This window comes from Magallana gigas, chromosome 7 (assembly GCF_963853765.1).
Source record: "Magallana gigas chromosome 7, xbMagGiga1.1, whole genome shotgun sequence".
NCBI classification, from domain to species: domain Eukaryota; kingdom Metazoa; phylum Mollusca; class Bivalvia; order Ostreida; family Ostreidae; genus Magallana; species Magallana gigas.
Window position 1 is genome coordinate 1,100,493 of NC_088859.1, and position 58,897 is coordinate 1,159,389.

General features: G+C 33.6%; 4 protein-coding genes across 8 annotated transcripts in view; 1 reads left to right on the forward strand and 3 right to left on the reverse strand.

Moving 5' to 3' along the window:
* Positions 1-1,091, reverse strand: part of LOC117684291 (regulatory-associated protein of mTOR) — a 17,996-nt gene extending 16,905 nt beyond the window's left edge. For both annotated transcript variants that reach the window (XM_066065912.1, XM_066065911.1), the window contains exons 1-3: positions 637-1,091; positions 145-402; positions 1-5 (exon numbers count right to left, since the gene is read on the reverse strand). The exon at positions 1-5 is cut by the window's left edge and continues 76 nt beyond it. In XM_066065912.1, coding sequence (XP_065921984.1) covers positions 1-5; positions 145-402; positions 637-795 — 422 coding nt within the window. In that variant the 5' untranslated portion in view covers positions 796-1,091. The remainder of the gene's footprint in view (positions 6-144; positions 403-636) is intronic.
* A 7,396-nt stretch (positions 1,092-8,487) lies between these two features.
* LOC105317542 (parapinopsin) lies at positions 8,488-15,245 on the reverse strand. The gene is made up of 3 exons (XM_011414205.4): positions 13,593-15,245; positions 9,425-9,530; positions 8,488-9,215 (listed from the first exon to the last, which is right to left on the reverse strand). Exons 1-3 carry the CDS (start codon positions 14,226-14,228, stop codon positions 8,767-8,769), a joined length of 1,191 nt encoding a protein of 396 aa, XP_011412507.2. The 5' UTR covers positions 14,229-15,245; the 3' UTR covers positions 8,488-8,766.
* Positions 15,246-23,854: 8,609 nt separating this feature from the next.
* On the reverse strand, positions 23,855-30,006 carry LOC105317541 (visual pigment-like receptor peropsin). The gene is made up of 3 exons (XM_011414204.4): positions 28,681-30,006; positions 25,265-25,370; positions 23,855-25,173 (listed from the first exon to the last, which is right to left on the reverse strand). Exons 1-3 carry the CDS (start codon positions 29,320-29,322, stop codon positions 24,761-24,763), a joined length of 1,161 nt encoding a protein of 386 aa, XP_011412506.3. The 5' UTR covers positions 29,323-30,006; the 3' UTR covers positions 23,855-24,760.
* Positions 30,007-33,624: 3,618 nt separating this feature from the next.
* LOC105317540 (nucleolar and coiled-body phosphoprotein 1) lies at positions 33,625-52,182 on the forward strand. Of its 4 annotated transcripts, XM_034455763.2 has the most exons (32): positions 33,625-33,757; positions 34,485-34,535; positions 34,631-34,726; positions 35,019-35,090; positions 35,532-35,633; positions 35,969-36,067; positions 36,383-36,430; positions 37,708-37,755; positions 38,031-38,111; positions 38,681-38,797; positions 39,361-39,474; positions 39,803-39,859; positions 40,197-40,286; positions 40,594-40,716; positions 41,614-41,670; positions 41,818-41,874; positions 41,981-42,028; positions 42,119-42,175; positions 43,060-43,104; positions 43,878-43,943; positions 44,279-44,338; positions 44,562-44,627; positions 45,258-45,320; positions 45,426-45,473; positions 45,601-45,660; positions 47,481-47,546; positions 47,697-47,768; positions 47,848-47,913; positions 48,033-48,098; positions 48,610-48,690; positions 49,474-49,620; positions 49,832-52,182. In XM_034455763.2, the coding sequence occupies exons 1-32, from the start codon at positions 33,755-33,757 to the stop codon at positions 50,060-50,062; spliced, it is 2,457 nt and encodes an 818-aa protein (XP_034311654.2). In that variant the 5' UTR covers positions 33,625-33,754; the 3' UTR covers positions 50,063-52,182. The 4 variants fall into 4 exon arrangements, with proteins under 4 accessions (XP_034311654.2, XP_034311655.2, XP_034311657.2 ...); XM_034455764.2 differs by lacking the exon at positions 44,562-44,627; XM_034455766.2 differs by lacking the exon at positions 40,594-40,716.
* Positions 52,183-58,897: the final 6,715 nt, after the last annotated feature.

A 58,897-nucleotide genomic window follows, 5' to 3' on the forward strand; every position in this document is an offset into this window, starting at 1 on the left:
TCCTCCTGGGATAAAAAACAACTCGGTATGATCAAAAACAACAGAATATTTCCCATTTATCAATTTTTTACTGATAACTATTCCAAGATTCAAAACTGAAAATTAAATTTGAACTAATTTCTTCAAAATTGAAACAACATTTACTTTGGCATTCCGTCTGAGTGATGAGCATAATTTTTTCACTTCATCCACAGTTGGGTCCAGGCTTTGCTTGTACCTAGCTCTGGGCTGCCATCTTTCATACTGTTTTTGTAGATTAGCCCCAATGGCCTCCAGAGCTTTCTGGGAGCTGAGGGGATCGATCCAACATTCCAACCGTGCACATGGGGAGGTCTTTACAACATCAGGAGGGTCAACTCCAACATTTAAACATAACACCAGGGCCACACTCACTGTTTTCATCTGTATCAAATTCAAAATACATTCTATAAACATTGAAACAGATTTCTTTACTTGTCTACATGCCCAGTTTCAGTTTCAGATAAGAGGTACATCAGCATGATTAGCATGACACCAACTGATAAATTAATTGCAAATTACAGGTTATAATTTTTAAGATGAGGCATACATGAGGGAGGATAACAGAGCTAAATAAACTCAATAATCTCATAAAAACATGTGCTTTATACTGCATACCCTCTCTTTCATTCTCCATGTTTGAGCCACTTTCTTTGACCCCTGTATTTTCTCACGGTGTCTCAATTCATTAAAAGCAATCAACAAGTCCCAATCGCTTGCCTCCTCCTCTTCCTCTTGAATCTCGTTGATAAATGGCACTTCTAATTCACTCGACATTTTAAGCAATAAAAGTTTTACACGTTTTTCTGTCCAGGGACACAATAATTTATTTGTTTACAGTTGTACCTCGACATATTCTGCTTTTTTACAAAAAACAGAGACATCATTTTGTGTCAAATAGAAACACCGAGAAGAAGTAAAATTTGTATCTTCAATAAAATCTCTGCAACTTCGTTTTTGGTGACACAAAACGCAATTAAACCCAGTTAAGTCATACCATCATAACCATGTGAGATAACTTGTAATACAAGATCTCACTAATGAACGAAATTGTGTAAAAGAACGCGATGTGCAAATATAGAACAAAAAATGAATTGCATGAAATCCACCTGAAGTATTACAACATTTCCTTGATTAAATGACCAAAATTCAGCGATAAATGATTGAGGTTCGTAAACTGTAAAGTAAAATGATTATCTAATTAGATCGGGTTCGGGCGTGATATTTCAATTGATTTACCCAAAAGGACCCAAATGAAACCATTTATCGGAAATTGGGTGATAATTTTATGAAAGCATCTACATCATTTTCATTTTTAGCGATACAATCATAATTTTGTTTATAATTAAGGTTGAATATTAATTTAGTTTATAATGAGAATATTAATGTACTTACGTGTTGGTTAAAATGTCCATAAATTAATAAAAAAAAAAAGGAACTTTAACCAGGGACGTAATATACTAACTATGTTATATATGTCTCTGCTTTAACATAAAAGTTAGAATTGTCTTTCTTTGATGGTGGTACATTTGTTGCTGGGGAGGGGAAAACAATTTCAAGAAATAGATGTTCAAATAACAATTAAAAAAATTCATATATCCCTAATCAGACTTGTTTTCTTCTAAGCTGAGCAGGCTTGTGATAATAAAAAAGACCTTTACCGTTCGCCACTTTCATCTAAAACTTGTCGTATTTTCATCATTTCTCCAAAAATTGGTTAAAGGAGAGACATAAAATAAAGTGTTATTTATGTCTCTGGTTAAAGAGTTTTCGAATTTGCCAGGGTTATATAGGACCATGTCCATTCAGGTTGATAAATAGTAAAAAATGAAAATAGTGAGGATTGTTTTAAAAAATGTTATTATCGAAAACCAATTTATGAAAAAAGTCCACACATATATAGTAACATCAAATCGTTTGCATTAGACTCGATCTCTTTATAAATATCATTGATGAGAAAGAGAGAGAGAGAGAGAGAGAGAGAGAGAGAGAGAGAGAGAGAGAGAGAGAGAGAGAGAGAGAGAGAGAGAGAGAGAGAGAGAGAGAGAGAGAGAGAGAGAGAGAGAGAGAGAATTGTCGGCGTAGAACAGATATCTTGAAGAAAATGGACGCTTTAATGCGTTAATGCCCCCCCCCCCCCCATTGTATCACAATTGAAAGAGGAGGAGCCTAATTTTCAACACAAAAATGAACTCAGTAACAATTCTCGATTATAATATATAACAGTAATAAACCTGAATAAGCAATTTATTACTAACATACTTCGTAACCCGCTGTATGACACCTGATGGATTCGTTAGATCACCCCTTGGATTCACATCCTGTCTATTCCCCCCGCGCTACAATGGTTTTTTGAATTTAGGTTTCGTCTTGCAATATTAATCAAATGTAAGTTTTTTTCTGATGAATTGACGCCGAATACCACATCAGTGATTGTATTCCAGTCAGCAAAAATGTTTTCGAACAAGATAAAAAAAATTGTTTTACAGCAGCGCTCAGAGAGATAAATTAATGGATGGTCCCTTTTTCTAACATTTCATTGCGTTTGAGTGTATATTTCCTTAATACAGACATAGAATAACTTCAAATTTCAATTATTTTCTCAGTGCGTCAATCTCACTGTTATTTTTGTCTTTTGAATATGTGTCTGACACATTCACTAGTCGTGGACTTGCTTCCAAGTGGAATAAAATATTAAACGGAAAAAAAAAATAAATATTCAAGCATCTTTATTGAAAAAGAATTCAGCAGCTGTTTGTTTGGTATTTATTTTTTTTTTTGGAGTTTGATAATTTTTTTCCGTTTATTTACATGTTTTCTACCAAGCTCTTTGTTACCTCTACCATTAAAAATAAATGGACAGCAATTTTGCAAACGCAAAGGAGAAATCATTATAAAGGGAGTGTAAATAACACTTCAATTGTGTATACAACTTTTATTTGGCTCAGTGAATTCTGCTATTTATCGAAACCTATAAATATTATTAAATAAAAGCGGCATTTAAAAACAAAAGTTTCTGTTAATAACTATTTAAATGGAATAAATATCTGCTATCTTCAGTGCAGTTTTAAAACATATTTTTTAACAAATAAAATAATTTCGAAGATAGATTCTAATATTAGATTGTCTTTGCTAACCTATTTCAGTGACCTATTACAACTTGTTATACGTCCATGAAATATTGAAAAATATGTCAAATTTGCAAAATGACACAGTTTTGCAATGGATCAACATTTCAACAGAATAAAAGGCAGTGAATTTTCCAAAGATCAAATCCAAGTAAAACCAGCCGCCAACAATATACTAGTATTAGGATAGACTGGTCAACAATCTAGCTACAGTGTACACTCATGCAGTGAAATTTACAAGTGCGCGTTTTGTTGTTTAAAGGAGCATGGTCACGATTTTGGTCAAAAATTATTTTTCCGATTTTAATATTTACAATGCTTTAGAAAGGCATTTTGAATAGGCATACGAAATTTGAATGTCATTTGTTGAATTATAGGCGAGTTACAGAGCTTGAAATTCTTCGCTATGTAAACAAAGTGTTTGTTTACATTTTAAACATTGAAGTAAAATTTTTAGTTTAAAACCTAAAACGAATGTGTTTAACGTAAGAAACTGTTTATCTATGCTTAAAATAAATACAAAAATAGACAAATAAGCTGAATTGTTTTTACTGGTATATTGAACCTATGTAAACAAAAACAGGGCACGAACCTTGATTACATGACAAAGAATTGTGAGCCATGTATCTTGCTTATTACTCTACGAATGACTCGCAAATTTTATTTGATCACCAGAGTTGCATTTCTAAAGCATTGTAAATAATAAAAACATACAAATAGAATTTGACCAAAATCGTGACCATGCCCCTTTAGCAATCAATAGGTCTTTTGGATGTTGCATCTTATCGTTTGATTTCATACCTTTAATTATCATTTTTTTTAAAATTCAATATTTTCTCCATTCATTTATACATGTGGGGGAGGATAGCGTAGTATACATATAACTCCAATGTCACTTAATTTCCTTATTTTCATTTCAGTTTTTTACATAGTCCCCCAAGAAAGTGAGGAGGGGGACTGGCTTCCTGATACTTCAATTTTTTATATGTAAATTTAAGAAAAATGATGTTTGTTGCGAGAAAATGTGGAGGGAGGGGGGCTGACCACCTCCCTGATGCTACGTGGCTGATAGTTACATGTATGTCTAACTTTGCAAAAACAAAATGGGGGCTTAGCCTCACCTAGCTCCACAGGTTCCGACACCCATGCTTCATGTAAATTAAGGGGAGGGTCCAAGAGTCTGAGGAGTCTCACATTATCTACACCCCAGCAAAATTTGTTAACTTTTGGTAAAAAAAGACCTGCAGACCTTTAATGGCCAATCTTTTATAAAACTCAGTTTCATTTATAATTCACGCGACATGCATACAAATTATTTCAATAATCATATAATGCACAGAAAACTAAAGTAGAAACTATGCCGCCATATTTGTCACCCTCCTTTTATATAAAAAATTTCTTGAATTCTGTCCCATTGACAGTGAATTTCACAATTTATGAACAAAATAACAACAATGCAATTAGTTTATCTCTCACGACTGTGATAGTGCAGAAGAATATACTATTACATATAATAGTACATACATGTAATTAATACATTTTCACGATGTCACCATATTTGACCCCTGACCCAGGGGCCATTGATTTCGCAATTTAGATAGGGGACTCCATGGACATCAGAATCAAATCATGCATTTAGTTTTTCTCAATTATATATACGAGTAAGTAAAGAAGAATTTATATGATTAAATACATTTTCACTCTATGGCTATATAGTTAGGGTGCGTTATTCAATTTGTATGGACACACCGTTGCAGTTATGAAACCTTATCTTTCAAAAAATAACGATTCAATGCTTAAGTGTCCAGTGTTAGGATAGGCTCCAGAAACAAGTGCGTTATGATTAAATTCACACGTGAAACAACAGGGGGAACCTAAGTGTGTGTCTTGGGGGGAGGGGGGGGGGGGTGCTAACTCCCATTTATTTTTAAAATATCTTACCATTTAGTTTTCCCATACAGTATAAAAACATTACATTTAGATGGTACGCTAATAGTAATGGATCTTAATGTGTAATTTGAGGATAAGAGACAAACGCTCTCCCATGACTTAGAATTTTGACGATGGTGAAGTTCAAGGGTTTTTTTCTTTTTTAATTTGAAGGGAGGGGGAGAGGGCTGTTAAAACCTTTGGATAGGGTTGTCCCCTTTTTAAAACGATGCTCAGCGGATGGGTATGTCTTTTAATTACCAAGCTTTAAAATAATTGTGGGGGTAAAACGATTGAAATCGTGTGTTAAAGTATAAAGATTAAAATAATCCAGTCGAATTTTCGCACCCTTGCAGTGCGAAACTGTAATACTGAATCTTGAACAAGGTGCCATGAATTTCACATGTTTGGTAGAGTGCCCAGTGGTCATTATGACACGCATTTAGTATTTTATATATATGTAGAGACTTAGAGAACTTTCTTTTTTGTTAAAATTTAGCCAATTTTGTATATTTAGCCCCGTCCAGGAGGCCCCAAGGATGATAGGGCCATAAGTTTCACAATCAAGATTCTTCTTTTTTTAGAGATGCTTCAGACCAAAAAACGATATAATTCAAGAAGTTAAAAATGTAAAATTAGAGAGGTTTAGCAGTCCAAGGGGTACGCATATTTGTACGTGTAGGTTACAAGTTAGAGTCATTGCATGTTTTGGAGGAAGAGATATGTGTATTAAAACTCCAATAACATATTAAATTTTAATGAAAATTTATGTTTGGTAATATCAGTATTCGCATTAAATATTCAGGCTTAAGAAAAATAAACATATTTGTTAAAATAACAAGTTTTCTTACGGATACTTTGCAATTTACACGTATATTCGTTCGGGTACATGTATACGTGTAGAAATTCGTCATTACACAAACTGATGCCGTAATGCACATATATATTTTCCTTTCTACACGTACACGTACGCGTAAACTTTGGTTTGCTAAACCTCTCTATTGTTAACGAATGACGTACGTCGCACAATACACGACCAATTGCAACAGGTCATCAGAGTGACTCAGGTGACCTAAAATACTATAGATTCTAGTTATACAAAAGTAGAGCTTTGTAAAAACCCAGAACCAATACAATCTTCGCACTGCAAGGGTGCGAAAATTCGACTGGATTATTTTAATCTATGATACTTTCACACACGATTTCAATCCTTTCACCTTCACAATTATTCAAAAGCTTGGTAACTAGATGACATACCCATCCGCTTAGCATCGTTTAAAAATGGGGACAACCCTATAATTCTGTGTTAAGTGTAAATATTTACATTCAATATTTATTTCCCCTATGTTTGCATTTGAAATCTGCGACGTTAAATGTCCTATTTAATTTGATGATTTTTCTTATTGTTCAAAGTCTAGTAAAAGAAAGGCGTGAATTTAACCATTGTTCCCATGCTTTGCTAAAAGCACGCAAACGTCACTTTACTACCAGTAGCGTCGGAAGCAAAGTGGGGGGCTTGATTTTATAAGAAATTCTTGACAAGCAAAACAAAAAAAGATGTTGGGAGGGGGGGGGGGGTCGTTATATGGTTATGTAAATTTGCACAAAAAGTGTGTGTGTGTGGGGGGGGGGGGGGGCGCTATGTCCGTAGAGTATTTATGGATGATTTACAATTGGATCTTTTTTCACACTTCTATTTTTTTTCCCTCTTTGTACTAAATTTATGTTACAATATCTGTTTTAGTTTCTTAAACATTGCTTGGTTTTATCTATAAACTTGACGATTTATTGACCCCCTCCCCGGGTCAACATCAGGGCTGCAAGAAGTCTTCATGGATCACTTTCTTAATTCCTAAGGGGCCCGAGGTGAAACTTTCTCCAAAATTTTCATCAAACAAATAACCATTCTTGATGTGTATTGAGTAGAGTTTAGAACAACTGACGTACCTTGATATACGTTAATTTTAAGAAAGTGTTTTTATATCATTGCTACCTTCTACCTGATGCAACTTTTTTAGATGAACGCGATCCCCTGCACAGACCAGATTTTTTGATGTTGTCCTTAGTTCTTCTCCCACAGAGTATGTATGGTGATATATGTATCTGTTCGAGTTAATCTAAATTCTCCTCTAGTCAACCATACTTCCGCTATTACAAAGACCAAGGACACATTCCGATATACAGTTGCTAAGTTGTAATATGTAATGACCTTTTGATGAAGTTGAAATATAAGATTTTGAAAAGACTAACAGAAGTTTGATGTCGTTGTACAATCTGATTATGATCAACTCTACTCTCGAGAGCGGGAGCGTGTGAAGCAGTAGATTTATATCAAATATGACGTCATTAGGCACAATTACTTCATCCATCGAAGATAAAAATGACTAATTATTTAAAAATGCATCTCTTAATGAAATAATTCTTCAAATTTTAGTAGCTGCAGTACTGTAGCTCCACGGGAAATTCGGGTTGACGAACCGTGGAGTCGACAGTTCCATCCATATAAAAAACTGTATATTTAAGGCGCACAAAATGTTTCGCATGGTTTCGGACTTATTAAACTAGTACAGGAATATATTCTGTAAATATTTTCATATGAAAGAAATTCTAAGAGATCTTACTGTCTAGTGATTCACTACTCTATACTTGCCTCAAACATTTTCTTTAACCTCATTAAGGTGGGTAAAATTCACGTCGGGTCCAAGAGACTGAAGAGTCGCTACTTTTACATGTAGACAAACCGCACCGCTTTTATTGTCGGGACTGGTGAGGATGTTTAAACTATATTCAAAGGAGGATAGAGTACTGACATTTCAAATAAAATGTTTCAGGAATTTAAATTATTTAGTAATATGATTTTCACAGAATATATTCCTAAACAATTTATTAAGTCCAAAACCGTGCGCAACTTTTTTTGCGCAATAAATAAGCATTGAAACTGTGGCTCCTGGATCCGTCAACCCGAATTTCCCAAAGATGTATATTTCTGCAGCTATAACGTTTTAAAGTTTTTTATTAAAAAAGATAATGGCAACCAACTCTCAATGACGACGACTTTATTTCGCGATCTACTAAAGGTTCACTGGTTTGCACTGTATTTTTGCGATGGACAAAAATCTCATTCAGTTGCAGAGGACAATCCAGGACTATATCTGATAATTGCTAAAAAATATACATTCGCGACGACAAATTGTTATTGAACATCGCGTATTTTTCTCGCTTGTGAATACAAGTTAGTTTGAAGCATTTGCATCAAGCTATATTTAACTGGAATTGGGAAAATTTCTTGATTCAGTTCCGAAAACATAGTGTAAGGACCCCAAATTTCTGTTTTTGTTGGTTGTAGCTATCCTTCAAATGCCACAGCCTGTCAGTATGTTATTTACACAGAGTTTATTTATTTGATACCGTTTTATTTCTACACGCATTTCTACAACTGATTATTTCCACAGAACTGATTTACAATTGTCAAAAATCGTTTCATTCGATTTTTAACTACCTGAAATACTGTTATACACGTATATAACATGCATTATAATGTTAAAATTGAATCACCTAATATAAGTACTTGTTGTAATATATAATATTCTAAAGAACAGTCCACGCACTAAATATTATTAGTACGATCGATACGATCCAATTCATCACATACATTGTATATTTCATCTTTCCAGTACGCATGCGCACATCACTAACAAACGTTTCCGGTTTTTGATGGTCCCTGCACTACGACATGGGGGACATTGATCTGACTGACCCCCATCGTCTCCGTTTTTTGTCCATATTCTGAAACCGAGACTGCAGGCCCTTGCTTGGTAGTAGTCTGACGTAATGGCGTGAGTCTGTTCGATTTATGACGTAGTTCCTGTGGCTCCTGTGGTGGCGAGGATTCCGTCTCCCTGTGTTTCAGCTCGTCCCGCTGGAGAAGCTTCTCGCCGAGAGACTTACAGGGCATAGTCTTATAGAAAGCGATTCGGAACTGCCGATTGGTCCAGAGGTAGATGAGAGGATCCCAAATACACGAAGACTTGGCCACTACGGCGGGGATGGTGATGATATAGACTGGGATATCCCGGGATTCCCCAATAATGGCCCACACGCTGACGACTGTGTATGGTGTCCAGGACCACAGATAGGAAGCTAAAAATACATCATCATCATCATCATCATCGTTTAAATCATCATCATCCTCATCATTATAATTATCATCATTAAAATTGTCATTGGTCATCATCATCATTGCTGTCATCATTAGAATCCTCATCAACGTCAAAATAGAAAAATAAGAATCCTGAATGATGGACCTAATTCAAATTTTCGCTAAAACAGAGCATGATAATCACACTTACCTAGCATGTAAGCTATTGTTTTAAACATTTTCTTCTCCATCTTGAGGTTTTTTCTAGCAATTCTGCTACTTGTGTCCCAAATGCCACTTCTAGCAACATGGCGGATCTAGAAAATTTAATTGTAAACATAGTCAACATGTTAATAATATAATGTATATACAATCTAATGATATATTATTTTAATGATGTAAATAATACAAAAAATATTAATACAAGATATTCTTTATTTCTTCTATCAGCGGCACTATTCCCCACTTTTTAAAAATTCTACAAATCCTCGTCAAACCATATAATTGACAAGACATAAGTAACAACTGAGATTGTCATGGATATACTTTAATATGACTGAGATTGTCAACTATATATGTAAACTTTAGTATTACTGCGCTAATACAACTGACAATCCTTGCAATCATTCTGAAGTGATTGGGGTATTCTTGTCCAATATTGGGATATTGAGAAACCGGGTACGTAATGGCGACATTAAGATATGACTGATTGTGTCTGGGTGAGGTCATCTTCACCATCCCTCATTGACCAGAAAACTTTACAACTGTAACCCAAGAAGACCCGAGCCAATATACAGAACACACCGTGTCTTTTGTTCAATGAGCAGAAATAAACGACCATCTAGTGGTATGCTATCTTTTATATCAAACTCGCTTTCCTCCTGTTCTTTTTAACAATCCCTGTTCTTTTACTAATATTAATGCTTCCTTTGTTTTTGAATTGTACTTAAGAGAACGTTTGTTACAAAAAAAACACAACCGATTTAGTGTTATAATCGGCTCTACGACTTGCTATTAACAGCGCTGGCTTAGTCACTACCTCCACTCCACTTGTTGTCCCCTATTAGTATATGTGATTTCACCTTTTGTGGACTTAAATGATCATGTTGTACAACACACTTCCCTTTGCTTATGCTGGTAATGGTTGAAATGTAAACGCCATTCCTCAATAGCGCTTACTTCAGCTTCGTTTCCGCTTAGGTTATATAGCACTTTGCCATTTATATTCAAAAATTCCAAATATTTTAGCATACGAAAGCCGAATATCCTCTTTATTCCGGCCATTGGCTCTGTCACCTAATGGAATCGCAATATGGTGTAACATCCTAACGACGATATCCACTCTCTGTAACCTCGAGCCGGGGACCACTTTCTGTAACCACATGACCACTCTTTGTAACCGGTTTATCTGGAGGTGAACGTGAATTTAGCATAAAATCTTGCGCCGGTTCTGATGAAATGACGCAAAATATCACGATTCGGATTCTTATTTTGTCATTATTTTGGCTTGCGACATTAATTTCTATAGAATGAAGAGCACGAAAATGTCAGAGGATATAAGGCTTGTCTACTGATAATAAAACGTCAATGAACGCGCGAATGGGTGATGGTTCAATTAACAAACAATGGTGTATAGTTCCACAGAGTTGTGACGAAATTAAGAAGTTGAATATGAATTTGAAATAGACTGTACAATCGTTATTGCAATAGGTGTTATCATGGAATCGACTAGAGGGTCAGCGCTGTATAAATAGTGAACTTATAATAACCATTGAACGTAACTCTTTTTTTTTTTATAATAACCAAAATAAAAGTTTAAAGAAAATATCAAATATCTAAATAATACGAAAAACCGTTTTTATATATACCCATCATTTTAAACCGTCTCATGCCAAAAAATTTTTTTTTATCGTCAAAGTTAAAATTCATTTACATTTTACTGTACATGTCGTGTCTCTACGATTGTATTATATACGTTTATAAATGTACGTAAGTGTATATATATCGGTTTGATGTACATAACATACCATCAATTTTAAATGTCGTAAGAATGAATAAACAATTTAAGTAGAACTATTTTGAATAAAAATTAGCAGGATTGGTAGGTGCTAATTGAAATTTTGTTATTCACAAAATCACTGAACATTTCTCAAAGAAATTGACCATAATACTAAATCTCGCTGTAAAGTGTATTTATCAATGCCAGAATGTTTTGATTTGTTCCACTGAAAGTCCATTTCACGCAAATGTTAATTAAATTTTCTGTTATGGTCTCATTAATACAAATAAAGGATTGTCACGGATCCTGCTATAGAAGGAAGTTTTGGCATCATCTCTGACGAGAATTGCCGAGCTATTTCCGTGAGCCTCTATTTGATAGCGCCTCTACATGACACGGCACGGACTATTATCATTAAACTCAATTACTGCGGTATTCTTTCGTGTCATACCATTCGGCGGATAAACGAAGGTTTTAATTGAAACAACGAAAGATTTTAATCAAATCAACCCACTAATTAACGCTTCCAACAGAAAGGAAACACATGCACTTAAAGCTGAAATAAATTGTTTCAGAATACAATATAAAATCTTCATGTATACAAATGGAAAATTTCTTCCAACCACTTTTTTGTTCAGATAATATGAATATGAAATAGAGCCTTCCAGACCTCCGTAAGAGAGTGAAGATATAAGGCCTTCGACATTATATAAATAGTGCCTGTTTGGTAGGGTAACAGTTGAAATTGACACCCCGAGAAAACCATTGTTAACCAGGTTGACAATGGTTTACGAGGGGGTGTCAAATTCAACTGCTACCCTCCTAAACAGGCACTATTTGTTTCATTAAACTGAATCTCTTAAATTTTAAAGAACATTTTACTGCTTTTATATCATCTTCGCTAGCCAAGGGTTTTCGGTCCATGGGGAGCAAAGTGGACCGAAAACCCTTGGCTGGCGAAGATGCTTTTATATACAAATGACTTGAATTCTACGGCGAACCGTACACGCATAATTTACGCGCATATAACAATTCGTTTTGCTACCCGTTGCCAAGTGTGTTGCTGACGCTAAGGGTAATAGTATATAAATAGTGCCTGTTTGGGAGGGTAACAGTTGAAATTGACACCCCGAGAAAACCATTGTCAACCGACGCGAAGCGGAGATTGACAATGGTTTTCTCGGGGTGTCAATTTCAACTGTTACCCTCCCAAACAGGCACTATTTATTTTGTTATACTGAATGTCTTTTTTAAAATTTTTAAGAAAATTTTACTGCTTTTATATAGGAATAACGTGAATTCTACAGCGAACCGTACGCGCATAATTTTCGCGCATGTAACATTTTTTAATGTTACCCGTTGCCAAGTGCGTTGCTAACGCTGAGGGTAATAGTAAATATTATTAACTGCGTCTTAACCAATCAGATTTCAGTATTTAACATGAAAGTATAACAAAACGGATTATCAACTGCGTCTAAACCAAACAGATTTTAGTATTTAACATGAAAGTATAAAAATAGCGTTTAAAAATTACTTGGAATCAGTACATAACAACGTGTCATTTGACCGTTGGTCTGAGCATTTGGTATTGGCTATTTGATTTGTCAGTCATTTGTTTCTGCTGAAGAAGAATCGAAATATATACTTTGTTCAAAAACAAAATACGAAGACGACATAAACAAATAGACATATTCCAGTTCTGGGTTTTCATACATCCTGTTTACTAGTATCGAATGTCTTTTTTTCTTTTTTTTCAAAATAGGGTAAAACATTTTTGTTCAACAAATTTTTGAAAAAAATATTTGGTTTTAGTTTCGTTCTCATTCCTATTGTGTTTATTTCAAAAAATGGATTAAGACAGATTTCAGAAATGCTATAATAAAAACAACCGTTTATAGATTTAAAGCAAATGTATGGCATGGAATCACGCATTTATACACGCTCTTGCCTTAGTTCAGTATACATTTATTATTCTATTTTTTTTTTACTCCAAAATAACAATCCTTCAAATAAGCTCATATATGTGAACACAATTCTACAGTTAATCAATATACAGACAACGAAAAATTAAATTGGACTTGTAATAAGACATATATGTATGACATTCGGACAGAACTTTTAGCGGTAAATGTCTTATTTTCCGATTTCAAAAGCCTTACATGTAATAACACCAATTTAAGCATGATCATGACTGGAATGACATTCACCGAATCCTAAAACAAAACCAATTGTAAATGCACAAAGAACGAAAAGCGGATTCCATTTTGAATAAAAGTACAGTAATTGAAAAACTCGGAAAAACAAAACGGCTTCATTTATTTTAACAAACGAGGCAATTAAAAGTTTTATGTTCAAGTAATAATGCAGGAGTGTAACTTACCGTCATGAAGACTCGATAGTAAGAGAAAACAATCAGACCCAGTGGAATACACAGGCTCCATATCGTAATGGCAACGTTGTAGCTGGCGGACCCGATCTCCTTCGAGTCCCATTCCACGGCACAAGAGGTGCGGGCGGGCTCATACGTGTATTTCCCCCACCCAAAGTGTGGGAAGGAGGCCCAGAGCAGTCCCTGTATCCACACGACCAGAACCGCGACCACCGCCACACGTTTGGTGACCCTATGGGCGCTGAGAGGCTTAGCAATGACGATATACCTGTCCACAGCAATCACTGCGTGGGTGTACAGATTCGTGAGTCCCATCAAGTACAGCCAGAACCCCTCGAACACGCAAACCCTGTCCCCCCAGAAGTAGTAGCGATTGAAGTGGGCCACCATCGAAATGAGTGCGACACAGCTCATGCCAACATCCCCCAATAAAAGAGAGATCACAAAAATGTTAGTAGGCGATCGCAAATGTTTGTTTTGGGCAAAGACAGCTAGACTTGTGATGTTCATGAAAGGTCCTAGCGTAACTACTATGAGTAGACCCGACCCTATCACATAATACAGAGGAATCGGGATCGGGTATTTCGAAACTTCAACCTCATTCATCGTAATATTTAGTAAATCCATCGTGCCGTTGTTTCCTGGTGTAGTGTTGTTAAAACAAAAAGCAGCGGTGTTTATTTGAAGTACTTCAGCTGCAATTCCCAGTGGGTCTCTGGAGCTTACGAACTTGTATTAACAGAAAGCGATAATTAACTTTACTAAGACACCAATATCTAATTGTCCAGGTAAAAGCAATTGTCAATCTCCTCATTCTCCTTAAGGTTTAAGGGGTGGGCCTAGTGAATCCATCCATTAATTTAGATACACATATACCTAAACTCTAACAAGATTGATGCCGATTGCCTGGCAAGGTTAGAAGAGCGATGTGTTGCATCAAACTAAGACAAATGCTCTCAATCCGTGAGAATATCGCTTATATATACCACGAATTCATCAGATGCGTAGGTGAACCATGCAATCTTGTCTCACTCTTGATGGAGAATTTTTTTTTAGTCCAACACAGCAGAGAAATTAGCACCACAGAAGATATGGCATCCAAGAGGTTTGTGGCTTATGATTCTCTAATGAGACTTCAGACATGTCCGTTCTAATTGCTTATTGTGTGGAACACTGGTTAGCTTCTATCGATAAATTGCTGCCACAACTCTCTTACTGTAAGTATCACTGACCGCTAGAATCTGATAAAACTTGAAGACTGTTCATCTTAAAACAGATAATGATAAACGTAGAATAGTTTAACATCGTAAGATGGCAACTGAATTTCACAGAATAATGAGAAACTACATACGGGTCATCCACGGATACTCATTTTCTCCGGTTTATCCAGGTGAGTGTCAATGTTAAAACACACTAAACGCGGATTTCACTTAACACTAAACAGTATGAACGGTATTATAACCTCTCTGCAACCCCAGTTGCAATTTATTGACATATATAGAAGTCCATAAGCAGCGTAACGACGGCACAGTCCTCATCGATGGGCCTTGGTGACACTCTGCTTATCTTTAAGCAGTGAATGCCACAACAAGATTATCGCAACATTTGAGAAGAAAATAATAAACATTAAACAATCCAATCAATACATATTCCTGCTATTAGAAACCGTGATGAAATGATTTTATAAAGCTGCCTATCTATATCCTCTGTGACGTTACCAGAAATTACACGTAGCATTCAAACTCAGTTGAAATGTTAAAGAGTAGTTCTTATGCACTGAAAAAAGTTAATTTTGTTCCCGTTGTGCACACAAAGTATCAAAAGTATAAAGAATGTTCTTAACACCGTGTTCGGAGTTAGTCCTACATGCGGATGACCTCGTTCTGCTAATGGAGTAGGCCATAAATTTTTTTTATTGCGAATGGAGAATAAATTGTTTTGATAATAATGTGCAGGATACTTATGATACTAGACTGGACTTTTGTAGAATTATAATTCAAGCGTTTGAATGGGACTTTTTTGTTTACATATGGCCTCTAAATAATATTGGTTTAGAAAAGTATCCTGATTGTATAGCCACTATTGTACATGTATAGTAAGTGTATAGCCTGTATAGTATAATCAGTGTAATGAAGTACTGACGGGAGTTGATTTTATCGATTATCATTTATTTTAAAATCAACTTATCTTGCATGGCAATAAGTTTCTAGTCTGTATTTGAATTACGCTTTTTTTATTTATATGAATTTTTAGACTTTTCCGACAAGATTTTCGAGAAACCCCATATGAATCAGGTTGTGTAATATTTAAAGATAGATTTCAAACTATGTATTAGTAATCGAAACAATTCTAAGAATCGTATGGATCCAGGCACTATTGATATAGAACTCTAGTCTTGTTCAACCAGACGCTCGGCTGTCTCCGTTTATATCCGACAAGCAAGAGAGCCTCTCTGCTTGTCGGAGATTTACGGAGACAACCGAGCGTCTGGTTGAACGAGACTTTATTAAACTCTGGCGTAGGAACACATAAGACTACAAAAATATCTAAATTGTTCGTATCAGATAAAATCTGACTATTTTCAAAGTGTTTATAGATAAATTTCCTTGAAAAACAATGCTTCAGCATACATTACATCGAATTTTTCTATTATGTTCCAAAACTAAGTCTTGTCAGCGGTGAAGATTTGTGCTTAGGTCCAAACACTGTTTCACTTCGGTTTGCTAGAGTAACTGTATAGGAGAGTTGATTAAAACCAACTCCCAATAATACACTGAACTAAAGTTCTAAGTGTTCATTATTACCGGCTTCATTATAAAGGGTTGAAATAAGTTACAGTCTCCGGGTTGTGCACTTCCTCTCTTTTGTGATTGGTAGAAAAGACCTGATAAGTAAATTTACATTTTTTTATTGGTTGAAATACTGTTCGACACAAGGGAAATAATTTTGTAATAAGTTTTTTACGTAAGACTTAGCAAATCGCAGATTTCTTATCTAAAGAAGGGAGAAAACAGAAAAAAACCCAATAAAAATGGCTATGAATGAAACTAAAGCTTTATTTTTTTCAAGTACAACTAGTTAAAGTTGTAATTGCTTTTTTCTTCTTGTTTTGTTTGTGCTAATACAAACAAAAGCCCATGGGCCACATCGCTCACCTGAGCAACGATAGACATGTTAAATCAGCTTAATAGAGTCATATTAAAAAATATGTGAACAATGTGGTATATTACATGTAGATTCTGTATAAATAAATGTCCATTTCCCCCTTCCCCCTCCTCCCGGATATTATTGTGTTTATGATCCAGTCCCAGATGATTTTATAGCCATATCACATGTTGAGCATTGCAGTTCTCAAAAAGATCCTAAACAATTGTTTATAAACGGGATATAAACCCACATCACACTCTGAACCTCTTGTGAGGCCCAAGAATCGTCCAGGGGCTAAAGTCTTAACAATTTTAAAGAATCGGCAATATGTCAAAATGCTTGCATATAAGGAAAATTATACATGATAACATTTCAGTTTTTGTGAATAATTTAAATGTTTTCCTTTGTACAACTAGATCCCCAACGTGGCCCCACCCTACTCCTCAAAATTTTGATTTTAACGAATTTGAATCCACACTGTTGCTTTTACCTAAGTTACAGTTTTTCTAGGCAAATGGTTTTTTAGGAGATTTTAAGATTTTTCTTTATATATTCCAACGTAAAAATTTGCCTCCCTCTTGTTGTGACCCCATCCTACCCCCGGGAATCATGATTTGAACAAACTTGAATCTACACAACCTGACGATGCTTCCACACAAGTATCAGCTTTCTTGGTTGATTAGTTTCTGAGAAGAAGCTTTTAACAAACTGTTCACTATATATCCTATATAAAAATTCGACCCCCAATTGTGGCCCAACCCTACCCCCGGGAGTCATGATTTTCACAACTTAAAACTTGAATGCTAAATATCAACATTCAGCTTTCCTGGCCAAATGGTTCATGAGAAGATGATTTTTAACGATTTACTCAATATATACCTTTGTAAAATTCGACCTTCTCCCTTGTGGGCCCACCCTACCCCTGGGAGTCATAATTTTCACAACTTTGAATCTACACTACCTGAGGATGCTTCCACACAAGTTTTAGCTTTCCTGGCTGATTGGTTTTTGAGAAGATTTTTAACTCTATATATTCCAATGTAAAAATTCCAACACCCCCCCCCCCCATTGGGGCCCGCCCTACCCCTGGGAGTCATGATTTTCACAACTTTTAATCTACACTACTTAAGGATTTCTCCACACAAGTTTTAGCTTTCCTGGCTGATTGGTTTTTGAGAAGAGGATAGTTAACTCTATATATTCCTATGTAAAAATTCCAACACCCCCTCCCCCCAATTGTGGGCCCGCCCTACCCCCGGGAGTCATGATTTTCACAACTGTGAATCTACACTACATAAGGATTTCTCCACACAAGTTTTAGCTTTCCTGGCTGATTTGTTTATGAGGAGAATATTTTTAAGGATTAACTCTATATATTCCTTTGTAAAATTCGACCCCCCCCCCGTTGTGGGCCCGCCCTACCCCTGGGAGTCATGATTTTCACAACTTTAAATCTACACTACCTTGGGATGTCTCCACACAAGTTTCAGCATTCTTGGCTGATTAGTTTCTGAGAAGAAGATTTTTAAGGATCTACTCTATATATTTCTAAGTAAAAAGTCGTCCCCATTGTAGCCCCACCCTACCCCCGGGGGTCATGATTTTCACAATTTTGAATCTACACTACCTGAGGATGCTTCCACACAAGTTTCAGCTTTCCTGGGCAAATTGTTCTTGAGAATATTACTATGTAAAATTCGACCCCAATTGTGGGCCCACCCTTCCTCTGGGGGTCATAATTTTCACAATTTTGAATTTACATTACCTAAGGATGCTTCCACGAAAATTTCAGCTTTTCTGACCAAATGGTTCTTGAGAAGAAGATTCTTAAATATTTCTCAAAAATTTTCAATAATTCCTAATTATCTCCCCTTGTAAAAGGTCCTTAATTTTCACAACTTTGAATCCCCTTTGCCTAAAGATGCATTGTGCCAAGTTTGGTTGAAATTGGTCCAGAGGTTCTGGAGAAGATGTTGACAATGAGAAAAGTTTACGGACAGACGGACGGACGACAGACTAAATGTGATCAGACAAGCTTATCTTTTAAAAAGATTGGTGAGCTAGCGCCGTAGCCATCCTAAAACAAAGAAGCAGATTTCTAAAACATTGGTTGAAATTCCTGAATCGATTAATTAACAATAAGAAGGCACAGTGGTTACTGGAATTGTGCTGGAGTGGGGTCTCAATTTAGAATTGTGAATGTAGAGTGGGCTTCACATCGGCAATGGGTTAGCTCATTGACTGTGCCTTAATCATTATGTTTCTACTGTAATTTCAATTTCGAGGTGAAATTTTTCAAGTACCATAGGTACTGTTGTGTAGCAATCGTATCTTCTCGAGCCTTTCCGGCATTTCCGGCAAGTTCGAAAACATATCCGAGGTTTTCCGAGCTTGAAGGAATTTAAGATAAAGCTAGCTATTTATTATAACATTTAGAATAACTTTGCATTATAAAACCTAAGCTACTGTTACTTTTTTACATTTTCAATAAAACACAAAACTTCATGTGAAGATGATAAAACGAAATTCAAATGGTACAGTTTATCTACAGTAGTACAGTATTCCAGAATCCTCTACAATGGAGTCGAGCATGTGTATTCCAGTGAAAATGACTAACGTAGTTGCTAGCGCTCGAGAGCGCTTGCAAATATTCAATTGAGCTTTCAGCTCAGGTGAGCTAATAATGTGAAAATATGATACGGTGTGGCTAATATCAGCAAAGAAAATTGCATACTAGATACGGTAAAACTAATATCAGTAAAACAATTTACCTGCGAATTTAATAAAATAATATATCTCTTCCTTAGATCTCATTTTCCCTTCTTGGTCGATCTCAAACAACAAACATATGGTACACATTTCTCAATTTTAGACACGCACACTTAAAAGGCACATATATTCAAAAAAAAATTCCACAAGCCAAGGCATGTAGCGGAAGGCAACAATTTTATGAAAAATAATTTATTATAATTTTCTCAAGTTCTGGTTTGGTAGAATTTCGCTAAGAGTTTATTTTTTGTTTTAAGTTGCTGATGGAAAATACTTTAAAAATAGAAGAGAAAAATTGTATCAAAATAAATTTCCTTCGTATTGTTTAATATTTGATACAATGTTGAGGTTAAACTGCAAATTGAAAGTTAATACCATCTGTGTTATAAGCAATGCAGACCAATGTTCCAACGGCTCTGGCTGTTTTCTGAATGATCATTTAGCCATGTAAAGTATTTTTCTTTTTAAACTAACACCAAAAACTAATATCAGTCACAAAAATGCCAATCATATTAAGCACGAGCAGAATAATACCCAAATAATGTTTTGACGTTTCATATAGTCAAGCAATTTTTATTCTTTTTAGAGATTCTATTTGCTTTTAATATAGAAACTACTAGAATTTTCATGCCTTCATTATTCTTTGAAATAGAATCTTTAAAACAAACTTTGGTCCCTAGCAGGGTGTCATAGACAGAGTAATGGTTTTAACAATAAAATATATCTGTAAAAGAAGATAAAAGAAATCCCAATGGTATGGAGTTGATTTTAGATTAGTCTAGAGTGTCCTTAAAAAGGAGACAAACTGAAGAATTTTCGAAATTTTTTTTAAAAAATGCGCCGGTAGGATTTCTTAAGTAGAAACTAATTGAATACAATGAATGATGCTCAGTAAGAAATGCTTTGGAATGGAGGATAGTTTCTCATGGGCATCACCAGTAGATGCGTGACTTGAGGGTCAGAGTGGAAATTACAGATGCCAGAGAATGTTAAAACATAACCAAGACAAAGTACATGGAATGCTTCCAGAAATCTCTATAATTTTTAGAATATTACTTATAGCTTAATTATTTTACCTTGATACAGGCCTAGAAAGATACAGCGAGTTTCATTGTCTTTGATTTCAATTGCAATCAGAAAAAATAACAAATTACAACTTTAGTGTAGGTTGAAAACATCAAAGGTAATACATACATACAATGTCTTTTCATAATTTGTTTTCCCGGAATTCATCGATTACAATGACAGGGGCAAGGCCCGTTTTGACATTAATTTCAACAATTGTAACATTAATTAAAGAGATTATAATATGACACCCTATGATCAACGAACTGTCTTACCTTTCCTACTGTTTTCTAATTTTTATGCTTCTATTTATTTTGTTTGAAAAAAATTGATTCTAGTCCCCATGAACTTTGAAAAAGAAAGCAAGAACATTTTTTTAGTATGAAAGCATAGAAGGCTCACTCCTGATCCTACATAGAAGGCTCACTCCTGATCCTACATAGAAGGCTCACTCCTGATCCTACCTCTAAATTTTTAGAGGATGTGTTTGCTCTGTTACTGTTTTGTATTTTTCTTTTGACGTTTATTTTGAACACTGTTCTTTTTCATCACGTCATCATAATTATGTAGGATAGCTTCTCGAAATTTCTCGATGATTCTTTAGATGACTACAATAGACATTTCTGCCCAAAGACGTAAACATTTATAATCGAATACGTCATTCGAAAAACACTTCTAACAACTGGGGTTGTAAAATAGATTTTACAAATATCAAAGAAAAAGTCATACATGTAATACGTACGTCTGCTCTGGCAGTAACTAATTAATTGCATGCGATTGGATCGATGATTTGGTATATAGCGATGTATTGTGAACGAATGTATGTTACTAATAACTGGGACGAAAACAATTTGGTTACAAAGGGTTAAAGACATATGTTACTAAATAGGGGTAACGATGAGAAATTAGGTAACGATGGGTAAGAGAAGTATGTAACTTGCATTGATGGACAAACCTGGTGATGATGTGAGGCAACGCAAGGTCCGCACTTAAGTGACTTGATGCATGGGACTGTTTTTGTAATGGTGTAAAAGGTAGAAGAAAAAGAAATGGCGGGGGGGGGGGGGTGGGGGTGGATATGATTTGGTATTAATGGTACACGATTATAATTGGTCAAATGATGTTTGTTTGTAATGTGTAATGCAGATACAGATTTTACTGGGCCGGACTGTTTTGGTGCTGTTGTATAATATAGATGTGTATTTATAGACTGTTAGGGTTTTCGTTTCCCCCATAAGTCATTAAACCGAGACCTATAATACAGTTCTACATAGCGGTTTTTACCAATTAGCTAATGTAGCTTCTACATCATTTTCTTTTCTTTCAGACTTGAAAAAAAAACCACCCACGAATTATACCAATGTATACATTTGAATGCGAGTTCTGCAGAATACAGTTTCAGGTATATAACAATCCAATAATTTTGTACTTCAAAGAAAACGAAAAAAAATATAATCCGTCATGATTAGAGCACTGATATATTTGATATGTTCTTTTTTATGCCTTAATTGTGCTCAGTAACAGGAAATAACACACATGTATCTTGGCAACAATCGGGGTTTAAAGACAATCTTAAAAGTTGATGGATTTTACAAGAGGGATTTTTATTCTTTTTTTATGTTGAGTTGAATATTGTGATTTGTCTAGGGAATCCTTAATAAGAGAAAGATGGGCAGAATTCAAGAAAACAAAATCATTGAAGCCCCTGCAGTATTTCTTAAGTAGAAATTAATTCAATGCGACGAATGATGATCATTACAAAAAGCCTTAAAAGGAGAACAGTTTCTCATGGGCGCCATCAGTGGATGCCTTACTCAAGGTTAGTGATCAAATAACCGTTCCAACAAAGTTCTGGAAAATATATTTTGAGTACCACGAATGGCTTCTAGAAAACTCTATAAATTATCAATAACGACACAACAATGCAGCATAAATGCCTTTGGTATTTCAACGGAAATCTACAAAAATGACAATTTCAGATTTCGATGAGGGCAAGAAAAATGTTTTCTATTATAATTTTTGAATTCTTTTTGCACTCTATGTGTACATATATAATGTCCCGACCCATGCCATATTCGTTAAAATGGGAAATTTACAAATGTTTACATGAATTGTCTTTCTTTTCCTAATTCCAAATATTTTTTCTTCAGATAATTCTTTTCAGAAGTTCATTTTACATCCATTGAAGTATGGTTTTCTCTCTATTTCTGAAGAAATCCAATTTTGTTTTTATAAAATTAATGGGCAACAATGGGAGAAATAAACTAAATACATTTTTATATGATAAAATGCTTTTAATCACCTTTCATGACGTGCATTTGGATTAAATGTGTGATTCCATTTTTAATTTAAAAAGAATAACGAAAGAAATGTCCCCCAAAGAAAAAATAAACCGAACGAAAAAAACTAAATTAGTTCACGTAAGACTTATTATTGAACGTAATAATTCATTAGAATGACTTATTTTGTCGTTGAACTACATAATTTAATTTATGTCATTTGTACATGTACGTTTCGTCATTTCGTAATTACGACTTACTCTATAGTACTTTCTCGTTATTGCGTTTGACTAAGTATCTCATATTTACAATGTTGTAAAGCATAATATCAAGTTGCAGTAATACGTTTTTGAAATTCTCAGTCTTCAAAAGCCACGTTTTATTCATTTTCTAAAATTTGAATAAGATCGCTGTAGATAATGTCTGGTGAAAGCGCTATGTGGATAAAAATACGCATATATTTTCCAACAAATTTTTAAAAGTTATGCCTCATGTTAATTTTTCGAATGTTTTCATTTTCTGTATCAAATATTTTTACCTATATCAAATTTTACAGTACATAAAAATTCTCTTTAATTGGCATTAAAGAATGAATGCAGATTCGGTGCGTTTATGTCGTGGATAACTTGGACTGTGTATAGAAAAAAATAATTCTGGTTTCCTATATGAAGTTAAGAACTCAAGGTAAAAAATATATTATTTGTGGTATTATCAATTATTTTTCTTTCAAACGGCAGGTTGTCTGAATGGCTTGTCAATTGGAATGACGCAAACTGTGTTATATTATCGCTATGTATTTAAAAAAACAAAAAAACAATATCGTTGATTGATATGCTATAATCTCTTTTTGAACTGTTTCGTAACGTAAAAATATCAATTATCCTATCCTTATCTTGGAAACCAAAATCTTTCCTAAATACATGTACATATGTAATTATATAGAAGTAATCTTTTTGTATATTACATTTTCCCCTTCAGTTCAAATATGACGTAATAGACCACAGTCAGATGAGGGTACGAAAGTAAACTGTTTACTAACGAACTGTGAATATTGAACCCTTTTTTCCAATATAAAATTTATTTACACTGAAAAAACGCGTAGAGTGATTTACACGACTGGGATTCAAAATGTGAATATTGCTTTCTAAAGCTAGTTGATTAAAGTGTCGGCCTATTTGAGATAAAGGATTCCAACGTTATAAAAATACCGATCGAATGGCTCAAGTTTTTGAAGGTCCAAGTTCTTTGTCTGTTTTTCTTCTCAGAAACTTATTAAAAATCTTTATTTGATATATTTTTGCAATGCTGACTTAGAAATAAAAACACGCTTAAAACCATCTTTAATGTGTTTCGGGCCATCTTTAATTTTTAACTTGTCATATAAGTACCGGTTGATATACTGATATACATGCATTTCTAACATCCTGTGGGTTATCACAATAACAAAGCATTGATATTGAAGTATAGAAAAAAATCGCACTGATGGAAATATAATAAATTATGATACAATATGATACTTAAAAGAGGGTACAGATAGTAACAAATAATTAAAGCAGGCTTAATTCTTCCTCTTCTGACAATATATTTTTGAAAAAGAAAATCGAGTGCATGTGTACTAATCAAAACAGCTTTATAACGAAGCTTAACACATGGGTAATAAAATAGAAGCAAAGTCTGATAAAACACCGTTTCTGACACATTTCAAAGACTCGTTCACATTCCTGTCCAATTCTGCTTGATCCAATAGCTTTTCTAATCGTTATTCACTAAGACCGTGTCTGATTGAATCGTCCTCGGGTCTTCGGCAATTAGCCGGTTCAAATGAGACTACTCGCAATTTTACCCTCCACGCTCCCAAAGGGGGAATTATGCAGATATTGCCATTTTGCTTGGGCTGCTCTACGGATTGCCGGATTGTCCGGGCTGAGGGCTGTTGGGGTCGGGGAAATTCTCCACCTGGGTGGTCTGTCCAGCCTCGTCATCAATTGGGGCCACAAGCGTTGTCTTTTTCACGGCCGTTCCTTCCGCCTTCTTCCCAGCCTCGTCTTCGTCATCCGAGGCGTCCGCCTCTTTGTCCTTCTGCTCCTCTCTCTTGATCAGCATTTTGCCGAGACCATCACATGGCAGTGTGTTGTAGAAAGCCATCCGGAACTGTCTGTTTGTGCCGACGTAGATCAGGGGGTCCCAGATACAGGCTGACTTAGCGATGACGGCAGGGACCGTCATCAAGTAGGGGGGAATGTCTTTGGCTTCGCCGAATATCGCCCACAAACTCACGATAGAATAGGGAGTCCATGACCCAACGTAGGAAACTATAAGAATTTAAAAATTAGAAAAAAAAATGATGTTTACATATCGTTTGCTTGCATTGAGTACTACGTCTATTCGTTATATGGCACGTACCGAGCATGTACACAATCGTCTTGAACATTTTCTTTTCAATCCTCAGGTTTTTTCTCGCAATTCTGCTGTTCATGTCCCAGACTCCATTCCTGGCAACATGGCGAATCTATAAAAGCAATGGCGTCTAACCATAAAGGGATAAGATTGACGATGGAATAGAAAGTAATTTTGACCAAAAAGATAGGAAGTACGCTGCTATAGATTTTTCACATCAAGCTAAAAAAGGAGTGGTACGGGATAGCTATTGTTTGTCGGCGGTTAATTCCCTTTTACAAAAGTTATGGCTACTGAAGTAGGTTATGTTAGTATATAAATTGTGACGATTTAGTATAGACTAAAGAATTACATGACACATATAATCTATCAAAATTAACGCTGCTGTTTACATATAGACAAAACGTGCCGATAATCACAATATAATTTATTAGTTTTCTTGAGATTTGTATATCCATTCACTGGCACTCAGAAACAAGAATCAGACAATCACTGTAATTGCTATAGTACTTTGTTTGAAGGCTGGTTCAGGTGCATGTAGTTAACTTGTCAGCTTTTAGGTAGTGGAGTATTGACGGACGAACTAAGCACAAAAAGGGCTAAGAAGCCCTAGCTAATTAGCAATATAATTTACGCTCTCTTGTCTATACAGACGAGATGGAACTGAGATAAGAAACACCATGGCCTGGTCATAGATTTGAATATTCGATCATGGGCCAGAATAGAAGCGTAATTGACTAGAACAGCTAGTGTAGCTGGATGTGAGAAATTGGTTCATTCATAGACACTCGGTTATTCTCGGTCATATCCATGTAAATATTGTCTAAGAAATGTCAGTATTTTATTTGATGTGGGTGTTAAAACAAATGTATTGTCAAATCTTCCTAAAAATTTTCGATACGATTTTTAGTCATAAATAATCATTTAATATAGCAACATCTATATATGGGTCATTATCAAAATATGCAGACTTTTAAAACATGTAAAACATGAGAAAATTATTGGTGAAAAAATTACTTTGATTGCAAAAAACACATTTAACAAACAATGAAGTATAACATCTAAAAATTTGCAAACATTGGAATCTACCATTTGGTTGATAATTAGACTGAAATTAAATGAACTGTGAAAATTTTGTCAGTGGTGTAACAGGCATATAGTATAGGAAAAAATTCTTAAATAAAATAAAATAATTCTTTTAAAATGATGGACATAAAGTTTATATCAACAAACTTCATTTAGAGTTATTAGAATTAGATAACAGAAAATATTTGGCACATTTACATAGTGACCAACATAACATTTGAGACAAAGTCTTGATGTTACTCAACAAATTTTAATTTGAGCATTAAAAAGAACACAACTGGATTTTTCTTTTAATGGAGCATAAAAAAGACATTATTGTAAATGCACTGGTGTTTTCAAATATACATGAATCATTGTCAGTTAATTTTATTTGGAGAAAAATGTACACGTTACACCACTGATTATTATGTTTTACCACTGACTAAAAGTTACACCACTGACCTAGCGATAATAAATAAGAGATAAGCGTGTTAAATTTTGTAAAGTAAACTAATTTCTATTTTTGATTGCATTTAAAAAATGATAAATTTGATCTTAAATAAAAGTTTTCGTGCCTCCTTCTTTCATAATCTGAAGAGAGACACACTGTTACACCACTTATAATCAGTGTTACACCACTGACACAAAAATGGCATGTAGATGTTTTTTTAAAATGAATTCACTCATTCTTTGATGTTATATTTTTTACTATTGGCATCCACACACTTTTATCCACCTTGTACCAAGTTCGAACTTTCTTCAGCTCATCAATATCACAAACAGCATCTTCAATACTATACCAGCTCATATCAATCATACACTTTGGATAATTAAATTGAAATTTCTCCAATTTTCTCCAAAATCTATGCATACAATGCATATACACTTCCTCTTTGTCTATATATGTTTTTTGAAGCTCAGCTAGCATTTGTTACCTTTAAGTATTTGAAAGATTTTAGTATAACATAATAGGGAATGTGAAATGTCAGTGGAATAACATATATTATTGTACACTATAAGTCATTAAAAAATTTGATTTTTTAATAAAAATATGATGTGGATAATTTCATTTCTTTATTAGAATAAATTTGTTTTTACTTTTATCTTTTAATCAAGTATTTAAATGGGTAAAACATAATTAGAGCATACAAAATGTCAATGGTGTTTCAAATAATGTCAATGGTGTAACAGGTCTCATTTTCCAGATTAAGAAAACACAATTGCAATTAAATAGTCAAGCTTTCTTTATTGTGACAGTGTCTAACTTGTAAAATTGATAAATAACAATTGTTCAAAATGCTCAAAATATAAATGAAATGGAAGAAAAAGTAAAACAATTAAATAATGTCATGTGGTGTAACAGTTTTTTCAGTGGTGTAACAACAATTTTTGGTTACACCACTGACCGTTATACCACTGATGTATCCATAGTAAATGTAGCAGTATGACCCAAGAGAACAGATACTACACAAAGCTACATAGCCTATGTTATAATGTGATAAACATTCATCATTTATGTGAAAAACTTTTTTGTTCTTTCATAATAGAAAACCTTAAATAGCACGTTATCCCACTGACACAGTTTACATTGTATTTTTCGGAGCATACTAACATTTTCTGCCATATTTTCTATCACAATGATGTCATCACTGATACATTTATCTTTTTAGTAGCAGGGAATGATGTCACTATGATCTGGGGGATTCCAACTGTAGTACAATATTATTTACTTGATGTATTTTAAGATATTTTTATATAATTTGCCTTGTAACACCAATGACAAAAAATTTTTGTACAAGCATATATCTCGTCCAATTCATTGTTTTTAAAAGAGAACTTGTTAAGGAGCATAGCAGAAATTAAAATATGAATGTTGTTTTAAAAATTAACGGCGATTTTTGGAATAAAACATCAATGTTATTGAAGATATTGTAGGTTAAAGACGTTGGAAAAATTTAATGACAACATAAATTCACTGAAATCTCATAACAAATAATATTTTTTTTATACTTTAAGCAGTAAAATTGTCGATTTATTTGTTCAACAATATGGGTTTAAGTTTCTAAAATCCGATGGTACTGTATAAATTCCCCAGAACATTATTTTTCCCCCTTTAAATTGACACTGACACAAAAGGCTGCATATTTTGATAATGACCCATATATTTTGACATCGAAATTCTAATAATTTGCTAAACATATTATTAGGTCTTCTTTTTAAGACGATTAATTTAGTCTAAAAATGGTTACCACCATACGTTACTGTTATAATTATGTTTAAGCTCAAATTCTTCTTCAAAGTATATCTCTTTAAAATAAAAAATAAATTTCAGCTGAATAAATAACTTTCATACTTACTGTCATAAAGACATTATAATAGCAGTAGAATATTAGCATCAGCGGCAGGAATAAACTCCAGATAAAGATGGAGATGTTGTAACTGGCGGACTCAATGTCGTCGGTGTCCCACTGAACGGAACAGGAAGTACGACCGGCCTCATACGTGTACCTCCCCCAGCCCAGGAACGGGAAGGCGGCCCAGGCAAAGCCCTGGAACCAGATAGCGAGGCAGGCGGCAACAGCCACGCGCGTGGTGATTTTGGACGCCTGCAAGGGTTTGGCTATGACGATGTACCTGTCGAAGGAGATCCCCATGATGGTGTACATGTTGGTCAGTCCCATGAAGTACATCCAGAACCCCTCGAACGTACAGACATTGTCGCCCCAGAGGTAGAAGCGGTTGTAATGCGCCGTCATTGAGATAAAGGAGCAGATGCTCATTCCGAAGTCCCCCATTAGCAAGGAGATGATGAAGGTGTTAGTCGGAGACCGCATGTGCTTATTTTTGGCAAATACAAGCAGACCGGTAAAGTTCATAAAAGATCCAAACGTGAACACAAAGAGAAGTCCCGTCCCTATGATATAGTAGAGAGGCTGGGGAATGAAGTACTTGACGAGGGGGACCTCCGGTACTACCCCGGAGATGTTGGAAGTATTCATTGTGGACTGTTTCAACGGATAAAAAAAATCTTAAGAACAGCTTAAACCAAATGTCAGAAAAAAGGATCCAAGAAAAATCTACTAGTGCTGCCTCCTGGGACGGATGGAGAGAGCAGGAGACTCTCCGGTTATATATATACATGGTGCTCTTCTATTCCGGGAACAATTCATTTGTGAACACGCATGGGTCCCCGAGTAGACTTTCCCATTACTACCGTGCTGGGTTTTCACATTATTAATTAAGTCCATCGTAGTATATAGGCAAATAATGAACAGTTTTTTTTATGATTGTATTAATTCATTTTCCAGGATAAATCTTTTCCCTTAAAATGAAATTCTTCATGCAATTGCTCACAGATGATAAGAGTGGAGCCAGTCTTTGTTTCGCCCGGCGATTCACAAATGTAAGTGCAGAGAGGTACAAGCATTTACAATCCGCGACGGCCATATTGATCCTTCGCTCAATAGGTCGATTTTTACAAGTCAGGATGAAATGCAAGATGAAGTAATGAAGTGTTAAAAGTCATAATTGTAGTCCTATCAGACGGTAATAACAGGGTGAATCGGCAATCGTTCTATTTATTAGGCAGAATGTATCTAACACTCAGTATCCCTACGCTTTGTGGTTTTTGTGACAATTACCGTGGTAAAATTGCTGAGTACGCTAGAAAAATTTACTAAATACATAAAGCATTTAATTAATTCCTTTTCTGAGGTTTTTTTTGGTCATCTTTTAGATAATTTATTTTTAAAAAGCAATAAAAAATGTATCTTTTATCATAATAAACATCATTGTAGTGTGTGAAAACTGCCATATTCCACCAGGGCAGTTAAAATAAGTATGTCTATCAATCTTAAAATAATTTTCGCGGGCATTAAAACTTGTGACTATCTAAAACACATTTTTTATATTATGCCTTAAAACAGTTATGTTCTATAAAAATATCATGCATAAGAAAATATTCCATTGAAACATTCGTAGTTATAAAAAATGTATGAATTTTACAGCAAAACTACGGAAGTGTATTAGTGCCGGATTGTTTTTTTTTTCTCTTTAAAATTTCAACTTTTAAGTTGATTTTTCCAACTCTTTTGTTTGAGTTTATTAGATAAGAACGAAGCACACTAAGATCAATAGAAATCCTTGAAATTTGTATCTACATGGCGTTAATAAAGATCACTTATCAATAAAAATTCGACTGAAATTGAAAAAAAAACTTATCGTAATAGTGTCAATGAGTCCATGACTAATTAAATTAAAAATTGTTAATTAGTAAAAGACAATAGCAACAGAGAATTAAAAATTGAAATTCCAAGATTAAAGTTGGAAAAACCAACTTTAAGACAGGAAAATCTAAGATTAAAGTTGGAAATTCCAATCTTAAAGTTGGAATTTTAAAGAATTTTTTTTTACATTGTGACACTAAAAGGCGAACAAAACTACTGAGCATATATATATCCTATTTTAAGAAGTCTTCTGTGTGCAATAAACAGAGAGAATTTAAGGTCGGGAACCGGTAAATGAAAGTAGTGTATCGTTCTTTATAATTTAGCATAAGAATATCAGATCTTTTACAGATGACTGATATCCATACATTATGTATATTAGTTATTTTTTTTTGAGTGAATGTGGTCGTTTTTCAAAAAATGTTTGAATTTATAAGGTGATATTATATATGCAGTAGATTGTTTATTCATGTATATTTATGTGCATTCAATATATTCAATATTTCAATATATTCAATGTATGGCAATATTTATAAAATTTCATTACTAGGAGAGGACTATCTAAGTTTTAGAACTTGTGTCTTATCCTTTTGATTTATTCAATAAAATATGTTCAATTCAAAATTCAATAGTTAGATATGGTATATTCAAACTTTGATTTTATGAAAACACGAGGACAATGCGAACTTAAAACTGTGTTTTTCAATTAAATATAATATAAAGCTAATTTATAGCTAGAAAATAAAAAATAATTTTTGTTTGTACATTTGAAATCACACGAAGAAAATCCAGATACTTGTCCATTTGATATCAGTATTCATGTATGTATAAATACTTTTGAAGTATACTGTCGGTATTCTATAAATACATGTATAGATATTACTGACAAAAAAAACCCCAAATAAAAGTTTAAAATACAACGTTTCATTGTGGAACCAAAGAATTAATCTCGAATACACTAAAAAAATAAAACAGGTTATTTTAATAAAACACCATAAAAATATGAATATCTCAAGGTCAATTAAACTGTAGGCTCCTTACATTATCAGATCTTGACCCTAGGACAACGTGGTAACTCATGCAAAAACTGGTGTAAATTAAGAGAACAAACCCATCAAATTGGACCGCTGTTGGGCGGGGGGGGGGGGGGGGCAGGTCGGAAACCTCACTCTATAAAGCGAGTGTGTAGATCGAGGGAAGTGAAAAATCGACAATCGACAGAAACTAATGGATTGAGCAATACTTTGATCCGCCTCTTACCACTGACCACTTCTCAGTGTATCAAGTGAAAGTGGCCTGGGGGGGGGGGGGGGCAGCAAATTACCCATCAAAGCTAGCTTAATAGATAATTAATTCAAAGTCTTACACTTTTTTTTTATTTTACTATAAAATGGAAGAAAAATAGTATATCTTTAAAAAAGTTAAACATCTGAATACAGAGGCCTTCTCAATGATATTGATGTAAGAATAGCAACTATACAGCCCCTCTCAACGGTTATTCGAGTGGTATCGAAAAAAATAAGATAAATGTATATACAGGCGTATGGTTTTTTGTGTGTGTGTTTTATCAATATTCATAGAGAAAAATAAAAAATCCCCAACAAATTGAATTCACAAGTTCTTTTAACTTAAAATTATCATCCTGCTGATCTTTGGAAGGGAAACAGATCTAGACCTGTGGCGTTCCTGTCAACTATGTATCCTAAGGTGCTGCTAGTCATCATGAATTAGATTAACCGTTTGTCCGAGTTGTTGACAGATACTGTCAACAACAGATATTTGGCCCTGCATTGAAACAAATCAAGATCCACCGATAATATAAACTGTCACTTTGGTTAAGAACAAACATTGAAAGATACATGTACATTCCACATTAAATTAAAAAAAAAACTTTAAATATTTAAGATGGCCATTAGTTAAATATAAATATCAAAATAAAGTTTAATACACAGTATAGTTTTGCACTGCGACTAAACTTTATCTATCGTGCTTAATTACAAATTAAAACAATCTTAACTTTAGAAAAAGCATTGTTGTGTTGACTTATACAATTTGCTTTATTCGTTTAAAATAATATAATCCCAACAACTTTTTGATAAAATAAAATAATACCTTTATCTAAAACTAATATTTTAGCCCTAAAATAATACAACTAGCAAAAAAATCTGATTAAATTAAAAAAAAATGCAAAAAAAGATTGGTATTGCAGCTTTAGTATGATTATTGCTTCAAAGACAATTTACATTTCATCTCTTCATTCTGAATAATGCATAATTCATAATATACTACAAAATTAATATGCAGTGATTATGAGCTCGATCGGCACTGACATTCCGTATTACAATGCACCATTCACTGACTTGGTTGATCGTGGCATGGTTTTTCTTGGTTCGATGCAGATTTATATTCTATTAACTAATGGACGAACTTCACGAAAAAATACATGGCCACGGAGCAAGTAATCTTCAAATATCCTCTGAAATAATCACTGTTCACTTTGTGGAATGAAGCACTATATATGAAAGAGGAAATTATTTCTTGGATGTTGATTAAAAAGAATTACATTGGGAGAGATTCGAGGAAAGAATGCTTCCTGACACGTATAAAGCTAAATTGATGACAACGTGAAAAAGATATTAAGAAAAACTTTTCTTTTCATTTCAGTAATTTATGAAAAAAATATTATGGTACATAATATCCACACAAATTGTAATATACACACGCATTTACAGTCGTTTCATAATACTGCCCCTTGGTGGGTTAAGTTACACATATATACAAATCTGCACTGTATTTTCTGTTGTTACAGTGCATATTTGTATATATATGTAAATCTTTAAGTTGTCTCGTGCTGAAAAAAAACCGGGGCTCTCAAAATTTTAAAATCGATAATCAACATATTACGCAATTTTCGTCACTGAAGGTACCGTTGGAAGCTATATTTAACATTCTCTGTTAAACAGAAACTGAACAAATTGACTCCTTCTTAACACCGTAATATTATACTTAAAGTGTTTTAAGTAAGAATAAGAAGATTTGTTCGTACTGACCATTACAAAGAAAGCAAAACTACAGGTATTCCCTCGTTCTATTTATAGATGAAATGATACGATACATACTGGGACATGGCTATTTGACAGCCGTAGTCTGTCAGACCATGATAATCGTTTTATTGTGTATCTAGAAGATATCTGGCCATGTTAGAATGGTAAGATTATTCTCTCATAACCGAAGCTTAAGTAATACTTGAGTGTGCATGCAACATATGTAGACAAAATGTATGTACGTAATAGGTGTGTCTGCGTTCAATTAATTATGATGTGGACTTTATATATTATGCATTAGGAAAAGCAGCTGACATTGTTTAGGGACGCTATTGTTTCATTAGAAATTTACTCAAGTGCCATGTAAGGATCTTTTGAGGAAATTTCAAAATATACGAATAGTTTTTTGTACTTTCGTTTTTGGAAATTCAGTATGTTGCTCTACATGCATGACTTATCTTGATATTGATATACGCTAGAAACTAAATATGTATGTACATATATATATGTGGTATATAATGACACCAGGTGTACATACATGTAGGGTTGAGGAGGCAGTAAAGGTGTCTCTCTCTCTCTATATATATATTCTTATATGACCCCTGCCATAAACTTGTCGGCACAAGTTCTTCTGTGCAGATATATATATACTTTTAAAATACTTATTGTCCGATGCACTTTGTACGTGATTTCATTTATAGTACTACCCCTGTTGCGACATTGATTTGATATAAGCGCAGACAACAGCTGGTTTACTTTACCCGTTTAATGTTATATGAACTATTCCTTTTATCTTCATTCATTTTAGTTGCCTCTAAAATATTCTTAAGCAATTCTCAATTGTCATTGAAATATGAAAATGTATTTATATTCCATTTCATATATGTGCAGAACAAGATAAAAGAAAAGTCTGGGAAGTTTCCCTTTGGCAAAAAGAAGAAGGTACTAAATTTCCTTTATTGTGTGTCATTTTCCGTAATGAAAGTATTGTTATTATTTTATGATGATTAATGAAAATTTATTGCATTCATAATCAGAACAAAGATAAGGAAGCGAAAGCTACTGAGGAAGAAAAAGCGCCGTTGAAAGTATCAACTCCTGAGGAGGACGTTAATCAAGAACCTAATAATCACGTGAGTAAAGTATATACTTAAAATAGCTGCGTGTTTTTTTTCCAGTTTGGCTATTATGTTGTAATGATCGCGTAAAGAGCTCCGTAAACATCTTGCGTGGATCCAGAATTTTTTTTCCAGGATGGGCGTCCGAGGTATATTTGAGTGTGCGGGGGGGGGGGGGGATTCCTAGGCATATTTTCAGTAATTTTACTATGTAAATTTAGGAATTTTGAATTTTCCACCCCGACACCCCCTCTAGATCCGTAAATCGTATACATTGACACTGAGATGCTTTCATTTTTTTTCACAGATTCAGTCGAGTGTTGTGACAATCTCAAAGGAATCCCAAGGGCGGATCAATGAAAGGCCGGTAGATGTCGGTGTAAGCATACACATACACTTTAATAACGTCATAACGTCAAATATAGTAGTGTTGATGAGAGAGAGAGAGAGAGAGAGAGAGAGAGAGAGAGAGAGAGAGAGAGAGAGAGAGATTGAGAGAGAGAGAGAGAGAAAGAGAGAGAGAGATTTGATTGGTCAAATATTTTACTTGCATGTACAGCTTATGCAAACATTTGGCAAGCATTTATTGAAATCATTAATATGATTATTATTTATGATATCATAATGAAAGAAATCAATTAAAATTATGTTTGTTTTAGAATACCCTATCTAATGTAGATCTAGTAGGCCCTATCGAGAAAGTAATTTTTCAATGATAATGGATTATACGGTTCTCGAAAACTTGTTGCCAGATGAAACTCATGGCTGTTTTTCAGTACTATCAATCCTGTGATTTTTGTACTGATTTATAATGATCCAGGATGTGGTAGTTGCACATCAGAATCGCGTGGCTTTTACGAAGACGTCAGGGGCCAATCCCTTCCTCCCGAACCACCAGACAGTGAGCCAACCAACGCGAGGGGTAAGTTATTTACCTGTCAACTTTATTTGTAGAAACGTATTTGGGAAAGTTTTTATTTTGCGTTTAATTTTGACAGGGTCGGATTTTAAAATCATTATTAAATATTACCAACTGACTTTTCTGCATCTTTTTTTCTGCACCAAGGACGATTTTCATCTTTAGAACTTCATGTAAACAAACATATACAAGGATATAGGAAATAACATAAATTATGTAAAGTTGCACTTGTCTGAAGTTTGCGGAATGGTAGTCAAAGTACTTCAAAAACACTTGAATGTTACAGTTATGATGAAATGTTCGACTTTTACACATGCAGTATCTGAATCTATAAATAGAATGGACAGCCACCCCAAATCACGATCCCCACGGAACCTAAGGGCCCCAGTAGAGTCCACAGCTTCTCTGCCAAGGCCCCGGAGCAGTCCAGCTCCCAGGTAATGGTCAACTACATACCCTCTCGTCTACCATTTCAATTTATCAACAAATTAGATTAAGTATTACTGGCATTTTAAGCAATTTCGTAGAATTCGTTTGTTTCAATAACTGTGCTTGATACTAGTATATATTTTAAATAAGTCTTCTTTGAACCATTATCAAAGATGAAGGAAAGAATCTGCATCAACCTGTCTCCTTTAGAGAATCCAAATCAGTGATTACTAATTAAGTAGTGACTTCTTACTACGTAGCTACATGTCATGTATCAGCGTTTTATTTCGTCATTTTATCTAAAAATAAATTCTCGTTTTCAGAAAGAAGAAAGTGTGACGTATGAAAATGAAAATTCAGGACGCTCAAAGGTAGGAAATATATCTGACATCAATTTTTTTGCCAGGCGATTCGTTTGTTTACGATTAAGAACCCCCAAATGGAAACACGATGGTCCTATACATGTAATACAATATAAACATGCACAAGAGAGAGATAGTTCCATGGTTGTATGGAAAACAGACATAAAAAGGGGGATAAACTAAATAAAACATTAGAATTACACATAATTCTATACATGTCTTTATGGTCATACATATAATATACAATCATAAATTATATAATCATACTAATGCATATAACTAGTAATTCATCGTAATACATTAAAATGCCTGAATTGTAAACTAAAATCAACGTCTTATAAAGGATTTTCCAAGAGAATCATATCAATGTTTCGTAATATGATGTCCAGATTAGTTTTCAAGGTTTGTGAGATAATATTTAGATAATATTTTTCTGCGAAAATATTTAAACTGCGCTAGTGTCTTGAAATTTGATGCATGATATAGAATAGTGAAACATGGGAACCAGTACAAAAAAAAAACGAATTAAAAAACACGAGCCTATATGCTGTAGTTACGATTTTGTTGAAGCCGCAATCCTAGAACGTGAAAAGGTGGCATAATGGGGACTAAATAGTATACATAGAAACACGGGTACCATAGAACGCCAACATATGAAATAATATATTATATATCTTTGTATTCTTTATTTTTTACAAGTAATGATAAACGAAGTACTGCTAAAATGTATACTAGTTTCCGTATTCCTGGGTTTCCAATTTGAAACTTTGAACCCAAAAAGATATTTTTAAATTTCAGGACGGGACAGAAACTGATAACCGATTAATTTAAATCAAACAAAATCCCCGAAAAAAAAAGTTTAAGAAAAAATTTAAGTTTCTCCGATCTCACATTATCAAAAGGAAAATTTATCTTTTCTGGGAATCAAGATTTGATCACGGGACCAGCCAAGTTCATTGTCGTTTATACTTAATTTTATCTCCGGGAAGAGTGGATTATTATAGATTAAGATCATGTGTAATTTTCCGCCAAACATAATGGGTCCTCGGATACCCGAGGGTGATCCCACAATTTTCTTATCACCGGCTGATGAGTGATAGACAGTCAACAGTGGGGTTCTGTCAATGTACATACTATGCTACGCAGGTCATGGATCACCTCTCGTCCCATGTAAAAGTTACTAGTACACTCATACTAGTACACTCATATAAGTATGTGCTATATGTATGAAGCAGGTAAAGCCAGAAGAAATGTTTTGCTTTATTTGATATTTTTTTCATTCATAGAAGAAGAAAGGGCAGTCATTTTTTGGGTCATTGACAGGAAAATCATCGGTAACTATTTTGAATAAAATGAAATAATTAACATGAACTTACTGAAGATCTTTCAGGTATCTCAGAAATAGTCAGTCAATAGAAATTTGAAATCTAATACTTTTTTTCTTCTATAATTGCGATTCAGTTCTGTTTTAAAAGTTGTTGATATTAGCACACTTATAAATACGGAAATTTGTCAAGTGTCAAGTAAACAAGCACGAAAATTACATAATTCCTGAGTATGACTAAGCTGTTTAGTCTTATCGTTTATTTAAGAATATTTTGTTTGACAGAAGAAAGCAAGAAAAAGCTTGAATGAAGCATTTGAGATAGAGAAAACAAAAGCCACTCAAGATGACACCAAGGAGCGACAGGTATCTAGTTCTATCCTCGACATTATAGAAAAACACGGAAACATTACCACAGTGTATTCATATCACAGTTTTGCATGCTGGGCTTTTATTGGTTTTGTTTCACATAGCAGAGATTTATTTGCGGAAACTTAGTACATATATATAGTTGTATTATAATACACTATTAGATTAAAGACTTTGCCACATATTTTGTTTGACAAATTGATTATTTAAAATCAGAAGAGTTACAACCCTACTGATTAAAAAAAACCCACAATTTAGATACAAAACTTTATGAAATTAAAATCCTCAGTACAGAACCAAATGATTCCATCTGAAAAATATTCTTCTGGATAAGGAAGTTTGTTTCAAAATCTTACAGTTATCAGATGAGGCTGCTGCTAAAGATATTGAAATATTTTATTTGTAACACAGTTGTGTTGTCAGAATATTGTAGATTTGTTTATTCAAACAGATTGCCTTTACGTACATAAATTCGTATATGTAAAGTATTATACTTGTACATGTATATATGTATATGTATTATCAAGTACCTGGGTAACCATATACTCACATGTACTTACTAACAGCCAACAAATGACCAAGAGTCATCGTCATCAGAAGAAATGAACGACCACTGGGATGATGATCCCAGAAATCCGTTCTCTGCGTCGTTTGTTGTAGAGGAAGATCATCCAGCACAATCAGTATGTCTGTCTGTTAATTAACTGACAACTGCACTCACTAAACTATTCATAGTCTTACTGTTGTACTAACATTATCATTCAGCGTTAATGATGCACTTTCTATATCATTCGTAGCATTAGTGTTGTACTCTAAAAATTCGACACAGTTTTTACCGTTGTACTTTCTATATCATTCATTACATTCATTACATGTTCTACTAACTGAATCCTTCACATTTTACTATTGCACTGGCTATAATTATCCTTCATATAATATTGCTTAAACTATCTAATAACCAAATCCCTCGTACCTTCATAGCTTATAACTGGTCTAGTTATAAACGTACGTTCTAGTACTAGTAGTCTGCCATCTTTGCTGTTTTTATAAAACCTGCACTACTTACAGTTCTTTGTGTATCATTCTCTGTCTTTGTCTATAATTTATGACTTATGTCTATAATTTATAACTTATTTGAAAACTCACTCGACGTTTTTTAGTAAAAATACTTGCAGGCTTTAAATCAAATTCCTTTTTATTCACATCACTGCCTTTAAAAAAATCGTTGAAAAATTTTTTTTTCTAGCCCATCAGTGAAAAGGGCCAACAGAACAAAATCACAAATATCCCCCCACCCCTGGAGGAAGGTCGCACCAAAGTACCAGAAAAAGATGAAACCACGAAAGGAAGTGAAACGGAGGTAGGATTTCGGGAAGAGACCGTTGTAACTGTACATGCCTTCAGTTCCACATATTTATTATTTTGCGATGTTCTATGATGGTATATCATGTATGATTCATACGTTTGAGACATTAAGTCGTACGTACGAGGTATTATCTCGTAAGTCGTAATAACGAGGTAAGAGTCGTAATAACAAGATTTTAATTCGTTCAAACGACATAAGCGGTGTACGACCATGCAATATGTCGTATACGGCTCAGTTTCTCGTTCGTCCACTTAGTATTTTGTAAAAACATATTATTACCATATTAGAACTACTTATAATGTCGTACTTGTTTCATTTATAGAGTAAAAAGAAGAAGAAGAGAAAATTGAAGGTTCCATCTTTTCGAAGTAGTAAAAAGGTACGATTTACTTTAATTTTCTAACACGTCCAAAATGAATTCCATAACAATTCCTCAAAAGCGAAAATAGAGAAAAAATAGTTTTCAGTTCTTACTTAATTCAAAAGAAACGCTTTCTATAAAGATATGGGGAAATGTTCAAATTTTAAAGCACAAAACATTAGGAATCTTTTTTTTACTAAATAATAGGTTATGGCTAAATAAAATGTGTATAATTCAAGGTAGATCTGATGTTTAATTTGTTGAACACCCAGCCTCCTTAAGATGTTTATATATACTGTACATATATGGGGGTTGAAAATAAAAGATAACAGTATACATTGACTGGTGTTTATAGGCGGGTACACACTCATCTCCCCCGGTCAGTCCCACAAAGTCAGCGTCTGAACCCACCCACCTCAAGGACACAGCCAGTACTGAAACCGAGGTAATGACCACGGCTATGATGCGTGGAACATTTCTTGAACAGATTTTTAAACTCTTTTTTATTAATTTCAAAATTTATCTATTTTAAATATTTAAAATTTTTGATTTTCAGTAGCATGTAGACTACGCTTACAAGAATGAGAAAAGTGCTTGTTTTTGACATGACAGTTAATTAATATTCTATGTCTCACTGTTGACTCAGCTTTTTGTTATGTTTATTCAATATGGAATGATGCAGTATATATGAGTAAGCATGCAGCGTTAACGTTTGCCTGAAATGTTTTTGCATGTGATTATGTCTGCTTTAGCCTGCAGCGATTGTGACGTTACGACTCCTCCCCCAGCCTCCAGAAAAGCCCCCTCGTCTTCACAGCTATTCTTTCGAGTCGCCCGATAAACTGGTCTCTGAAGATAATACTGGACAGTTTCTGGTACTGCAACTTTTCATTTTTTCTTCAGCTTCCTCTTACTTGTTACTGAAGTACATGCACTTTGAACATTTTTCATTCAAAGAATAGATGAAGGTTTTGGGATTTAAATAATGATTAAATACTGTTCAGAATTTTTTTTGCAATTTTGGGATTAGATGAGAAAATCTTTGTACAAGATTGAAAGGCAATTCAAAGACAATGCGGTATCACATTGAAGAAATTAAATACTAGTGAAAGTTTTCTTTTTCTTTATCCATTTTCTGTAACCTTAGGCATATAGTATGTGTGTGTGTGTATATCAAAGTTGTCAAGGCTGACGTAATTGATACAATTATCATAGAAACAATACCCTACTTAAAAGAAAGAAAACCTTGTTAAAGAGGGTGTAGTGGCATCAAACCTTTCGGAAAATTATATATTTTCATTACTAGGTATACTGTGTATATTTGCTATGATGTAGTATGTTCTATTTTAATTTTAATAAGTATAGTTAAATCAACTATATTCAAACAATAAAATTGTAAAATTGATTTTGATGCATAGTTCTTTGTTTCGAATGTATGAAATGCATTTTAATTACAGTTTATTTATTCTTTAATCGCATGGACAATTTGATAAAAGTATACATGTATTTATGAAGGTACACAATAGAGAATATACATATATATAATACAGAATTAGGAGACGAATACCAAAAATATTTTCTAACATTTACTTTTTTCTATACTTTCAAAAAGATTTTCTCAAGTTAATTGATAATATTATTTTTTACTGATGAATATGAAAGATGACAGACTGAAATGTTTTATTGCAAATGTTTAGAATTGAAAGCGGGTAACATGTAAAACCATACATAATGTTGACATTTAAAAACAATAACCATGTTTTTCTTTCCAGTCAAGAGAGGAAAGAAACAAGTCCAAACAGTTTTCATCAATGAGAGTATCAAATAAGGTATTTTTAAAAAGACATTTCTTAAACGTAATTATTTTCTCTCAAAGCGGGAAAATACACTGAACAGCTCAGCTGTAACTAAATTTTTTAAAGCTAAGAATCAAGTTAACACCCAATATCAAACATAATATATTTTTATTATTTTAGAATCCTCGTTCAACCCTATTGCAAACGCCAGCTAAAGACAAAGTAGAGAATAACAAGGTAAGTTAATTTTTAACCAATCATCGTATGAAAATTACGCTTAACCTAATATAAAATCTGAAACCCTTTATAAAATGTCTAAAAATGGAATTTTCTCTCTTCATAGGAAAATGAGAGCGACACATGTGACGATGAAGAACTTCCCCCAAACATAGTATGCTTTATTTGTCAATTTTTGTAATTCTAAAATATGATAAAGATGTGGATCTATCAGATGCGTGTTTATGTGTGTCTTTTAATCCAGAGCAAGAAGAGCCGACAGGGACTTAAGATATTTGCATCCCTCCGCAAAAACAAACCGGCAAGTATTTTTTAAACTGCCATAAGTTCTTTTAAACATTTAATAATCAAAGTACTGACGAACTGACGGGAGTTGATTTTGTCGATGTTTATTTATTCTAAAATCAATGATATGTTATTTTGCATGACAAGTACATGTTTACGTAGTTTCTAATTTGAATTACGCATATTTTTATAATATGAATTTTTGAACTTTTTCGACTAGAATGTCGAGAAACCTCCATATGAATCATGTTAAATAATATTTAAAGATAAAATTAATTCAATCAAACTATGTATCAGTGGTAGAAATATTTCTCGAAAGTTGTATGGATCCAAGCAATTATTTTATATTGAACTCTAGTCTCGTTAAACCAAACGCTCGGCTGACACCGTAAATCTCCGACAAGGGTTTACGGAGACAGCCGAGCGTCGAGTTGAACGAGACTATATTGAACTCTGGCGTAGGAATACATACGACTACAAAAACTATTTACGTTGTTCGTACCATTTAAAATCTGACTATTTTTAAGGTATTTGTAAATAAGTTTCCTTGAAAAACAATGCTTTAGCATACATTACATCGAATTTATCAATTATTTTCAAGAACTAAGTCTTGTCAGGAGCAATGATTTGTGCTGAGGTCCAAACACTGTTTCACTTTCGGTTTGTCCGAGTGACTGCATAGGAGAGTTGATTAAAAATCAACTCCCAAAAATTTGAATAGATATAATAAAGACAACATAGATTGTTTTATGAATTTTATTTTAAAATATAGTTCATTATTTCTAAATCTTAGGGAAAATAAAAATAAAATGAAATAGTGATAATCATTTTATCACTGAAAAGTTGCAATTCCCCCAAAATACTAACTTAGTTGATAACTGTATATTGTTTCGTTTGTAGCCGAAAGTGCCAGGACTAGAAAAAGTGGCTGAACAAGATGCCGAAGTAAGTGTTGACGTGAATAAAAATAAAATAAAAATTGGTCATAACTAAATAGAAATTGTGCAATAGCAAAAACCATTATAAATGACAACAAAATGTGATGTCTGAGTTTTGTCTAAAGTCGTTTCATATAGGAGGTATGACTAACTGGAATACAATACAGTAATCATCATCAATTAAAATCATCAATTATAAAATTGGTCATAACTAAATAGAAACTACATTCTTAATAGGCATTAGAACTGTGCATAGTCTTACACGGCTTAATCGTATCTCAATAATCATACAAGATAATGTTAAATTAATGTATCATTTTGAATATATCATTGAGGGCGTCGTATCGTGTAATGTACATATGTTTCAATAATCAAATATATACACCACTTCAAAGCTTCTTCGCTCACTTCTAGAAACATATTGGCAATCTTTAACCATATAAGTCAAATACTTAGTTCGTGGATAATTCATGCTTCAATTAAATTTGTGCCTTCACATTATGGTAAAGAGGGTCTCGCCAATCGCGCTTGATTCGTGTCGACAGTTACTGTATTTCTTACACATCTTCATTTTCAAATTTAACATGGTTTTATTTCGATTTCATTCGCAACTATTTCATTTGTGGATCTAAAATTATGAATATTAATGAAAGTGATTAAGAGTATTCAGTGATTTTACATATGTTAAATACATATGTGCAGGACAGATCATATGCGTGTTCGATTTGTATATATGCCGATGAACCTGATTTTGAGAATCTACTTTCAATTTGATTTCAGGAAACTAAAGGTGATGATGATTCTGAAATTCCTAATCCATTGGCAAGTGGTTATCAACAATCAGTGGTAAATTCTTCTATTGATTATTCAAATATTTTATAAATGAGGTACTATTAATACTCACCTATATTATACTTCTGTACAAAAATAGAAATACAGTTATATGTCATGTTGTAAATTTTGTATTTACACCCACCCACTAAATTCAAAATTTACAACATGACATATCTTACAGTGTATCTTAGAAAAAACCCATTATCAATGACAAATAATGTTAAGTCCGGGTTTTGTTGAAAGTCGTTTTATATAAGAGGTATAACTAATTGGGATACAATAAATTAATCATCTCATTCTGTGGGACTTTTAATTGTTTTAAATGTTGCAAATCTTGTTTTTGACAGGTTCACAGTGTACGAAGCAGCGCTCCACCTAATTTCGCTGCCCCTGTAATCGGATCCCAGGTCAGTTGAAACCTACTTAGAAGCATGCCTATGTACATGTAGTTGGTTAACTTTGTTGGTTTATTTTTGTTTTGTGTACTTAATTTTGTTTTCATCATTTAATTTTGTTGGTTCTAACATTGTACCGTAAATCCATGCATGTTTTCAAGATTTATGGATTTTTGGTGTTGTTTTGTAACTTTCATACATTTATTATTGCATGCTGATATTGGCAATGTTTTAGAGCATAGCACAGGGTGAATTCTCAAAGCAAAGATCACAAACGCTGCCACCTTCCCGTACATTTAACGTAAGTCCAACTTCACCGCTGTAATCTTTAGATATCGGGATATTTTGCGAATCACAATACTTGAACAGTATTCTCCTTGCACGGAGACCTAAAAAATCTCACATTAAACTTTATTATGAGAACAAGTATATGACTTAATATATTAATAATTGGCTTTTTATCAGATGACCCAAATTGGCCAAAAATGATGATACAGTATTCGAGTAGGAAAAAAGATAAAGATTTAAAATTAGTCATTAATGTTGGTTGGAAATGGCGAGAAACGGCGTGAAAAGTGATAAGATCGTATTGCTTTTTTCTTTAATCAATCAACAATTCATATATGGATCATTACAGATGCAACAACAAAAAAATTCCACTTAATTCCGCCATTTTGTGTGATTGCCATAGAAACACATAAAATGCACATTGTTGGTTTTTTTTACTGTGTGTCATATTTTAAAAAATCTAACTTAAAATTATACAGAATTTTTTTCTTATATAGAATTGCTACTTCTTACAGTGTGTGTAAATATCAATATTTGTCATATTTTAAAAAATCTAACTTAAAATTATACAGAATTTTTTTCTTATATAGAATTGCTACTTCTTACAGTGTGTGTAAATATCAATATTTGTGTTCTTATCAAGTTACCCCCAGCGAGGAATAATGAGATAGACCAAAGAGCGAGAACTGAGTCTGCAGCATCCGAGGTACGTTGTAGTATAAAGATGTATTCTTTCAATAAAAACCGGAATCTCGTTATTGTACTTGTTTTGTGAAGATAAAGTATTTCGATACATTATCATATTTTTCAGACTCTCCCCAGGATAGAAGAAACTCGCGAAACATCGTCCGAACCAAAAGTCAGTACCGGTTTGTTTAGAGATGGACTCCTGATTAGTTTAATTGTTCTATAAAAAGTAACAAACTAAAATATCGTAAAATAAACAATCTTATGTAATTTGATTGAATTAATGCTTTTATTCACAGAAAATAAGAACAATAAGATCAAGGATAAAGAAAACCTTATCCTTAAAGAAATCCTCACACGTAAGTTGGTGCCAATATTCAAGACTAAAATGCACTGTCTTGTTGAATTTCCTGCCTGTGTTTCTTAATCTGGGGATGACTCATTAAAACATGATTCGCATGTCACTGACTCGACCCATATATCATAGTACATAGTACATAAACTTACAGAGAGTTCATCCACTGAGCGCTGAGATCACAGGGGCTTGAAGTTAGAATCATTTGATACGTTTTTGACGTTAGTCTTACTATGGCGTAGGCAACATTTTTTTTTACGATATAAAATAATTTTTTAGCCAATCAGAAAGCGTGTTGCAACCAGAATTAAATTATAATAAATTAGGTTACTCACTGTACTTTGATAATTGTAATAGAGGAAATTGTGTTCTAAATATATTATAGTATACTAGTAACACTGGCGTCGGAGGAAAATTGAAAGGGGGGGGGGGGGCTAGACTGATCCTCAGAAATATTGAGAGAAAAAAACCTAATTCCCAAAATCATGAAAATCCTAATCCGTGGATTGGGGGGGGGGGGATTGGGGGTAGTAAACCTATACTTCCAAAACAAAAAATCTTTCCGGCCATAACATTCCCCCCCCCCCTAATATCATGAAAATCCTAATCCCTGAGGGGGGGGGGGTTAACCTTAGCCAATATAAAAAAATCTTAACTTCCAAATTTTTTCTCTCTAAAATAACGAAAGTCCTAATCCGGGGGGGGGGGGGGGGGGGGGGGGGCTAGTATGCCTTTGACTCCAACTTCTCAATCTTTCAAACGTACTTTACGGAACAATTATGTTTCCTGCGATAAAAAGGGGGGGGGGCTGAACCCTCTATTCGGCTATGTGCCTAATGGTTAGGTCTAACTTAGCAAAAAAAGAGGGGGGGGGGGGACTAAGCCCCCCTAGCCCTCACGGTTCTGACGCCTATGAGTAAACTGATATCGTCGTAGAGACTACTAGTATATCATATACACGAATTCAAGTCTAAATGCGTCTTTTTTTCGTAGATCGTGCCTGAAAAGCGTTCAATATGCCCTTCTAACTGTCTAGTTTTTTGAGGGTTGATTTTAATCAACTCTCCTATGCACTAACTCGGGCAAAGCGAAAGTGAAACAGTGTTTGGACCTAAGCACAAATCAATACTGCTGACAACACTTAGTTCTTCAAAATAATCGATAAATTCGATGCAATGTATTCTTAAACATTGTTTTTCAGGAAAACTTATTTAAACCTTGTGAGATTTTGAATGGCACAAACAGTTTAGATACTTTTTGAAGTCGTATGTATTCCTCCGCTAGAGATCAATGTAGTCTCGTTCAACCAGACGCTCGGCTGTGTCCGTTAATATCCGACAAAAAATTGAGTCTCTTTTGCTTGTCAGAGATAAACGGAGACAGCCGAGCATTTGGATGAACAAGACTAGAGTTCAATCTTGCCTGGGTCCATACTATTTCTCAGAAATGTTTCGATTACTGATACTATACTTGCCGTGCAAAATCACATATTGTTGATTATAAAATAATTGATAATCGATAAAATCAACTCCCGTCAGTACTTCAGTACTTTGATATTATTTTTAACTTACGATAGTAACATTAAAACCGTATGGTATAATTAAACAATGTTGAAAAAATAACGGGGAAAAGTTTTTACGTTTTAAGATCAAGGTTTCGAGGGCTTTTTAGCATAGCAATTCAAATATAAGTGTCTGAAATCATTTCATCTATATATCTTATGTTGCTGGTTTACCAAATGCATATTTTACGCAATAATTTATGGTATTTCTGCTTTGTTTTCTGTTATTTGTAAAACTTTTCTCTCAATATAATGATATTCAGGAGGCAGACGAGATACGACAAGCTTACTCTATGGAGGAGACGCAAGAGGACACTATAGAAGAAGAGGTATTGTGACGTGGATATTTGATTGCAGATATTATTCTACTATCCTCCTAAGATACAATTAACAAACAGAAATAAGGACCCTAAATAGTCATTAACAAATACATAAAATAGACATGTTTAAAAAAAACCGGATTTTTTCTTCTTCGCCAGAATTATCCTCCGCAAGAGATTATCCGAGAAGAAGCTAGTTTGGCAATGGAATATTCTGTTCAAGAAACTGAGGTAAATCAAAAACTTATTCCAAAAATTTGAGGCATTCGATTTTCATGAAACATGTTACCGTTATTTTATGATTTTGAAGGTTGATTTGGAAATAAGGAAAAGAGAGCTTGAGTCGGTATTCAAAGACATGGAATCAGAGGAAGAGGTAAAAAAAGGGGTTACCACCAATAGTTCTCTTTTATCATAAGCAGTTGTTCTCTAGTGTTGATTCTAAGGACCCTCATTCTTAATGTGTTTTTAATTTTTGTTTATAAACATTTGCAGGAAGAAGAAAAGCCAAAGGCAAAAAATCCTAAACAGTTCCTGAAAGATTTGACGAAAAAGAAAAAGGTATGAATCAAAGGAAAAGAAACACTGTTTAAGCTGAGAGTTTTTCGATTTGATCTTCCATTTTCATTTCCCATCGTTTAGAATGATTTATGAAAGTGTTTTAAATAATGAAGCAACAATTGTGAGTCAGTTGTTGAGTTAAGAGCAATATAAACTGTATTTTGTTAAAAATTGAGCAGGTTTTGAATAACTTTAATGTGACAAACATCAATTACTGGTAAATATGAATTAATAAATTTAAAGAACTATCAAGAAAAAATAAAATATGTTTTGAACTGAACTTTTACTTGCATATTTTACAAATATGTAACCAAAAGCATTGTATCCTTTAAATATTACAAAGAATTATCAAATCTGTATTGTTCATATAACTGGATATAATACTTTTAATTTTTGCTGACAATTAAAGTTGTATGATTAAGAAGCAATTTAACATTAGAAATAGAAAAATGAAATTAAAAAAATAATTTGCCTTAAATTGTTACCATCCTTCTTTAAAATATTTTCACAGAAAAAGAAGTCTGATTCCGAGGAACAAGAAGCATTTCCCCTTATGGAACGAAGTCTTCCTGAGGATGATAACGCAAAAAAGGTAAGACTTTTATGTTGATAGTCCACTAAAACATTTTTCATAGGTGGTAATGTTAAAATACTGTTCATAGCTTTGGTACTTATTTTTGCTCAGCAATACCGGTATTATAAGGGACCCATTGAATGAAATATCTCTCCTGAAAATTTTTTTTGATGGGATGTCAAATTCGTTTTCCGGCAAAATGCGTCTGTATTGAATTAAACTCTGAAAATGAAAGTAAAAGTTGGAAAAGTTTTGAAAGAATGAACATCAAGCAATGTCAACTCTTTTTTTTCAAATGATAATTTAAATTTGACACTTGCTATTAAAATTGCAAAACCTCTTTCCTGACGTGCATCAAGCATTCTGACATTAAACGCACTACTTTGTCCTACCGATTCTAAATGGAGTCAGAGCAATATAGCCATATATTTACATTTTTCAGTGCCTTTGCATGTGATGATATTACGATTTTTGTACTATACAGTCCAATAAATTCCAATAATGTATAATTGAGGCACGATCTGGGCATGATTAAATCTAAAATAAAGCCCCATTGGATGTGATCACGCCCTGGCCAAAATTATCACCTTATAATACTCAACGATTGATTCCGTATTCTTTAAATAAGACATGGTATCAATTACATTTTAGAAGACGTTTTGTTACATGGAAAAATGGAAAAAAAGTTTTCTTGCAGAAGTGGAGGGGGATGCTTTTTTCCTAAGAAAGGAAAAATATATAACAAAGATACTATTAACATTTTCTGTCACGTTTGTATAGAGTTCAAATATTCTATTTTAGGACAAAAACGCTGCTGAAAAGATTGTAATGGTGAAAGGTCAGCTGGGGGAATTGAAAGAAATTGCACATGATAACATAAAAAAAATGGAGGAGAGGGAAGACAACTTAGAAGATTTAAACGAGCGGGCAGAGAAGTTGGATGAAGCAGTATATATATATATATATATATATATATATATATATATATATATATATATATATATATATAGTTTTAAATGCATGGTTAAATTTAAATGCCGTCTAACTAATTTGGTTATTTCCTTGCAAAGTTTGAATTGCAAAGTTTGAACATCCTTAAGTGTTATTCTTTCAATTTAAATGAGAAGTAAGAGAAAAAACGATTTACATTTCTTTGCAGGCAGGTTTGTTTCACAAGGTTGCGGTGGAGGTGAGAACTGAGGTAGAAACTTGTTGTAGCAAGAGGACAAAGCAGATTATTCTCGGTGTTGTTATCGCTGTTCTTGCCCTCATCGTCATTATCCTCATCGCTGTCCTCTCTAACAAATCAGAAACAACAGAAGTACGAACTATTCATATAATCCATGTAATCAACGGAACGGCTCCATATATCACACCGTCACCGGGTTGAAGAAACGCCATTTGGAAGGATTTAGTCATAGCACCTATACCTATGGGATCACACTATTCAAGGAAATATTAAGGAGCCTTGGTTTGAGATGGGGGACCAATGTTTTCAAAAATCTACGGGCTATCGTTATCTCTTGTTTTGTGACTTTGTTACTTAAACACGTTAATTTATTTACAGATAATAGAACTATGAGAATTCAACGAAGTAGGAAATAGTATCGAAACACTACTAATTAGTGAGCCTCTTCATTATAATCTTAATTGATCACATATTAATATTTAATCACCTTTTTGAGCTTTGTTTCTAGCTTTTAAAATTTTCAAAGAATTAGTTGCCAGCATTGCTTCACATTTATGATTTCTTATATCAGTATTAATTAGTTAATTCTTGCCTTTTCTCATATTTAATTTTCGAAGACCGCAGTGCTGTTGATTAAGAGGTTTGTTGTGTGCATAATACCAGTAAATATAATCTCTAGTATACAGTATTTAAAAATTGAAATCCTGTAAATGAAGAATGATAATTTGAATTACATGAATTGCTCAAAATAGAATTCAAATCATTTTTAACCGTCTCTGATTATGCTAATTGGTAATATTAAAAAGGCATAAGTTAATTAAGAATGTATGATTATTGATATATATGAATATTCGTAAATTTACATGTACATGTGTGTTATTGTTGTGCTCTAATGATTTGCGTCATCTTATAGTCCAATCATTTTATGTGAATGAGTAACTATACATGTTTACATATAGACAAGTGTATATTTCATACTGTGATACTTCTGTGAAATGCTATAATATGAATGATCTATAGCCATTTATGTATGTACTTATCTATTGTATTCTGATTGTAATGCGTCTTTCTAAGCCAAAGATACACAGTATATGTTGTATGAAATAAGTATATACCCGTATTTGTGATGTGATTATTGTGCAACACCTAGGCCATTATTCAGTTATGCATGATAAACACCAGTATTTATGGTTGTCATTTAATTATTGTTATGTATACCAACTAGTTATTGTTCGTACAATTTATTTTAAGATTGTGAGTATGTGTCCCCACGTGTAAATGGTTGTTGTAGTTAATCTGAGGTTTCAGCTTTTCTTCGAATCAAATTCTTTCTGGTCACATTCTGTCGGTCTGTTTGTCCATTCTAATCCCTTTGTAACTTTTCACCATCTCAAATTCTTTTTTTTTAAAACCGCTAGAAAAATTAAACAAACCTTTGTTCAAAGGACTCAAAGGTAAAGAACAACAATAAAAAGCCAACGCTTTAAAAGGGACAGTTATAGAAAATAAGTTTAAAAAAAAGAATGAGTGTCTCTTAAAATTACATTACATGTGCTGCGTCTAAAATGCGTTCGGAAAACGTCTTAGATATTGTAGAGTTTAAATATTTAAAGCAACATCCTTCCACCGATCGTCTGGGGTATACATACATACATGTTGTATATAATGTATTACTGTGCATGCCTCCTCGTATAGAACATTCCAAGACTGCATTTTACAAAAAAAACAATCGACAAAGTCGTATATCTTTTTAGTTTCATGGAATGGTCCTTAATGGAGTTGCTGGGTGAGCGATGTGGCGCATAGTCCTCTTCTTTGGTACTATACAAGCTCTATGTTATATTTTGCACATTGATGTGAGTACATGTATATGTTTGTAGTGATCTAAGTGTTGTGTAGTACATTTATGTGTATATTGATGCATCATAAGAGTATTTTGGCGCGTTTTCATACCGATTATAGCTATAAATGATACTTCTATATTGAAATACGATGTCTTGATGGTGATAAATGTTGTGAGTTAAACAGAGACAATGATTCTAGTCATACATCTAACTAAAGTTCATTAATATTTGTGATTTTTAATATGATTGTTATGTAATGATTGCTTATTAGTAATACTTTGAATATATGATTGTGCTTTGCTGATAGATATGCACTATCTAACTTGTTAAAACTTTATATAAGGTAAAACTCCAGTGTTTAGGTATGTTTACAAGTGTGATAAAATGAATTATTTACCCCTGTTGTATTTGCTTTGATAAAGATTTTAACTTTATGGCCAATTTTGTGATGAAATTCAAAGCAATAAAATAACTAGTATTAAAGTTTTTATGTTTCTTGTCTTTAAAATACATTTTCTGTACCATACAAAAACATTCCTACTCACTGTTTTAAACATAAACGGTCAAATGTTCAGTGTAAACATGCACCTTACTCAAGATATTAGTATGCCATTATTTGAAATGAAATTTAGAACTGAATTCATTATCTCTGAACGTGAAATCTCAATATTAATTTTGTGTAAATGAAAAAAACAAACAAACCAACTAACAACAAACAAACCAAAATTCAATTTATATTTAACGGCACATGTAGTTTCAACATTTAACATATTCCTGTAAAAAGCAGCATATATAAATTGGTTTCTGGCTCCAGTTGTTAAGAAATTGCAAATGTAGTAATATATATAGATATATATATATATATATATATATATATATATATATATATATATATATATATATATATATATATATATATATATACACACACACTGAGGCCATAAAATACGTCAGAAAATACCAAAAATGTTATATAAGAAATGAACTCAATATCTACCCAAGTTATACGAGTATAACCTTGGTTGGGGCAGTTTACGCTTTAAAATCCGCAAAGCAGAGACTGGTCGACATGTACATTTCGCTAATAGCAAGGAATGTCGCAATGAAACCAACTGAATTTTATTAAGTTGTGTTTATATTGCCATATATTATAAACCATAAAAGGCTTATGTAATTATCATCATCCATATTGATGTTTTCACATCATACATAATTTATTTTTAAATAAAAGCTGCAGTATCAAATAGTTTTTCGTTTCGACCAATTATCTTAATATAAAAGACTTTCACTTATTTACACCATTTACAAACTTAAGATGAAAATATTCGAAGTAAATTAACATAATTTATGTATGTTACATGTAACACGAACACACTGAAAGCTCGCGTTATGAGCGTGTTAACAAAAGGGAACTGTTTGGTTTCGTTCCCCGATTGCATGGGTTTATTAAGTCCGTATTTTGCATCGATTGTAAACACAAACGTTTGTAAATGATTAATAGAACTGATATGGTAGTCAGCTATTTGCAATTGCAACCCAATGTTTATGTGATTCTTAACATCAATTCTCTGTAAAAACCAAAATTTTACTATAGGGTCATGGCACGCATCATCTCAGATTTTTATGAAACTTTCTCAGGTGATTGATACTCATAAGATATGACATTATCCACCATCAAAATAATGCCTATTACCTTGGTTGCCATGGTAACCAATTTCATTAATTTAGGGCCCAAATACGCAGTTTTTGAGTTGGAAAATAAGGTAAACCCAAAGTCACAGGACAGGCTTATTTATAAATTTTCAAGATATCTCACACATAATATACATAGTACAAATATAGATGTACATGATGCAAGAGAAAAAAAATCTCAATGTCCTTGTTCATTTTAAAGCTGGTGGCTCAAAGATGGCCAAAATTTCTTTAAAAGACGCAAGGAATCAACTTTCATCGACTATGATGCTTTTGAGCATAAAGAATATTATCAAAAGTGAAAACAAATTAAAATAAATGACGAAGAAAAGAAATACTGCAAACAAAACAAGAGTTTTTCGAACATCAGAAGAAAATACCCACTGAGTTTCTCTGAAATGAAGAATGTGTTCCTCTTGCAATAATAAACACATGTACAATGTAACAAACATTACATATTGTATACATTATATACTCGATCCTTTTTGGTATATTCAGTATCTTGCATATACGGAAAGAAAGCGACATACTCCGTCATACTATTTAACGTCCATCTGACCAGACCTATAAAACCAATACATGTATATAATGAAAACTTTGGACAGGTTACATACATAGTATCTATGTATGTAATCTGTCCAAGGTTTTCATTACCGTCACTTTTTGAAGATTTTTCATACAAAAATATGCATACCTGGTAATGTAGTAAAACTGAAATTGAAAAAAAAACCTACCAAGGATTTGTTCGATAACATTGATCCCATTTGACCTATAAGCAGAAGAAACTATTACTGTAGATACTGAAAAAGATTTCTTGCAGAGATGTATAATGATACTAATAAAACCTTCTCGAACACCCTGTACATTATTTTTTCAAACTACATGTTTCATTGGACTCTTTAAGACTGTTTGCAATGCAAAATCGCCGCCGACTTTATTGCTGCTTTTTTCATTCTAACAAAATATTTGTCCGTTCAAAAGAGGTTGGATCCTGCGATCAAAAGTCTTAGAGTTTTTTTATTAAGTATTTTTAGAAAAACTTGGCGTCTATATGCTTCTTTTCGTGCTACAGTGCATTTAACATTACCTTTCTGCACGGATAATGCAGCTTGCAGATACATGTATCATAAATCTCTCTTTCCTCTATCTTTTTTTATGGGAATGAACCAAGGCATCAAATACAGTAGATTTTATTTAAAATAAATAAAATGAAAAAACTTTGAAGAAAAAGTTCTTAAGTAAAATTTTGATATGGCATGAAATAGGCTAATTTTAGGCAACACTTTAAGTAATTCCTTCTTGACTTTTATGAAATATTAGTAAATACGCCAATATACGTGATTAGAAATATTCAAAAAATTGTTCAAAGATGTTTTTTTTTTGGGAACAAAATAAAGGTATCACAATGCACAAACTATCTGAAAGTTTGTTCTGCACTGAAAATTAGGAAACTACAACTCTGTATTAAAAACATCTTCCCGAAAATCTTCCGCTACAAAATATAAATAGTTCCTTAATAAACTCTGTATTATGTACTTTTCCCTTAATTTATTGAATAGATTTTTTTTTTTTTTGCTTTTTAAAATGTAAAATTATGAGTATAATTAATATATAATGGAGAATTTTTATGTGACCCAACCTGGCTACCCAAAAAAGAGGAAATATGTTTTTTTTTCTTCACTTATTAGTCCCCTGCTAGTTTTCACCGGAGGGGACAATAGCTTTCCTCTGCGTCCGTCAGTCCGTCTGTCTGTCCTACTTCAGTTTTCCACACTTGTTTTTCTTTACGCGTTTGCGGAATAATATGAAATTTGCTAAAGCGTCTTAGGAATTAACTGTTTAAACTTTGACCTTTTGACATTCGACACGGTTTATCCACATGTCATTTTCAACCAATGTTTTGTGTAAAGATGAGGTAACTAATAGCCGTTAATGTATATAGATGTTGGGCAATAATAGACACGGATGGAACATTTGTTTATCTTTTGACCTTTTGACTCAAATATTGAAACAGGTCATGACAGGTAAACTTTCATACTAGTGACTCGGTGAATTTTATATATAGACAGTATCTAGTCTATCGATGAATGATGATCGATAGACTTTGCAAAATAAAAAGCGTTAGCCTTTCTCTTTCAAATAAGGTCACAATGACATAGCCACAGGCATCCCTCTCTCTCTCTCTCTCTCTCTCTCTCTCTCTCTCTCTCAATATTTTCTTAAACTTATTAACCGTTTATCTCATGTTATAAATTGAGCTCGTTTAGTTACTGTATCTTTCTATATCATATCAAATGGGCGCATTTTAACCGTGCATAAAGATTTTGAAAGGGCCGATGGTAATAATGTGACTCAATTTCCAGACAAATTGTTAGTCACTGAACATTGAGTTTGTGTGTGTGCTTGCATGCAAAACATGTATAACATTATAATGAACTGGCATGCGATGGTTTGCATGACTTGATTTTAAATTTTGATTTCTAAAGAAACATCTCGCGTTATTAAGTTACTGAAAAAATACTGAAGGATATTTGTAAGCAACAAACAACTTCTGACACTGCTAAATCGTTCACTCCTCATCGTATTTTTGCTTGCATTCCTTAACTAGGTAATGGTTATGAACGAATCGAACATAAACATTCTAATTGTAAAAAGCATATAATGATAATATAACTCAGGTAGTAGAAATTTGATCTCTCCAGGTTTGTTACCTGGGTGTGTCTGGATTTATGTTCACCGGAATTTGACCTCTATTAGTGCCTTTTCTTCATGACCTCTAAAATCCACCCTTCTTTGTATGGACATCTCAAATACGCTCTTTTTGCTTTGTTTTCATAATTATTTTGTCATGGATGAAAATGTGCATTAAGTGTATCGTAGTGACTCTCCGGTAAAGCAATAAAAGAAAGTTTTTAGTGATGATGACGAGCGGATTTTTTTCCGTATTCAATGTTTGAAAACATAATTGGATACATTTGCATGACTTTATCTATAAAAATGTTTATGTTACAAAAGAATAAAATTGCCTGCACTTTTGTTAACAATAAGGGTGGGGTACACAATGACGCATTAATCCACGCATCGCTCTCTATGCCGATCTTGTAGGTTATCAAGCAAAACTTCCAAATAAAAATTTCTCTTTCTCGCAGTTTCTTGAACAGTCTGTGAAGCTTTTAATTAAAACCATTAGGAGCGTTGTGACAGTCGGGCAGTCAGCCTGGGCGTTAATGTGTTGTACAAAGCCCACTAAACGCCATGTGAACACGAATGGTGATGGTCATTATTTAACCGAGCTGTAATGATGGTGCAAAGATGTCCCGAATCCCCGTTATGATAAATGATCAAGGGCGACACCAGAAGAAGGTGTGATCTTTGTATGCAACGAGCTGTCATCTTAATTTGTATATTAGTCTTATATGTGGCAAAATGTAGCGCCAATTAAAAGCACGCCTCACTGGTTTGGGGATATGTCAAGAATTTTGAACAAAATTAAAACTAAACATTTCAGGTGACCCTATTGTCCTTGCCCCTAGAATAGATAACAATTAAAGACTGGATGTATGTAATAATTATTATACACAAGCATGAACGCCACGATTTCTGTAATATCTATACAGCTATCGACGCCGTTTATTAAAAAATGCAACTTTAAATATATTTTTTTAAAAAGTTAAAGAAGCACTTTACCTACAATTTAAGTAGAGAAAGTACACTTCATGGATGTTTAAAGTTCAAAAGGTTTGAACTTTGATTTATAACTCAAAAGAGAAATCTGACAAAGAAACCAAATTACACGTATAGATGTACCTTTTACAGGATAATAAAGAAATTCACCTGTCTAGCCATAGAATAATCATTGCATAATGCTGTTCAATCATTTCCCCCTACCAATGTATTTTTGTTTTAAATAACCCGTCTATTGGTTCATACTCGGATTTATTTATAAAGCTGACATATTCGTTCCTCAATACGATCTCGGAATTCAGGCTGGTCGAAATAGAATCCAGCATAGAAATACAATACAAATATGTAAATGAAGCGATAATCACTGGTCTGATACAGTGTTAGTACAGAACGTCTCCATTTGACACCCCGCCCGAGGCACCCCCAGAACTCGCACCTCTCGCATTCACGACACGAGGCTAAATGGACTGCTTTCTTTCAAAGTTCATGGAGTTTCTTTCAAATTCCACTTCGGTCATAAGTAAATTATTGCATCACTAGATCTAAAATAAACCACTTCAGGCTGATGTCATCTTGCAATGTTAAATCCATTCCGTCTGATTTCTCTCTCTTCTTTGAAATCCCTAATTACAAAGAGAGAAAACGGTGTCAAGTTGTAGGTGTGATTTGGCGTACATGGGGTTACACAGCCTTTTTGTGGCGGACTGTTACAGCGAGTTAGTAAGTTAAATAATGACCGAGGCCAACATCACAAACATATGTCTCCCCCGGGCCCGCCAGGGGTCACCCGCTTATCTCCGATACCGTAGTTAGCGTTTTTTTATCACTGCATGTATATTAGCTGCTACGAATCTTCTATACGTTAATTTACTTAAAATGTATTTGAATATTTCATACGACTCCCCACGTTCCGAAATACCTAATCACTCAAATTGAGTGACTTTATATGGAGATCAAACATACATGTAGTTTATATTTCCTCAAATGTCCGAATCTATCGTAAATTTATTTTGAATAAAGTAGATAAGAAAATTATGACTTAAGTAGGAGAATGGAACTACATAGGCCATGTATAAGTGAATGGTCTATGATCAACTTAACTTAATTTGTGTGTAAGTATTTAAATATCACAGTGTATACTAATATAGACATTTATGGGAGCTGTCCAGCTGTGTTATCTTGGCATAAGCTCTACTAATAATGCTGTAAAGTTATTAAATATGGAACCCTAATTTCTAACTTATCTTTATGATATTTACTGGCCGTTACCAACTTACCTTTCTATTGCGGACTGAGTATTTATGGCTCCAGATAAGCTAGTAATTGGATTAAAGGTTTTATAGAGACATGTTAATAAGGTTTTGGTCGTAACACGATGCGTTAGGGGTAAAAATAAAACTGTTATACATTAAAAGGAGGAACGTAACGCACAAATCATTTTCATATACATGTAGTTGATCAGACTTTTTTATGCATGCAATTTTGTAAAAAAAAAAAAATGAACGTAACCATATGTTGGTTTAATTTCTAGTGTTCGGAGTTAATCTGATTCCGGATTAGGTAGATTGCGCAATGTTGAACCAAAATGGTGATAATTTTGTTAATCCATTCTGTGGGCGATAGATAACATTGATCCACTATAATTACAAAGGATTTTCTCTTAGTCCTCCTTAAGGCTAATCTGCAGCATGGTTTCTTTTATCAATTGAATCCTCCAACTGTCATTCCCTAATACAATTTGATAGCATATTATAATATTTCAACAATGTTAAAAATTCAACAAAGAAATACCCGATCCTTTTCTTTCCTGCCAACA

Bases quoted from the DNA above. Each gene is read 5' to 3' on its own strand.
- LOC105317542 (XM_011414205.4), bottom strand. From the start codon at position 14,228: ATGGATTTACTAAATATTACGATGAATGAGGTTGAAGTTTCGAAATAC. The intron at 9,531-13,592 runs GTAAGTTACACT...TAAATTTTCTAG, and splicing joins ACTATCGAGTCTTCATGACG to ATCCGCCATGTTGCTAGAAG. The intron at 9,216-9,424 runs GTAAGTGTGATT...ATGTATTTTTAG, and splicing joins AACAATAGCTTACATGCTAG to CTTCCTATCTGTGGTCCTGG.
- LOC105317540 (XM_034455763.2), top strand. The intron at 42,176-43,059 runs GCAAGTATTTTT...TTTCGTTTGTAG, and splicing joins CCCTCCGCAAAAACAAACCG to CCGAAAGTGCCAGGACTAGA. The intron at 48,691-49,473 runs GTAAGACTTTTA...ATTCTATTTTAG, and splicing joins AGGATGATAACGCAAAAAAG to GACAAAAACGCTGCTGAAAA.
- LOC105317541 (XM_011414204.4), bottom strand. From the start codon at position 29,322: ATGAATACTTCCAACATCTCCGGGGTAGTACCGGAGGTCCCCCTCGTC. The intron at 25,371-28,680 runs GTAAGTATGAAA...TTGCTTTTATAG, and splicing joins ATTATAATGTCTTTATGACA to ATTCGCCATGTTGCCAGGAA. The intron at 25,174-25,264 runs GTACGTGCCATA...AAATTCTTATAG, and splicing joins GACGATTGTGTACATGCTCG to TTTCCTACGTTGGGTCATGG.